This window comes from Haliotis cracherodii, unplaced genomic scaffold (assembly GCF_022045235.1).
Source record: "Haliotis cracherodii isolate W230 unplaced genomic scaffold, xgHalCrac1.p SCAF_3, whole genome shotgun sequence".
Lineage (NCBI taxonomy): Eukaryota > Metazoa > Mollusca > Gastropoda > Lepetellida > Haliotidae > Haliotis > Haliotis cracherodii.
The window spans coordinates 10807871-10868235 of NW_027266286.1; the positions used below are offsets into that span (position 1 = coordinate 10807871).

The window sequence follows — 60365 nt, forward strand, 5'->3', positions numbered from 1 at the left end:
GTAACACTCTCTGCTTCAGTTATTGTATCTGTAACATTCCCTGCTCTAGCTGTATTGTCTGTAACATTCTCTGCTTCAGCTGTAATGTCTGTAACAGTCTCGTGTTCAGCGTTAGTGTCTGTAACACTCTCTGCTTCAGTTATTGTGTCTGTAACATTCCCTGCTCTAGCTGTAGTGTCGTCTGTAACATTCTCTCCTTCATCTGTAATGTCTGTAACATTCTCTGCTTCAGTTATTGTGTCTGTAACATTCCCTGCTCTAGCTGTAGTGTCTGTAACATTCTCTGCTTCATCTGTAGTGTCTGTAACATTCTCTGCCTCAGCTGTAGTGTCTGTAACAGTCTCGTGTTCAGCGTTAGTGTCTGTAACACTCTCTGCTTCAGTTATTGTGTCTGTAACATTCCCTGCTCTAGCTGTAGTGTCTGTAACATTCTCTGCCTCAGCTGTAGTGTCTGTAACATTCTCTGCCTCAGCTGTAGTGTCTGTAACATTCTCTGCTCCAACTGTTGTGTATGTAACATTCCCTGCTCTAGCTGTAGTGTCTGTAACATTCTCTGCCCCAGATATTCAGTGTCTGTAACAGTCTCTGCTCCAACTGTAGTGTATGTAACAATCACTGCTCCGACTGTAGTGTATGTAGCAAACGCAGGCGTCATTTTAAATATATATTTACATTTACTCACATGTGTAAATCTTTTACTCACATGTGTAAATCTGCATACCTGTGTAAATATACACGCCTGAGTATAAGTGTCATGTGAACGCGTTTACTCTTGAGTGTATAGTAACACCATGAGCAAAGTTGCACCTAAATGTAAATTTACACAAGTACACATTTTCACTGTAAGTATATGTTCCATGTATTATTGATATGAATGAAAAATTAACACCAGAAGAACATTTCTTCACATTGTTGATTTCAATTCTTTCGAGCCTTTCATTGTATTGTTTCAATGTGAGCAAATGTTCTCACAGTGTAAAGCTGAAATAATGCGTTTCCTTCATAGTTCAATCCGTTTATTGAAGTTTGTGCTAATTATGTGTACGCAATGTAGGGTTTATGATGTGCAAAGAACTATACTGAATCGACGAACACATTGCCTCACATCCGCATTGTAACTATCAACGTGTAAATACCTTTACCTTTAACCCTATTTCACCTGGCCGGAATTCGCGTCATATTTTAATCTATGTTGTTATATGGCAGTGTATTGTAGGGTTGAACAATGATTGTAGCTGTGTTATATTGTTTCTGGTGATATTCGCGCAATGCATTATGTTTGGACCGTGATTAGTTGTCAGGAAAAGAGTACTATTTAATGTAAGCAGTTTTAAGGAAGTTACTATATTTAGATGCTAGTCTCATATGTGATATTCTAGTGCCGCTAGACTAGCGAGGGCGCTGTGTAGAAATTTCTAGTAGCTAGATAGACTGTATATAAGGGGGCAAGAGTTTGCTTACGCATCTCTCAGGCATTTCATTACATCGAGACTAGTTTTCGTGAGAGGATCACTCATCACCCCTGATTCCTTGCCTAGGCCCGTCTCGGAAGCTTGACCACTGTCGCCGCCGTGAATACTCGTACCTTGCTGGGTGTGTGATGTATACTATTATAATGATTTTATTGTAAGGGCATATATGTATATTAAACATTATTTATATATCTTTTTAGATACCTTTATGACGTATTTAATGATGAGACACTGTATTTAACTAAAAATATAAAATCTTTATCATACTCGTGTGAAACTACATGCTATTTATGCTGGAATCCTTTTTCAGTGCCCCTATGACTAATGCTATGCGGACTCTCAATATCAGTGCATGACGAACTGTATCCTATGCACATGACAATGCTATGTTTGTACAGTTGCTAGCGTGACCAGGAAGTGAATTATATTTGTATACAGGCTGTGTCAACACGTACGTCACGGATGTCTGCACAATGTCTCAGGGGGTGATATATACAACTCAAAGTTTGCTGAGGATCAAGTTTTGATGATATAAAAAAATCATCTAACAAATAAAAATAGATATATCACGGTACACAATTTGATGCTCACTATTCTCAGTTCGCAAAAATGAAATTTAGAGTTAACCATAATACATGGTTATGGACAACATATACATCTTTAAAATCCAGATATGAGTGAGTGAGTTGGACTTCAGGCCGTTTTAACAGTATTCCAGTTACATCACGGCGTGTCAGCTTAATGTGGGAGAAAAGCCCGAAGTCATGCAGATTCATGCGCATGGAAAAGACGTGTTTTCAGGTGCTCTGTCAAATTCGAATTTTTATGCAGTTTTTATCAAGGCAATACAAAACAAGAACAAGATCAGATTGTAAATTAATTACTTTTATGATATATTCAAACTGAGTTGCACACTAATAGCCACATTCATCTGGATGGAGGGTGAAATCGTAATCGACAGCCTGAAAGATAGTTCAGACGAGGTGAAGGTTGTAATGGCGGACATTCACAATGTTCAGCCACAGACAGAGAAACAGACAGAACAACCTCCAGGTAAACCGTGCGCACATCCTAATTCCCAAGCACAAAGTAGTAGAAACAGACATGTTTCCCATGCAGAAACTAACGTGTGGAAAAGACTTTGTCAGAGAGCTGTGCCGCAAAAAAAACGGCGTTGCCGATGTGCAGACGCGTATTGCGTTGGCGGCCATTGAAGATCTCAAGAAATCTATTGACGTCAAGCTGGACTCATTAGAACAGAGACTCACTACAAAACTACGTAGAGAAATACATCAAGAAATCAACAACATGCGAGCAGAAATTGCAACACAGGTCGACGAGCTTGATCAGCGAATGAAAGACGTGGAAAAGGCGTGCACAACTGAAAATGAGCAAGTAACAGATGACACACATTTAAAGATCGTACTCATGAACATTCATGAAACCAGCGGAGAGAGCACTGCCAACAAAGCGATGTCCGTGCTTAGGGACTGTATGAAAATGTCAAATATGAAATTCACCAAGGTAGAGAGACGGCAGTCAGCAAATAAGAGTGAGTGAGTGAGTATGGCTTTACGGCCCTTCTAGCAATATTCCAGCAATATCACGGCGGGGGACACCAGAAATGGGCTTCACACAATGTACCCACGTCGGGAATCGAACCCGGTTCTTCGGCGTCACAAGCGAACGCTTTAACCACTAGGCTACCCGACCGCCCCACAGCAAAAAAGAAGGTTTGAGTCATGTAATACTGATTATACAACAAAGTCCATCATATGACCTCACGCGTATTCCAGAGCAGCTCATGAGGTCTCCTGAGACTACGCAGTTGTTGAGAGATAGTATCTGTAAACTGGAGAGTGCTGGTAAATCCCTGGCGTCAGTAGACAGTACGTACAATGACCTTGTTGTCGTGAAGGAATAAATGAGTGAAAAGCTACGTCACAAGAAGATCACAATATCCTCAGCGCCTGATAATAGACGTAGAAGGGTGAAAAAGGTCTGGTGGACGGATGAGTTAACAGATAAATGGAATGATCTCTGACAGCATGAACACAGGAGGTTGAAAAGCAAAGGTCGGGATAAAGTACAACTGAAAGGAAAATACAAACGGAAGAGAAAGGACTCTGTGTACAGCGCTCTAAACGCCAACACATAAGAAAGCTCAAACGGATATTACAATGACCAACAGTTCTGGAAGACCATAGGGACGATGGGAGTTGGTAAAGAGTGTCGGGGACGGATCCCTGTTTATGTCGTTACAGATGATGGATCTATATCAACGTCGTTTCCAGTGGTTCTGGAAACATCGAGAAGGGACTATGCAGTACTTCTTAACCGATGTGTTAACATTTCTGCAAGTGACAGTGCTAGTAACGACCAACAGAAACATCAAGTTACATTCGATGAACCTATCACGGAGGATTCAGTAAACCATGCTTTGACATGTGTTAAGAAAACGGCAAATCCCGTGGTCCAGACGACATCTCTATTGAAGTTTTACGTTACCCCTAGGCTGTTAGCTTCCTGTATAAATTCTTCAACAACTGTGGTATCATTCTGGATATTTGGAAACGAGGAATTATCACCCTGGTTCCAAAAGGTAATATGGCTGACCCGAGGGACCCGCTTTCCCTAGGGGTATAACCCTCACATCTGTGGTACATAAACTGTACTGTAACATCCTGAACAACCGACTAACGGAATGGTTGGAAGCATGACGTCCTGCTGGAGGAGCAAAATGGATTCCGGAAACGTAGAAGCACTATTGATCACATGTCAACACTTACTAATATTGTGGGGACAAGAAAGAAAAAGAAACTCTCTACATATGCAGCATTCATAGATTTCAAGAAAGCCTACGACTCAAATCCACCGTTCTACATTGTGGAAACGACTGGATGGTCTGGGGGCGTCATGCTGCACGCGCTTCACGCTATCTACTCTAATGTATCCAGTTCTGTGAGAGTTAACGGTTTTAAGACGGACTGGTTCACTGTTAACTGTGGTTTAAAGGAGAAGTGTTTACTGTCGCCACTGTTATTTAACCTGTATATAAACGACCATGCTTAAGTTTTGAAAGGGGTGGGAAGAGGTTTTAAACTGGACAATGAAACAATTTGTGTATTGTTATACGCAGATGACCTAGTTATCTTTGCTGAAAATGAAGCTGATTTACAAACTTTATTGAAGTGTCTACACCAGTGGTGTGGACTAAACCACATGACCATTAATGATGGGAAATCCAAAGTCGTCACTTCCGCAACCCATCAGTCCCCGAAACGAAGACCCAGCTCTCCTGTGGTGATGTTGTCCTCGACACTGCAGATAAATATAAGTACCTTGGATTTGTACCACAGGAACACCTAGATTACTGTGCCACTGAAGTAGCTGCATCCCAGTCTGCTAGCAGGGCTTTAGGATTGGTTATTTCAAAAAGCTATGAGTGGTCTCCCTTACAATGCATATACTAAACTTTATGAATCTGTCGTCCTTCCAGTTATTACGTATGGAGCGGCAATATGGGGAATCAAAGACTTACAGTGTAGTGACCATGGTGCAGAACCGGTCCTGTAGATTTTTCTTTGGGGTAGGAAAATATATCCCGAATAACGATGCAAACGGAGAGATCAGGTGGACACCTTGTACAGTTAGTCAATGGAGAGCTGTACACGGCCGCTGGGGGCGAATAGTTAACATGGATGAAGGAAGGCTAAACCTGTGTGACTATATGTGAAGTGATAGCCAACAGACACGAAGTTGTAGAAACTGGAGCTATTGTGTACGAGATTTCTTAAATAAGCTTGATGTTTCTATGTTCTATAGTACAAATATGTTTGTACCACAATCTATTGTGTCTGACGCTTAGAATGCATATTGTACAAGAGTTGTGGGTGAATGGGGGCATAATGTAAAACATGATGAATCTGCAGAATCTAATGTAACCACAGTCTTACCAAAGTCACATCGTAGTGCACTAGCTAAAATCAGGTGCGGAGTGCTTGCCATAAGACTGGAGACTGGGCGTTTTGGAAACCTGCCGTTAGAACAGCGAATTTGTCCTCTGTCTTGTAATGACGTAGAAAATGAAATAAAAAAAGTTGTTTTTTTAATGTCCCGTGTATGATGATCTCCGCAATTTTCTCGATAATATTGATCGAGATGTTAAAGAATAATTCTGAATGATGTAGATCAATCATGCTTTTTATTCTCCCCCGTCGATATCATTAAACATGTCGCCAAAAACGCCTATTTTATACTTACCTGTCGTCGAAACCTTGGGTATAAATCTTAAGTATCACACTTTATGTGTTATCTTCTCAACCTTGTATAAATGTCTTTTATATCGTTTTAGTCTCTCATAATTCCATCAGGAATGGTGTGTGTACTAGTTTATATGTACCTTGATTATTGTTGTAAATAATGCTGTACACTCAGTGAGACATAAATAAAATGTCTGTCTGTCTGTCTGTCTGTCCGTTAGTCGCCTCGTACCACAAGCATAGTTTCCTGAAAAGCTATTCTAACCCGGATCTTCGCGGGTCCGGCGGCTTGTAAACAATGGTGTCTTGACTAAATAATCAAGTGATGACCAGATGTTCCACTGACACTAGAGCACGTTTACTGATTTTGATGAAACTGAAAACGATATGTTAATTTTGTATTTTCGTCAGCTGCGTACAAGATGCTGAGATTCTGCTTCTTACAAGTAAAGAAAAACACATTTGAGAAAAATGTTTTTGCAACATAGAAGAGGTATGAATTCGCATGAACAACCAGGAAGTCGAGAATCTCATCATTCTACCCGAGCAACCAGATAGTCATACTTGACAGCACAATAGTTTCGATTACCTTACTGCGCGCAGTCAACCTAAACATGCAGGTGCTCATGTCCTGTCTTACGGAACGCTGCATTGTTGAACCTGCTGTGAGGCGAGACACCAGGCTGATGGTATCACTCTGGACTTGGTGGCCATCTAAACTTGCAGCCTGTCACAGCGAGATAGACCTTGAACTAAACAGGTGTCATATCTCTGCATGTATATGTTTGGATAGATTAGGAACGAATGAGGACACCTTCGTGGTAATAATAAATTCATTTAAATAAATTCATTTCTATGGGTGAGTGAGTGAGTTGGGTTTAACGCCGCTTTTAACAGTATTCCAGTTATATCACGGCGTGTCAGCTTAATGTGGGAGGAAAGCCCGAAGTGATGCAGGTCTCAGACGTTTACCACTTCGGTGAAGCCCACGAGCACGGACGTGGTGCTGACAAACCTAGAAACATAATGGGGGCGAACCGGGATTCGAACCCACAATCATAGGTTTCTGGCGTGCCCAAGGGACACAACTCTGCACAGCGAATCGCAGCGCCTTAGACGACTTGGCCACCCGTGCCCCAATTTCTATTATCTTTAGAGATATCTCCTTAAACCGTTGTACAATTCTGAAAATATCATACGCATGTGTTTATGTATCAAATATTGATGATACCAGATCTTCTTGAGGCTTTAAGAAATGATCAGGAATATGATGTCGCTGAATACCTAATGCATAAACAAAATGCAAGAGTAGTGAAGATATCATCAAAAGCTTTATTTTTTAACAATTAAGAAACCTAGCACAAAACGTCACTACAACTTGAGCTTTCGAAGTGGTTTCCGTCATTTTCGTTGTCTCATGATGTTATTTTTTACTGAACTGTGTAATTTGTTATGCTTGCAGACACCGACTGCATTAGCTACAGTCTAATGAAATATTTCTTCGTCTTTTAACTCATAAACATAAGTCTATTTATTCATTCTCGATTTAGACTTGTACAATGAAGTCCGTGAGGCCCATCGTCGTCATCACCAGGGAAAATGTGTGGCGTCTGGTTTGCTTTCTGACTCTCTTTGTTTGGGGACAGACAAGGAAGTGTATTACATGCTGGCGTTTACTGCTTCGTTGCATTTTAAACACATTTAAGAAACAGGATGTCTTCCCGTTGCGCCAGCACAATTTGTTGTGGGTTTTTACTTGCCCAAGAGTCATACAAACGTCAGTTTCGTACAGGGTCTTGTTGGTGAACGAAATGTGTGAGTGAGTGAGTTGGGTTTAACGCCGCTTTTAACAGTATTCCAGCTTTATTACGGCGTGTCAGCTTAATGTGGGGAGGGGGAAAGCCCGAAGTGATGCAGGTCTCTGACGTTTACCACTTCGGTGAAACCCACGAGCACGGGTATGGTGCAGCTACTTTAGAAACATCATTTCTTTCATCAAATATTCATGTTGATGTCATTAAATCATATAATCACCCTGGACAACCAAGTGTCAAAGGTGATAACCGGTATTTTGTCAACCCTTGTTCGGTCCAACCGTGACATGTATCCAACGTGTGACTTTCTACGAGCTAAGTGCATAACCTTTGCATGTCAGGTAATCGGGTGACTGTGTTGTGGTAACGCCGTTTCTGGGAACATCGTTTAAGCTTTGGACCCTACAACATCACATCAACCCAACTTTCCCTCATATCTCAGTACATTGTGTCACATAAACTGCGAAAGGAAAAATCAGTTGTGCGTTAACAATAGTGTCTATTGAAATTTAGATACAGGGAAAAATACAATTTACATTTTCAGGTTACTATCAGTTGAGGACAATTTTACAAACAACTCGTGCAGGTAATTCCGATTTCCAGCTGGTTGCACAGGGTTCTCGGAAAGCAATTGTAACCGTTCCTAGCGCCTATGACAGCATCACCATGAGTGCTTCCTTTCCTGTCAACACGGGTGACCACGTTGTCGTCAAGACCTACGACAACGGTAACACCCCATTAAGATAGGGGCTGTGGTCACAGTTTTTTGGATACCTGCTTAGAAAAAGACTCAGTGCTCCCGTTAACTTTTGAAACGACCAGTCCATCGGGACTGCAACTCTAAACATTACCAGTCCCCCCTTATTTTTGTCAGTCCCAACTTTTAGCAAATAAAAAAAGTATGAGAATTACCTGGTTTTAATTCTTTCAACATCATGTTAAATGCTGTGACGTCATCTCTGAAGTAACTTCATTAAAACGACATGTCATTTACATAAAGTTCAGTCACATTATTCTCCTTTTTTTAAATATTTCAAGCCAAAGTTGCTGCAAATATATAGTTCACCTCAAAGCAAAGCGAAATGTGATTTGCTTGCACTAAAAATAAACAAGCGGAAACCCAGATGGTAACATACGAGCTGACTTCATTCGAAACATATACTTATATGAATATCGCCGATGTTTGGTTCAAAGGCAAGGATTTATAAGGTACTTTCTTTGCCGGTCCACCGGGACTGGCAGTGACATGAATTACCGGTCTAAGCCTAATTGTACCAGTAAAAGACTGGTAATTACCGGTGAACGTGAACACTTAAAAGACCGATTCAACATGTGTCTAAAATAAAGTACCATAAAATGGATTTCCCGTGTTGTCTCTTTAAAGCTATATACTGTATCAATCATTAATATAAACAGTATCCACCAACATGTTGCAAATGGCTCCAAATTATCAAGAGTACACACCTTTATTGATTTACCGCTGTTTGTCGTACACTATACATTTCAGATGCACCACATCAGCTACCTGAAGGCAATAGTGCATCCCCGGGTGGGTTTTCTAAAATGATTTATTACCCACAACGCGAATGAGTAAGTGAGTGAGTGAATTTGTACAGCCACGTGCCTCAAAGGCCCGAACTTGTTTTGATTGGATTGGCATTACACTGATGAAATAAACCAAGTTAGCGCGTTAACACACGTACAGATTAAATTACAGAATTACAGATCGAGAACAGATCTAGTGATTGTCATCATATACTTCAATGTAATTGTACGTTTACTTATAGACTTACTGTCGTTGTAATTGGTGAAGTGTTTTCCGTTACATTGTGTCTATAAAACGAACGAAAAAAGGTTCATTCTCATCATATATGCAACATGTACGATGTACTTTCTTTGTTTGTGTGTGTGTGTGTGGTGGGGGTGGGGGATAGGGAGGGGGGTTTGTCAGGCAATGTGCACCGATGGCTTGGATGTCGCTGTCTTTTACTACACTCACTCACTCACTGGCAGAAAAACATATTGTGATTCATTATATTGGTCATACACGTTTTAATCATGATCATGAGTGGTTGCTATAAGGTGTAATGACTACATTACAGTTTAGATTGTTTGTATGGACTCCAAAGGAAATATCGATGAAACATAAGCTATATTTGCAGTACATACTTAGAAACGCAATTACTTCATGACTTGACAACAACGTATTATATATATTCCCTATGAAACGCCTCTCGATTGACATCTGATTGCAACAGTAACACATACGTTGGTGGAGTGCTATCGATTTATCGCTGGATAGGAAAACTTCACACATCTACTTATCACGCAGACAAACACAACATACGTATAGGTGTTGGCTGCCTCATGGTGCAGTGATCGTGATGGGGCATATGACACGTGATATTCCAGGATGTAGACATCCAAATGCTGTAAAACATAAACAAGCACCATCTGAAAACAGTAAAAGTTTGCAATTTTGTGCTCCATACGCATTTCCCCACAATGATAAACCATGTTCATTGACGATTGCAATGTTCATACAACGGTTCTTATGTAGATGTCTTCTTGTGTGTTATTTCTATACAGCTTATTGTAAATAACCAAAATATTGTAATCAAGTCCCAGCAGTCTTTTTACAGTCCCCAACTTGGCAGTTCATATGTGACACATATAACCTAACAGCATGTATGTAATACATCATAGAAGAAATCTTATATCTATATTTACATATATCTATATTGACTGGTAACAAATAATATTAAAACCAGGGAACGTTGGTAACATTTAATAGGAGTTCTGCTTTAAAAATAGGGGGCACGGGAGGCCCAGTCGTCTAAGGCGCCGCGATTCGCTGTGCAGAGTTGCGTCCCCTGGACACACCAGAAACCTATCATTGTGGGTTCGAATCCCGGTTCACCCCTATTATGTTTCTAGGTTTGTCAGCACCATACCCGTGCTCGTGGGTTTCACAGAAGTGGTAAACGTCTGAGACCTGCATCACTTCGGGCTTTCCTCCCACATTAAGCTGACACGCCGTGATATAACTGGAATAATGTTAAAAAAGCGGCGTTAAACCCAACTCACTTACTCACTCACTTTAAAAATACCGCATCAATAAGTGACAGCATAATGTTAACTGAAGAATAAATTTTTACTTTGTATGAGTGCATTAGAGTGACGGCAAACTATTAGAGCAAAATGAGTTCCGTCAATTACCCACTAACTCACTCGGTACGTGTGACCTTGTGTCTACACTGGTGGTACGAATTGCCCAGTTGCCTAAGGCTACAACGTTCGCTGTGCAGAATATTGTCCCTTGTGCACGCCAGAAATCTTTAATTGTGGGTTCGAATCCCGATCCGCCCTGATGATGTTTCTAGGTCTCTCAGCACCATACCCGTTCTCCAGGGTTTCACAAGAGGGTTAAAAACCTCCGTGGCTTTCCTCCCATATTAAGCTGACACGCCTTGATATAACTGGAATGCTGTTAACAGCGGCGTAAAACACACCTCACTCACTAACTCACTGATGCTACTACTATTCATCAATGAAATTGACAAACATTAACATCCTTTGTAGTTTGTTAACAACTAGTTTAGAATGTCAGAAGAGAGATGTAATTGTTATGCCCCAGTAGTTCACACTGACAGTGAGTCGTTACACACTGATCGCAATATACCTGCAGTATTGCAGATGCGATGTAAAATTTTAACTCACTCACGTTTTACACACTGGTTTCAATTAAGTATGCAACGTCCAAATGGTCGACTGACAAAAACAGTTGCTCATTGCTTGTTCATGAACATAATGTTGAGTTGAATAACTAGGACCAGTTTCAGAACGTTATGGCGATATGTTTCTGTCAGCTGCCCCAGCCTCCATCACTGCTGTTGTGACATGGGATGAATCAATGCGTAACGAAAGCAACTGTTGATTTCTTTCTGAGTATTATTCCCAATGCGATTGTGAGCTTGGGTGTATATTCGTCAGAATGAAATAAGTTAACGTGTTCACCTCTTGGAAGACAAAAGTCAGTAGGACTGACAACTTTGTAAGCAGTCTTGCCATATTCCGTAGAAACATATAGACGGGCGGTGCCTTAAACTTGATGCTTTTCACATAGAATTAGAATGAGTTCTTTTAGGAAAAAATCCGATCCTGGTGGTGTGAACAGCAGAATTACCGACCGACAGTAAATGTTGTCAACGATCATTTAGTAATAATAGATATATATAATAAAAACATTTGGAAGACAAACCAACAATACAAACCTGACCCAAATTTCTGATTAATGCGACAAATACACACTTTCACACAACCACTGTCCTGAGTGAGACTCCGACACCATGTTGAAATAAACTGTTTCCAACACTATATACCCACGTTGTCCCACCAGCTTCATCGAGTGTCTTAAGCAATGATAGAAGATTGACATGGAAATAACATAATTATCTGGATGTAATTCTACAATAGTTTCTAATGGTCTGTAAATATTCGAGTCTGGAATAGACGATCCAATGATTGACACCATGAGCATCAATCTAAGCAACTGGTATACAATTAGGAGATAAACTAACTGTGTTTTGAAATTTGATGTAGTCCCACTGTAGAGTAGATGCCTCTTTATTATAATTTTGAACCGAGCGCTTTCGCACGAGATTCCAAATATTAATAAAGAGGTATCTATCGGGATTTTTTACAGTAAATATAATTCTAAATGAAAGTGTACTTCGACATAAACGCCTATTGCCTATAACCGTTTGGATATATACTTTCCAATGATATAAATTATTTGCCATTTGCGCTTACTTGACCTGTCACATTCGGGTGCTTTGATATTACGATTAATGTAGAAAAGTAGCAAACTTAAAATACCGATGTCAGATAGTGCAGAGATCTTTTTGGATTTCCTGAATTTACGTAGTCGAGTTGAATGTTATACAATTTGGTTACGCTGTGTGAAGAATCAAGAACGTTGTAACACGTTTGATACAATGTATACGTTTTTGAAACCGCGGCGTCATTACACCGCAGCACAGAGCGGTGGGCAAAGCCAGCAGACGGCCAGGCACCAAATCTACAGGTAACCTAGCTCTACATTGAAAACACAGTATGTTTATCTCTTAATTCGACTTGCCAACTAATTTAAATGAAAGTGCAACCTATCCGAACTGGTGCTAATAGTTGAAACTTAAGGAAAACTATTGTTTTCGTATGACCTGTAAATATCAACAAATATCAATAATAAAACAAAATAATATCAAAATAAACAATATCAATCAATACTTCTCTTTGTAACATAAGACCGCCTCCGTGGTCTAATGGTAGAGTGTCCGCCCGGAGAGCGGAAGGTCCGGGGTTCGATCCCCAGCCGCGTCATACCAAAAGACGTTAAAAGATTGTACGTATTATTACCCTGTCTGGCGCTCGGCATTAAGGGGCTAAAACAAGGACTGGTCAGCTCGGAGTCAGTATACTGTGTATGAGTGGGGTATTCATGTTAAACTGCGGCATGGTATCTCAGTGAGCTAGCACTATAAATCGGCATCAGTCCGGACTAGTACAAGCAGCCACACACACACACATACACGTGCATGCACGTCGCCATTTAAGTGCAATAATCTTGGACGCGGCGTTAAGCCCCATTTCACCTCACCTTGTAACAAAAATATGAATTGGGCAATTAAACGCATGGGACATCTGGTACATCGGACAGCGCTAACAGCAAGCGAGTGATCAATACATGGATGAAATGATAATTATGGTAACATTTGGATACCACATGATAAGAATGTATGGTTGCAGCGCATGATCGAACCCTTTTATTGCCAGTGATACACAACGTTAAAAAGCTAAACTTCTCACACTTTCAGACGATTGTAAATGAGAAGGATATTATCTCCCGTCATCTGTTGCCAGCTATCGGATTTAACATAATGCATCTGTGTGGCAATTATTAGCGATTGTATCAAATGTTGTCCACTGGTGTACAGTATCATCCACTGTATAAATATCATATGTTATCTATCCCCTGGTGTTGTATGAACTCACACGTTTGTGATTCATATTGATTATTCCTACTCACATCCTTCTCTCCAGTTGCCCTCCTAGTGGGTGGTTAAGGCCTCCTAGTGGGCACTTTGGGTGAAAAGCACCAAACTTGACACACTTATACATTGAACCATTCCGAACATTTCTGGATATGGACCCACCTCTGGACAGCACCCCGGTAGCCTAGCCGTCAACATGGCTAAAATCTCTAATGACATCAATATATACTCAATATATCATACTTATGTGGTCAATGTTTTTACAAATAATCACAGTAATGCATTCAAAATTAATTGCAAATGTTTTGTATATAAATCAAATATATAATTTGCAGCGCCCCTTTTTTAACAAATGAGCAGCTTGACGTTGCATGTGTTTATGACGGGTGCCAACCTTTGGGAAGGATACCCTCACATTGTCGCCAACGCTGGTTTTATTACGGGTTCATAATCACCTGCTTATGAAACTGTCGGAATTGTAAAATGGACTCTGCTAAAAGCAGAGATTTCTTATGAGTGAGTGAGTATAGTTTTACGCCGCTTTTAGCAATATTCCAGCAATATCACGGCGGGGGACACCAGAAATGGGCTTCACACATTGTACTCATGTCGGGAATTGGACCCGGGTCTTCATCGTGACGAGCGAACGCTTTAACCGCTAGGCTACCCGATCGTCCCTGATTTCTTATGATTATAGAAGGGTTTTCGCACACCCCTCAACACATCCTTGCAGATATGCTGGCTTGCTTACGCTAACATTTCAGAGAGGATAAGATGTGAAAATGGCCGAACAAGAAAGCGCAATTTTGAATTTTGAGAAAGTAGTATTCTAAGTTTGAAGTTATACTCTTGTAAATCGCCTACACCCGGAGAAGGGCATGTATGTGATGTTTGATTGGATAACCCTGCCTCAATCGTGGATCATTGTTTGTAACCAAACAGATGTTTCAGTTTGCAGTCGTGGAATCAGTGATAAACATGGGACAAGTAGCAGATGCGTATGACGCATGTGCAGTGGAGGAAACACACCAGGAACATCTGTCACATGTGAGCAGTGATTTGGTGTTTCCATACTTTATCCAAGCTTATATAAGCTTGAAACTCATGATTCCTATGTATTAGGTGAAACTCCCCATTTGATAAACAGTTCTGTCCTGTCCGAAACCAGCAATGCAACTCCACCTGATGTTATCTCTGTCTGTGGCAGTCTGTTTGACTGGTGGGAAAACGGTTGCCGGAAAAGGTAAGCTAAGAAAAGGGTGAATGTAAACAAATTTACTATTTGAGTTGTCAATATAATATGTATAAATGTACTTCTTAGCATTATTCTTTTTTCTTTGTTTTACCTGTGTCTGGGACATAGGTTGCCCAGAGGCCTAAGGTTCCACAAACCGCTGTGTCGAGTTACCTGACGTAACTGATCCGCTCATTATGGGTTTGAATCCCTGATTATGATCCAATGATGGAAACGCGGTGTGGGTCTCCCAAGTCTGAACTGACAAATAATTAAAGAATTTTAAGCTGTCCACACGCACACACGCACACGAACGCACGCACACAAAACATATTTCAAGAAGAGAGCATGACTGTCTTTCTTCGGTAGATAGAAGCATTTACGTTCTCCTGTTATGGGTATGTACATAAGATATAGATACACCATACAGAATGCTATCTCGTTTCGTTTGCATGCACGCGTGTGTTTATCTTCTTGTATTTGATAAAATTAGAAAGATTCAAATACACAACGAAAAATGATTTTATTTTGCAAAAACTCCGCGTATTATTCTCGATTTATTGCAAAACTTAATTGCTCCTTTATTGGAGTTTTTTGTGTTTTGACTACCACCCTCTACCACCGTCATCGACACGGGCGTTGTGTAGGATGATATTAGTTATATCTCTCCCTGTTTAAACATGGCCTTGGATACTTGTGAATGTTTTTCGCTAATCATATTATTATACTACCCCATCCTTCCTTCAATCTGAAAACGGAAACTTTGAAGGACACATTGAACTGGAACAAATAATGAATTACACGTAGATAATACATTGACAAATAATTGTCAATATTATCAGCCACTGTTTGTATTTTTTGCATTGTCCAAAGAATTATTTTGTCGGTGAACAGATTTAGATGACGCCGAATACGCACTAGTCCGATTTAGGAATGACAATTACATTGATTATGATGCTCACAAATTATAACAAACTGTTATGTTTTCCTTAATAAATATATGGGGGCGGTCGGGTAGCCTAGTGGTTAAAGCCTTCGCTCGTCACGCTGAAGACCCGGGCTCGATTCCCGACATGGGTACAATGTGTGAAGCCAATTTCTGGTGTTCCCCGCCATGATGTTGCTGGAATATTGCTAAAAGCGGTGTAAAACCAACATATATACGACTTTTGTGAGTGTCAAAAACCCGTACACTTATTCATTGGACAAAAGACATGGAATGCGTCCATATAATTCCTTGCAATCAGCTGTCTTCGGAAATTCCGTTCAATGCTAAAGTACTTGTAAAATACAGTTTAACTGAGGTTAAGTTGGCTTTCCCGCCAGGTGAGACCAGATATCCGATTTTATTACAGTTTTGTTTAAGCAAGACTTTTCAGTTACATAACAGTTCTCTTTCTATTAAAATGTCTGGTTCAAATATGCGTTCAGATGTCGGTTATGTTAATATCTACCACATATATACACAGTGAGTCAGACAGACGGGCACACATCCATCCATCCATCCATCCATCCATCCATCCATCATGCATGCATACAACCATATATTCATACAAACAACACTATACAAGTTGATCATAAATTAAATGTCAAAAATAACATTTATGGACAACAGTAGTATTGCATTCACACTGTTACTTCATATACTACTCAAAACAAGTTAAAGAACACCCACAATTATAAGACTATGTTTTGGAATACAATCAACCATGACTGATTATCCACAGTCATATGAAAGAATCGGAGGTTCTTCAACTTATTTTTTGAATAGTAGAAATTTAGATTTTATATATTAAGAGAATATTGCCATGACACCCCACGCGCCAACGGCATTAGGGCCATGAATTAATCAATTAGTTTTTCGCAGAAATCCGTGGATTGGGAGTGGATTCCAAAGCTCCATATAAATCTGCACAAAGATAGATATATTCATGGGTCTAGGAACATTTGCCACCACACCCTTGTCTCAAAGACTAACCTTAATCCTGAATAGAATCAAGGAAGGGCTTTCTCTATTTTCACAGAACGTATTTGAGACAGGTGGACTCTTTGCAGTCTCAGAAAAGAACCAAGTTCCATTCTGTCGAAACATTTGATTTGTACTTTGTACACCACTATCCCATATGAGACTTTTGTTACAAAACGTGCCAAAGCAAATGCCATCTGAAGTTTACTGAGAAATCAATATGTGAAATTCGAAACTTCCTCATTCCTCATAACATCTACCTAAAAATTTGGGGTAAGACATTTAGGCAAGAAGAAGGCATCCGTGCAGATCTGTTTCTTTATACATATGAATCGGAATTTCTGTTCGGATTGGCAAAGTCAAAACAATGTAATTTGGCCAAGAGGTTTAACTTATGCTTCGGTTATATCGATGATCTGATATCGTTCAATAACAATCAAATAGCCAATTCCCTTCCACTGATTTACCCACCTGAACTAGACATAGAGGAGACCAGTGAGAACGCCTCATCTGTTTCATATTTAGACCTATGCTCAAAGATTCAGAGTAACAATACACTCTCCACAAGACTGTATGACAAGAGGGATGACTTCAACTTTCCAATAGTCAATAGTCATGTCGAGCAATATTCCTGCAGCTCCAGCCTTTGGTACATTTCGAAACTTTTGAGATACAATAAAACATGCTCTTTCTACCAAGATTTCAAAGAGCGTCATACGAAGTTGTTTGATAAAGGTTACAGCATTTAAGGCCTCAGTAAAGCTGTCAATAGGTTTTATGGTAGACATGTGGAGGACATTTCCAAACTGACACATCAGTGACAAGAATGATGTCCGATGCAATTCTCTATTTTGACTTGTACCATATGTTCCCATGTCTTTGCATGTGAACAATTGACCTGCTGTTGCATGTGTTTGTTCCACCAGTGGACCACGGATAGTCTCGCGAACACCTGGTATCATTACTACTTGATAGTGATTCATATACACATGCTCATGATACAGTTGGAATTGTACAATCGACTCTATTATATGGAGAGGGTTTGGTCGCTTTATTATCAATTTATTACTGTTGTTATTGGAGGCGAGAAAGCAATGTCCCCTCTCGGATAAAATAGTACACTCACCTTTTGGTATCATCATTATATGAGCATGATTCATGAACAATCGTGCAATGGATTCTGCTTTTGGCGGGGCTTTCTTGTGATAAAGGAAATAATTTTGTCGCTTTTATTTCCGTCAGGGAATAGCTGATTCGGACAACTACGTTATATATTCATATTGTGTTAGATCATGAGTACATGCGGGGGGTCGGGTAGCCTAGTGGTTAAAGCGGTCGCTCGTGATGCCGAAGACCCGGGTTCGATTCCCGACATGGGTACATTGTGTGAAGCCCATTTCTGATGTTCCCCGCCATGATGTTGCTGGAATATTGCTAAAAGCGGCGTAAAACCTTACTCACTCACTCACTCACTCACTCACTCACTCGTGAGTACATGCCTGTATACGTGGTTAACAGTTTTAATGGTACACGAGTTGTTGGAAATGTTTGAATAGGTGTTGTGTAACTGTTGGTCGCCCTGTTGTCACCTTTGTCAGTGAATTTGCCTCTCTTGCCTTCAACCGAGCGCAACTGGCATCTTACGTGCGTGCGTGTTACAAACGTAGTGTAACGATTCACTTGCGAGGCTGTCAAGACACTTTCAAACCCGGCATGGTGGATCATGGCGACTTTCCTTTAGAATAGTTGTATGTCCCCAGAGCATCCCGGCCTTACGAATTTTGTTAGTGCAATATACCCTTGGAGACACGGTTTAAATAGTACTAGGTCCAAATACTCTATTACTAGTCAAAAGGCGATGGAATTAGATCGGATAGTCAGGATCGGTGACTTGGAGGATTGCGTGTGTAATCGGTACCAGACTACGCAGGACATTGCTCTTAAAGTCCACAGCTGGTTTGTCTGGACCCTACTTGATCATTTACAGACCATCGTCATAGAGCAGGACATAAGCAAACACAAACAAGGCAGTGTATAATTGTTTGGGGCAATGCTGGTGCAGCGAGACGAAGACAGATTTGGAGGTAGTAAGGCGAGGTACGGACAATGGAAATACACGTGAGAGTCCTTCATGGGAATGTACATGTATGTACAATGTATTGATGAAACAAACGCGAGTTGGCCTGATGCAAGAGCACATGTCCGTGTTGCATATGGAGCAACCCGCGACCCCTTGAAAAGTGTGGTGGCAATGGATTGGTCTCGGACACAACGAAATCAGCTTGAGTCTTGGATGGTGGCTCAAATGCTAGTTGGCATGAAGCAAGCAGGTGCTTTGGATTTTACTGCAGGCAGGTAAATAGGTTCGAGCTGCAAACGTGGAGTGTTCCGCCCACTTGCAGAAGTACAGTTTATGATTTGCCTTGACAAATCTGACATGAGGAAGAGATGATTCGATGGTACATTGCCGTCTTTGTCGAATGCCTTGACATAATATCTCAGCTTTGGATCCTATGAATGATTTGAGGCAGACTGGGATGTTCCCCGTAATGTAAGATAGGAGACTGCAAGTTGCTTTGTGTTGTGTACAATGGCTGAGGTGTCATCAGCCATGTCATGGGTAAGAGCACATGACTGCACAAGATAGTATAATGTATATAATATGCAACGACATTATCTTGACAACAGCAGATTATTTGTAAATCTTCTTTTAAATGTTTGTGTAATTTGTACAACATGTACGTATGTGCGGCGTAAGGCAATGAACAATTTTTTAATGCAAATTTAGTGAGTGGCGGGTGCTACCACTAGGGCAGAACATGCCTACCCTTTTCACAAACACTGGTGGCATCACTGATGTTCAGTGGTCCTTTTATAAGAATTTCAGCGCTAGTTTGCTTCTTGTGCCCAGTGGACTCTGTTTAGGTAGATAATTGAGACTGTCGTCTGGAGTTGACGTTTTATATCGTACCCATTACCCATTTTGTGATCTAGTGGTACATACACGTCCTTGTCCATGCGTTGGTTTGGAGAGCGTGTATTCATTCGATCTTAGTGAGTAATTACATAAACTCGTGAGCTATTATATGTGGCCCTGTATGCATGTCGTGTGCGTGTGCGTGTGCATGTGTATGTCTGTGCCTCATATTTTAGGTGATATGTGTGTTGGTGCACGTTTGCGTCTATCCTTTCATGTTGTTACAGTGTGTGTGTATTTGTGAGTGTCATTAGGATTAACAGTGTTTGTTGAAATATGACAAGAAACGCTTTAAACTATATATTTTTCAAATAGAATATGAACGAGTTCTTTAGCAACAAATTCGATTTTGGTGTAAACAACAGAATTATGCAATGGGTCTGACAGTAAATGTTCTCAACGATAATTTAGTAATGATAAATTGAGCATAAAAAAACGATTTAGGGACAAATCAACCGTACACACTCGACTCAAGCATTCGTACAATCTCTGTTTAATGAGAGAAATACGCACTTTCACACAACCACTGTCCTGACTAACACTTGGAAACATATTGGAATATACTACTTCTCACGCTAGATGGCCACGTAGTCATACCAGCTTCAGCGAGTACCTTTAACATGTGTTCACACTAAAAGTGCAACATTCTTGGACACGACCTTAAGCATGTGTGTCTGTGAATTCCATTTTCTTTTAAAATCTGTTATTATACTCCAGCTATAGTCATTCATTTTGAAACTATCCCTTTTTGTTGTTGTCGAATGCCAATGAATTTCTTTTTCAAACATGAATGTAGCTGTTTTGAACCCTCATGGACGAACGAGGTGGTGCAAGAGCGACCATTTAAGTAAGTGTCAGGTTCTGGAGATTTAAAATCTTGGCGCAATTTTGAAATTTTTGTGAAAATGTCGGTCCCGAGAAGAATTTGTAAAGATTCAGCTATCCTCATAGCGCTGACGGCATCTACGTTTTATTAACATGTAATGTGTATGCGTGTCAAATAAATCTGATGATGACAAAACAGCCGTTTCCATCGTTTAATAAACAGGAATCGTGACCATTTCAGGGGCGATGACTTTGGTCTAATTTGTGAAACGTGGATAAAATAGTCACATTTATTTCAAGGGAAGCAAATCTAAAGGGTCTATTATTCACACTTGCACGTGACTGTTGTAAATAAAATGTAGGAGCATTGGTACCCTACATAAATAACAAAGAGCAAAACAGAGCACACACACACACACACACACACACACACACACACACACACACACACACACACACACACACACACACACACACACACACACACACACACACACACACTGAAAATAGTCCATGAAAGAATGACAAAACTGATGTAACCGATTAGGAAAAACATGAACGCAATTTATTATACCTCATGTATGATTAAATACTAGAAGTTCTTATTCACTTTATCCAGCAACATTTATCTGCTATTTGATATTGACAGTACAACCTTTGATTTCAAAAGGTCTCATTTTCTTTTGCTTGGTTAGGGGGTCGACATTTGTGTCTAGCTTATTTGCCTTAGGGTTCCTATCTCAATCATAAAGGCATGTGGAAGGGCCTACAATGTAAGTATGGTGCAATGTGCTTCATAAGACGTTAGATAAAGGCGACAGGGAGGGAAACGTCTTGACGTAGGGTTTTCCGTATTGAATATTGCATGGCCATCAGATGCACATACATCATGAGAGGTGATGTGATGATGATATTTGCTGAACATGATCCATAAAATATACACTATTGACTGAGTCTCAGAAACAAGGATCCCCTTAAGGCAGTTTTCCGTGTGCCTTATCACGACGTGACAGGGCTGTCCACTTCAATAATTTCCAGTCTTCGTCCTCTCACACCTTGTACAGTACTCCACGACTATAGATACAACGTATCAGCTCATCACAGTGTGAAAGGAGAGTTACTTGCCCAGCTATACTGTTCCATCGGCGGGTACCATACATCATTTTGTTAGAGAGAGAGAGAGTTTCACCTTCAAAATAATGTTCCCTTGGAGGTGGTGTGCCTATTATCCGTGAACACCAGACATAAAGGACATATATAATGTTGTCCTGTTGCATTGAACAAGACACAACATCAGTTGCAATAGTTTGTTCCCCTACAGAAATACACCCAACATTAACCTTGTCATGAATCTCTTCAATTCAAGTCCTCTTTACAGTACTAGTTGTAGATCTCTAATGTACTCAGAGTTAACGAGATAACTATCTCTTCACTACCCGTCAGCTGAAATGATGTCAGAACAAAGTGAGGTTATCTTCTCACTTGTGTGCTATCGCCTGTCAGCTGGACTATGACACTTTTCATGATCAGTTTTCAAGATCCCTGAAGTTCATGCTTCCATTTTGGATGTTATGTCCTGCTTCATCAAGGGGATCATTGCAGAACTCACTCCAAACCTGGCTTGCGCAATATCTAGGGAACGGCAGCTTTGAGCACATTTTTTTACCACACAAAATGTTTTTGCCTTCGCCAAGCTTAATCGACAATGTCTTGTTCGCCAACAAAACGGAACAGCAACTTTTTGCAATTTTACATTTGTAGATGTTATAGAGGTGCAAAAGGTGGAATGCTGACGTCAAAGCAATAGGTTGAATATAAGGTTGAACAAAACGACGTCTTACAAAGACAAATTCGTTTTCATAATTTACACATGAATTTTAATTGAGAGGAGCTTCAAAGGAAGCCATTCTTCATGGATCAGCAATTCGTTTCTAGTATTCTTTAATGTTTTTGAAATCACCCCGAAACCATTAAATTTATGAAGCCTTGAGACGACTCCTAGTGACACTGCTGCGATATTAAGAAAGGTTTTGGAAAACCATTATTACTCACTGACAAATGACTCGTAAATGCATATTTTGATACCGTTACAGCTCCTTTGGTATACTTTAAGGCAACGCTGCCAAAGAATTCGAACTCTGTGGCACCTTACCCCTTTGGTGTTGGCAGCATCATCCTATTTAGCAGCGTTGAGGCAAACAATGGTCGTGGGTATAACCCTACATCTGGGGTATTCCATGCCCCTGTATCAGGTAAGAATTGGATTTTTTAAATAGCCAGAACTGTCACTCATCATTTTCCGATTTCAGTATTACTCCAATATATTTAAATTTTCGTTATGTTCACTTAAATTCCTGCATTCTCATTAGCTGTAATGGTAACGTGTTATTACATTCATTTCACGGTGAATATAAAACATTAAGCCACGCCCACCGAGACTACATTTATTACGGAAATTTGGGGAATCCCAATATTATATCGAGGGAATTCCCTTTCTGCTCACGTGTATCGTCATGCACAGGAGATTTGTATATTCATATTGCATTTTCATTTTCCAACCTACCCTTTGAGACTGAATCCCGAGAAGGAATGAAACAGGAAACGTGCAGGTTCGCTCGACTGTTTTCCTCGGTTCCACAACTTTCATGTCTTCGGGTTTCATTTCTAATTGTCATTATTTTAAATGTGTTTCTTTCCGTCCTCAGGGAACTAATGTTTGAATCTTGCGGTAATGTTTGAGTGAGTGAGTAAGTTGGGTTTAACGCCACTTTTAACATTATTACAGTTATATCGCGGCATGTCAGCTTAATGTGGGAGGAAAGCCCGAAGTGATGCAGGTCTCAGACGTTTACCACTTCGGTGAAACCCACGAGCACGGGTATGGTGCTGACAAACCTAGAAACATAATCGGGGCGAACCGGGATTCGAACCCACAATCATAGGTCTCTGGCCCAAGGGACGCAACTCAGCACAGCAAATCGCGGCGCCTTAGACGACTGGGCCACCCGTGCCCCCTCGGTAATGTTTGAAACAGCCGCCTTCTCACGGACGTATTTGCTCCGGTTCGTTGCCTTGATTGACAGGTCATATGAATTTTATTTTGATCCTACTCTCCGTTGATTGGCTACTGACTTTGTAGGCGTGTCAAAGTATTTGCATAAATTAAACAACCAACTGAATTCACTGAAGCCACAGTATGTATTCTTACACCTGGAATGTTTATCAATCTCGTCATTTTTCATATTTGAAGTTATCATGTCTGGTTATTCCTTCTTCAATTAATTATGAACTCATCAAATCCGACATAATTATTTATGAATACTTTGGATGATAACAGAAACTGCTTGATAATTATTCAATACCATACTCAAATCCGTTAATTATTGAAACTTCGAGTTGGTACTACTCATTATCCCATGATTCAGCCTCTTGATGAAAACTACGCTTTTCTTTCTTGTATAGCACATTCATCTGTAGGAGACTTTCTCAACATCTATGAAAGTGAAGACAAGCCAGATTTGTTTATTATCAATGATACTATTGTCGGATACTTTCAAAGAATTTTAATTTCAGGTTACTATCAGTTCCGGGCGCTTTTACAAACAGTTGGTACAGGTGGATCTGACTTCGTGCTGTTGGCCCAGGGCTCTGCAAAAGCAAGGATCAGCATTCCAAAGCCCTGGATCAGTACTTCAATGAGCGTTGTCATTCACGTCAACAAAGGTGACCACGTATTCGTTAAGAAGACCTGGGAAGGCGGTAACTCCCCATTAAGACAGGGGGTGTTTTCGCAGTTTTCTGGATTCCTGCTCAGAAAAGACTGATACGGCATCTGTGAAATAAAACTACCATAAAATGGTTTCATTTTGTTGAGTCCTTCGAACTGCACATTATATCAACCATATACACAGTATCCACAGACATGTACGCACCTTCAATGACTAACCACTGTTTTCAGTGTACTATACATTAAGAAAAATGACCAATATCAGTCACCTAAAGACATGCAATACTTGACCCGGGTGCAGATTCGGGGTAGAATAGGTCTTCAGCAACCATGCTTGTCATAAAGGCGAGTAATGGGATCAGGTGGTCAGGCTCGCTGACTTTGTTAATGCATGTCATTGTATCCAAATTGCGTAGATCGATGCTCATGATGTCATTCACTGGATTAACTCGAATATTTACGGACCGCTGTCATATAGCTGGGATATTGCTGCGTGCGGCTTTAAACAACAAACAAACAAACAAATACCAAATACTAATCCCGGGATGGATTTTCGCCAATTACGTATCAGTCACATGAGTGATTGAGTTACTGAAGTTGATTGAATTGTGAGGTCATTGTGTTTACGTTTATCTTAGAACGTTTATCATGGAAATCTATTTAGGTTTACACGTAAAAAAACCAAATTAGCACATTGCACTCTCAGTACTATCAAATCATTGATCGAGGATAGATTTAGACATTCTTAGCATATACTTATTCAACCATCAGTTATTTAAATTTATGTGTACACACCATTTTACCAATGAAGCCAGGCCAGAGTTTGTAGCATGGTGTAGACGTACTTTCGTTGCAGATGCTGAACAATCAGTGTCAAGTAAGAGGAGTTCTATGGATGAACAACTTCTTTATTACAATTAGTGTCCATCCACAGAACTCGTCTTACTTCAGCACTCCAACTTCTAAATGCCACTGAAAGAAGTTAATCAGTGTCAAGTACTTTCAGTTCTGTCGTACCTATAAAACAAACAAAACATGCCATCTATATGGTCAAAAAATGAAATATCGGGTTTATTCTTATTATAATGTCTGGATTGTGAGTTAGAGTTGGCGACACTAAGATATAGGTTTAGTGGAACGTATGCTTAAAACAAAGTATGTTTCCATGTGTACCCATCGAGTTTGAACATCAGTATTAACCTTTTTCACACTTTCGGCATCTTGGATCGAAAACGAGGCTTGGAGAGCATAGCTCCATGCAGTGAGAGTCGCATCAGCTCATAGGGAACAGACAGCATGTTGTGCATTTCACTGATGGACACTTCAAACAAACAAAAAATGGTATCCTCTGTATCTAATATAGAAGATATTTCACATTAAATCATGAGGTCCAACTAAAATATGCCTGTAATACACTGGAATTAGCATTTTGCTGTCAGGATCGAAAGGTGCATTTCGAGATACGTATTTCAGAAATAGATTGTTTTATCATAACCTCGTCGGCATATACAGGTACAATGAGACAGTACATTCAATGACAGAAGTTTTGTATCGTAAATAAACCGCATAACATGAAACACGTCAGTGTACTTTTGCAAAACTGCTCACTCAATGCGTGGCTTGGCAAACTCTAGATCAAGATTGAGATCATGTTTATTTCGAGTTTCATAGTGGTGTTTGCTGCACAACGCACTATCGTTTTGCCATGAGTCCAGTTGATAAAAGACACTTTTTCTGCTATGATTCTCGTTTTAACATATTACAATGTTAATTATGAAAATAATTCGTGTGTCAAAATAAATATTCAGAAGGGGTGATAACTCTATTTAGTATTCATTGTGTACAATGACAGATGATACTTTACTTGTTCTTCAAACATCACTTACTTAACTGATTATTGCCGATTGAGATTGCACCGTGCACGACAAAGTAATAATGTGTGAACTGTTTAAAATAAGTTAAAAGGAAATTAAAAATTGATAAATATAAATAATGCATGAAATTGAAGAAATATAAGAATTGATACAACTACGTATACCAACTTCTTGAACACCCTCATCTAATCCTGTATGATGATAGGTAATTGTATATCAAAAGGAAGCTACTAATACATTTATCCTGAATAGTTTGAAAATGTCTTGATCAGATATGAGTACAGATAAAATAACAAAAGATAAAAAGGATCGACTTCAATTGGCAATCAAGCCAAGATAAAATATATGTATGGGTACAAATTATGTTGATGGAACAATCTGGATTTCTCATATTTAACAAAGAAAAACAAACCAAAATTTTCATATTTTTATTTCTCACAATATAAGTTTTCAAAACTTAACATGGACTGGGTGTCTTTGTCAGTCAAAAGCACCTAATTAAATTCCAGAAGAAAATAATTTTCTTGCTTGTAAACAAATGGTACAATGTGCTTTTTCAGTGTCCGATAAATATTGGCCGTGTTGATTTGTGAGTGAATAAGGCTTTTCACTTCCTCGTCCTATTTAAGTGAAATGTGACAGGAAGCACATTTGTTGATTGAATGAGTATGACTTTTCACTTCCTCGTCCTTTGACAGTACGCACATTGTAACCAGTGTGTCACTGTCAGCAGAAAGCTCCTAAAGACATCCGTCACCCGGATACTAGTACTTCATTGTGTTGACTCGTTGGCCTGAAATGAATAATTCAATAATATTGTAATAATAATAATTCCTACTTCAATAACATTTTTATAAACAATGCATAGTCACCTTCTCTCAAAATATTGCTTATTTAGAAAACAACATTCTTCTGAAATAGAGAAGTTTAAGGAAAATTAATCACAGTGTGTAACATTACATGCTACTTTAGAACAATCTTGAAGGCATCAATTCATCTGATATGTCGAAAACTCAAACAGTATATTCCTGTGTAAACAGTAAACTCAACAGATGCATCAATTTAATGACAATGTACTACAGCTCTTTATATCAATGTCACACAGAAATTCACTCTTGTTTTAATGAAACACGTTTTGGTATTTGTATTACCGGTATGTATTTAACCATGAAATACTTTGTTTAGTCTGACCATGCTGAAAACATACTTTCGCTAGAGTGAAATAAATAAGATTTTTATTAAAATCAGGTGAAATATCACGTTTTGTCACACCTACAGTCAGTCTGCCTCATTGGCACTATGGTTTTCTGAATAAGGTCATGATGATCACAAAGAAAATATAAAACTTGAATTTATTTTGTCAAATGCAATGTTTATCTCTATCTTTACTAAAGTTGATATCTTGACTTGAACATATTAACTTTGTCAGATCACAAGATGAAATATTATTAAACATATGTTATTGTCCAAAAAGACAAAGGGCAGCACTTATTACCGCCTTCTCCCTATAAAGTTATACATAATATTGCATAATGAAAATGAACAATTTACAGTTGAAGCTTCACATTGTGGAAACATAGTGCGCAATAATTATATATATACAGTGCTCATATGAAGGATATGTACAATGTGCTGGAAAGTAAAGACAGTGTGCATCTCATACATATCCTAATATTATACATTTTAGTGTTGAATATAGAATTTAACAATATTAATGTTTAACAGTTTGGAAACAATAATATGCTAGCTACTGAATCTGTTAGTCGTTTCTATAAATTTGTGTACAGACAAGAATATTTTTGTATTCAGGAAAACATCTAAGTTTGGATCACCAAAAAGAATACTATGTAGAGTTTTTTGTCCTCCAAGATTATCGATAGCTGTCAGTAATGTCTCCCTAAAATCATGATATAAGGTACATTCCAAGAAGAAACGGAATGAATTTTCTCAAGGAGCATGCTATACAAGGAGCATGAGATATAAATTCATGCTATCATCGTTATTTGACAAGGAAACAAATTTCTTCTATGTATTTATATTTTTTTATTTTTCTCGTTTTGATTAAATTATAAAAAATATCAAAATGATCACACCACTTGACTTGATTGAAATAAACTAAAGTTCTAAAGATTGTTAACAATAGTAAAATATTACATCATAACAATATAATTATTGCAAAATGACACAGTAAGCACAACTACATGTATATTCTTACATATAAATTGATACGATTAATAATCAATAATACATGGCAATTGCTTGCACAAAAGAAATCTTTTTGTTTTAAAAGTTTCAAAACATGTTTGTGGACATTAAACCAGATGGGTTTCACAATTAAACAAAGGGAATAAATGATATGCATGGGAATTAAAAATAATTCTTTTTATACTTTAAGTAATTTATGCATTTGAAATATTTGAATACAAACTGTTAAAGAGTTATCTGTTTCTGTAAATTATATAAAGATCACATGTAGATTGAACATTTACTGGACATTAATTAGTTGGGTTTTTGTTCATTTTATCATGGAACTGTTCTGGGTGAACAATACCTTCCAAATGGCGTGCTGGTTTTCTTGGGGAATAAGTCAGGAAAGAGGCCGGAGTCACAGGAGTCTAATTACTATTTTATTTACAAGAACAATTAACAATGAGCAAGTTACAATTTATACTTTAGAAAATAGCTGAGGGTGCCACAGAGAGTCGGTACAACACTCTGGGCTGTGGAAGAGAGGTCTGCTTGGTAAGAGAGTCAAACCCCTTCTCTGCCCTAACAAGGTTCCTGTATGTATTTAACAAAAATTAGAACAATAAAATGGAATATGATTGGTTGATACACGATGGGTTGTGCCCTATGCTAAATGAATGGCTAGACAAAGGGGAATACTTAATCCTGTTAATCCTGTTGGACTGGCACTAATCTTGTTGACATATTTACTGGATGCTTTGAAAGAGATTATGGTGTCACTATAGACGGGCTTGTGTTGGGGCTAAACCTTAATGCACTATAGACGAGCTTGTATGGGGGCTAATCCTTAATGCACTATAGACGAGCTTGTATGGGGGCTTATCCTTAATGCCCTATAGACGAGCTTGTATGGGGGCTTATCCTTAATGCCCTATAGACGAGCTTGTATGGGGGCTAATCCTTAATGCACTATAGACGAGCTTGTACGGGGGCTATTCCTTAATGAGTCTTAATTGAAGTAATTGCTGAATGTTATTCTAATATACCCCGGTAGGTGATGACAGATATACTTCAATAGTTCAAGGTAATCTATAAGACTATGTAGACATATCCTTTGTCCACAAAAAATTAACAAAAAATGGCAAAATATATACCAAAACTCAAATAGCCAAATCAGGAAAGTACTCAAAAAACCCTTAAATAAACCCAAAATACTACACCCATCCAAAAAAATCGACAGAATAATTACCAAACTACAAACAGGCCACACCAAACTAAATAATCACCGTAAAATAGCTAAACTACACACAACAGGAAACTGCCCACATTGCAAACAACAAGAAACACCAGAACACGTACTCATTCACTGCACACACTACCAAACACACCGAACAACACTACAGACCACCCTAAATCTTCAAACCGGACTTACACTAGAATCAATCCTAAACCCACAAAATAAATTAGAAAAATTCAAAGCCTTAGGCATATACCTAATAAAAACAGGACTAAATAGTCGCATTTAAACCCCAAATAAAATATTAAAACCAAAACTACCTTATTTGATAACCACCCAACACACACAGCTCCCTTAGTTCGTCCCCCACCCACTCTTGGCATTCTTTCCAAATCTCAAAATTTCAAAATTACTATATAAGTAACCCCTAAAGCCCCCTCCTGGGTTGCACAAACTCACTTTTCCCCTTTTTGGAAACACATTAAATGGCCTGGCCGGGCCCGTGTGCGACATACGCTTGCAGTCGGAAAGCGCACGTTAAATCTCCAATATAAGTAAGTAAGTATCCTTTGTCTGGGAGATGGGATCTTGATACCTTAGGCTAGAATTTTTCTAAAAGCTTCAAATCAATTAAACTATGTAGACGTAACACTTGTTTTATTGAAAAGTATGTCTAGGAGATGCGCCGTAAGGCTTGTTTTATTGAATAGTATGTCTAGGAGATGCGCTCCCATTACCTTTGGGATGCTCACATCCAAAACCTAGCAACTAAATGCAGTAAAGACCTAAACACCCTAAGATGCCTAACAGGCTCTAACTGGGGAGCCTCCAAAGATACTCTCCTCTCTCTCTACATATCCCTAATTAGATCAAAACTAGACTACGGCTGCGCCATATACAACACCCTAAACAACTCCCTATCTAAAAAACTTGACTCAATATAATATCAGGCTCTCAAACTCATTACACGCACACAACATGGCACCTCCTACACCTCACTTCAGGCCTTAACAGGAGAAATGCCACTAAGTCTACGCAGGGAACAGCTAAGCTTAAATTTCTGGGCCGCATCCCAATCAAACCCTCTCATCCAAAACTTAATAAACCAAAACATCAGCCCTAAAAACCAAGCTCTAGCTCGTAAACACCCCTTACTTACCCCAATATCCCAAAGAATAACAAACTACCTAAATGAACACCAAATTAAAAATCTTAAACAAAACTGCAAACAATCAAATATCTTCACCCCTAAACTTAAAATACCCAAAATAGACACATCACTAGCTAGCCAAATAAATAAACAAACCGACCCAAACATAGCTAAAACTACCACACTAGCATACATACACAAAAAGTGGCCAAATTGGTGTCACATTTACACGGACGGATCCTCAGATCCGACCTCCAAACACACGGGTTTCGGAGTCCATACCACACAACCAACTAAAACCACACAATCCTTCCGACTCCCAAATAACCAATCAATATTCACGGCAGAACTAATGGGCATGGCCTCAGCCCTCCATAATCAAGAATCCAAAAACCACCAAAAAATCCTAATACTTACTGACTCCCTAAGTGGGCTACAAGCCCTCCAAAACAAAAATACCAAAAATCGACCTAAATTAATAAATCAAATACTTAAAAGCTCCAACGACCTAACTAAGGCAGGCAAACAAATAACCTTCTTGTGGATACCCGCCCACGTAGGAATATACGGTAATGAAAACGCCGATAAAGCAGCTAAACTATCCCTCAAAATCCCAGAAATAAGCTTAAACTTACCCATCTCAAAATCAGAAATTAAAGGTGTAAACAAACAAAAAATCACAAAAAAATGGCATAACCTATATCTAAACTCAAATAGCCAAATCAAAAGAGTGCTCAGCAAACCACTAACCAACCCAAAAATTCTCCATGTTAGTTTCTGACATATAAACATTTCTAACAGCAGAGCGTTGAAGGATATTGATTTCGCTCCTCCTTATTTGTTTTTAGATATGATAAACTGATCAAGGTCGTTCTGATATGCGGCAGTGAATATACAGTTTTTTAACTGTATGTATGATGAATTTAAATGAATAAAATATGTTGAACTTGGTAGTGACCTTGACAGAGAGTGATCTGCCATTGCTGGTTGGTGTTGACAAACAACGTTCGCTGTGCTTATATAAGTGAGAGACGAGGCCTTCCTTATTTTCGATCAACACCTCACCTGGGAGGCTCACGTCCAAAACCTAAAAACTAGATGCAGCAAAGACCTTAACACATTAAGATGTCTCACCGGCTCTAACTGGGGAGCCTCCAAAGATACCCTCCTCTCACTATATACAACACTAATTAGATCAAAACTAGACTACGGCTGTGCCATATACAATACCCTAAACAACTCTCTTTCTAAAAAACTTGACTCAATACAATATCAGGCTCTCAAACTAATTACACGCACCCAACATGGCACCTCCTACACCTCACTTCAGGCCCTTACAGGAGAAATGCCACTAAATCTACGCAGGGAACATCTAAGCCTTAATTTCTGGGCCGCGTCCCAAACAAACCCTCTCATCCAAAACCTAATTAACCAAAACATTAGCCCAAGAAACCAAGCTCTAGCTCGCAAACACCCCTTACTCACCCCAATATCCCAAAGAATAACTAACTACCTCAATGAACACCAAACTCAAAATCTTAAACAAAACTGCAAAAAATCAAATATCTTCACCCCTAAACTCAAAATACCCCAAATAGACACAACGCTAGCTAACCAAATAAATAAACAAACCGACCCAAACATAGCTAAAACCACCACACTTGCATACATACACGAAAATTGGCCAAATTGGTGTCACATATACACTGACGGATCTTCAGACCCGATCTCCAACCACACAGGCTTCGGAGTCCATACCACACAACCAGTTATATCCACACAATCTTACCGACTCCCTAACAACCAATCTATATTCACGGCCGAACTTATGGGCATGGCCTCAGCCCTGCATAACCGGCATAATCAATATCAAAACTCAAATAGCCAAATCAAAAAAGTGCTCAGAAAACCACTAGCCAAACCTAAAATCCTACACCCCTCTAAAAAAATTGACAGATTAATTCCAAAACTCCAAACAGGACACACCAACCTAAATAACCACCTAAAACAACTTAAAAGACACACCACAGGCAACTGCCCCCACTGCAAACAACCCGAAACCACAGAACACGCACTCATTCACTGCACCCACTATCAAACACACAGAACCACACTACAAACCGCCCTCAATCTAAATAAGGTTCCTACTCTAGATGAAATACTAAACCCTCAAAATAAACTAGAAAACTTCAAGGCCCTAGGCGTATTCCTAATCAAAACAGACCTAATTAAGCGCATCTAAAAATTAATTAATCTACCAATCCAAAATCCAATAAACATACAAACACCCACCTCACCCGGCTCCCTTAGTTCCCTCCTCCACCCACCTCGGCATTTATTCCAAATTTAAAAATTTCAAAAAATCAATATAAGCAACCCCTAAAAGCCCCTCTTGGGTTGCACACACCACTTTCACCCTTCTCGGAATACACTAAATGGTCCGGCCAGGCCCGTGTGCGAAATACGCTGGAGTCGGAAAGCGCACGTTAAATCTTTTATATCAGTCAGTCAGCCTTCCTTCCACGACTAGACTTGCGTTTATATACATGCCCATTACGGACAGGACTCCTATCGGAAAAAGACACTTTCGTACTTTTGTATTTCCTTCACACAGATTCCTGGATTCAAGTCGGACCTCGTACCTCATCGAAGATATTCCAGTTTGACATGTACTGGACGTACGAAAGTGCACTGACTTTGCTTTTAGGGCTTATTGTTATAAATTACTGCTGCCTCATATTTTTTACCATTGTAACTCGTACGTCGTCAATCGTATTGTCTCATATATGATTGTAAACCTTATCTTGTATAATTCAGTATGCTTTGTCAATTTGGATCTCATCACGTAACAGCGAAGAATAAGTACTTTGCTCCCTCTGATAGATTTTATGAGTTTTGTTCCGAATTAAATATCGTGCAAAAGTAAAGCACTTGACTCTACGCACAAGAAAGGTGTCAGTTCAAATCCCTGCACATAATACTCGAAAATTCTATTTTTATTTTCCAAAATGTACTGCATCCCCACGAATGAGTGCGCATTATTCTTGGGTCCGGACTATATTCAAGAAATTAGGTAATTACAACCAGATCTGTTTCAGCCCATACAACTGGCCACCCCGACTGTAGCGTTCGAACGCTTTGTGGTTCGTAGAGAGTTGATCTTTTGTCGGGACAACTTGTGATATATTTTATTGCTAATGGGGTTTTCCGATGACGGTAATAAAACAACACCTATTAATTGAGAATTTTAGTGTTTTTATTTCTATTTTCACGGTAGGCAGATCCGCAAACCAGTTTCTTCGCATAAGTATCTTCATGACAGAGGATGAAAATATGGCTTATTTGTTGTTTAGTATCAAATCACTGAAATACTTTTGTTCTTATGTTGACATATCAGAGAGGATGCCATTTCAAAATGTGAGATGAAGATACTCTCATATAGAAAATCTAAAAGTACTATTCGAAATTTAACCGCCTCCGTGGTCTAGTGGTAGAGCGTCCGTCCGGAGAGCGGGAGGTCGGGGTTTGATCCCCCGCCGCGTCATACCAAAAGACGTTAAAAGATGGTACTGTTGTTACCCTGTCTGGCGCTCGGCATTAAGGGGCTAAAACAAGGACTGGTCGGGTCGGAGTCAGCATACTGTGTCTGAGTGGGGTATTCATGTTAAACTGCGGCATGGTATCTCAGTGAGCTAGCACTATAAATCGGCATCAGTCCGGACTAGTACAAGCAGCCACACAAACACATACACGTACATGCACGTCGCTATATAAGTGCAATAATCTTTGACGTGACGTTTAACCCAATTTCACCTCACCTCACCTCACATCGTCTATACCCCTGGGGAAGGGGAATGTTTATATGGGATAACCCGATGTCACTTGGGTGACTTGTGGTAGACATATTTGTAACCAAACAGATGTGTCAACGCTATAGCCAAATAAATATGTTCGGGGAAATCTATAAAAATACTTAGGACAAGTAGGAGTAGTGTGTTACTTTAGTTCAAAACCATATGACACCCCTGCAGTTCGGGAAACACACCAGGAACATCTGTCACGGATGAGCTGTGATTTAAAGTGATTGATGTTTGCATACGTTCTCAAAGCTAATATAAGCTTAAAACTCATATAAACTATGTAACTCTAGATCTCTATTCGATGATCTCCGCAACCAGTAATGAAACTCCACCTGCTGTTATTCCTCTGTGTGGCAATCTGTTCATTTACGGGAAAGACGGTTGCCAAGAAAGGTTGGCAAAGAAAAAGTTAAATTAAATTAAAGTTTTCATGAATATATAGAAACAGGAATGGTATACCATTTTTTAAAACACAAGATATCTGAAACCGACAGTTTGTTTGTTGTTAAACGCCACATTCAGCAATATTCCAGCTATATGAAGGCGGTCTGTAAATAATAGAGTAGCTACGGACCGGACAATCACTAATTGACATAGTGAGCATTGATCTACTCAATTGGGATACGATGACATGCATCATCCAAGTCAGCAAGTCTGACCCCGGGACCCGTTAGTCGTCTCTTACGACAAGCATAGTCGCTTCTTACGGTAAGCATTGGTTGCCGAAGACCTATTCTCTACCCGGATCTTCACGGGTATGTTGCCAACGGGTCAATGGATTGGTCCCGGGCACAACGAAACCGGTTAGGGTCTTGTATGGAAGTCAGCAGGTACTCGTGATTTTGCTGCAAGCAAGTATATAGGTTCGAGTTCCAAACATGGGGTGTCGCGCCCACTTTCAGTAGTACAGTTTATGATTTGCCTTGACAAATCTGACATGAGGAAGTGATGGGTTGATGGTATATGTATGTGTTTGTCGAATGCCTTGATATAATATCTTAGCTTCGGATCCTACGAATGAAGGTATTCCAAGACATTATAATATGCAACGACATCACATCCACATACATGACACTGCCCCGTTCATCGCTGGGCTGTGTACTGTCGACGTCGTCGGATTCTTCTGTTGTTGGCCAACCAGTACCTGAGCGCTCACTGTGTGTCTCTGGCATGGGTTATTATCACATGTATGACTAGGTAATGTTGTTATTGCAAATAGGTTTACATATTCCGATCAAACACAACATAAAGTTCACTTTATAAGACACTTTTTCACGGCATTGTTGTCCTGTGATGCTCAGTTGTTAATAGGTACTTTCACAAGTTGTACTTAGATAGATAGATCGAGATAAGTAGCAATTTTCTTTGAGCGATTTTTTGTGTGACTGTCCCCTTCAACGGCCAGACTTGCTCGTTCGTTTGCCGGTTGCCGGAAAAAGTTAAAACAGGGTAAATGTAAACAAAATACAGCTTTAATGATTAAACAGGACTTGTATGCCACTTTTGCGTTTTCAGTGAAGACAGAAAATCTGAAACAGTGTCGAGATGGATCTGCAAAGCAAGTAATTAATTCTCGCGAAATGATAATTCGAAGTTTTAAAGGGCTATCAACCTATTTAACCTACAGAACGTGACCGAGAGAAATATGGATGGGATGCAGACAATGTTTACGTGTTTATATAATATTTCTGTTACAGAGGTGTTGTCTATAAATACTAGTACTCTTCTTGGCATTATTCTTTTGTGTTGGGATCAACTGATGTCTCTTCCCTTTATATCTTAGGGATAAACTATCACTATATACAATCATTTCAGGTAAAGTATACCCGATGTGACCAATGAAGAAATTGGGTCAAGTAAGGTCACCGATGCATATGACGTCAATAAAATATAGAAACATTGGTTACCTGTGTTCGTCACACACGGACGAATTCTGACTATATCATAATCATGTGCTTATGAAACATTATTAAATAGGGATGATGTCAGATGTTCGGGAACAGGTGGACGTAGCCAAGGACGTAGCCAATAAAGAATATCTATCTATCTATCTATCTATCTATCTATCTATCTATCTATCTATCTATCTATCTATCTATCTATCTATCTATCTATCTATCTATCTATCTATGACGCTCTTTGAAATCTCCGTAGAAAGACCATGCTCGATTGTACCTCAAACGTTGTGAAATGCTAACACCAAGGGCTGGAGCAGCTTGAATAGTACCTGGCATGAAGGAAACAATGACTTATTGGAAATCACCTCTCTTGTCATAAATCTTGTGGATAGTTTCTTTTGTCACTCAAAAGTCAAGATTAGTGAATAATGCTAGTTAAGTTTACCTTGATGAGTCGGGTTAGAATAGGTCTTCGGGATCGGATGGTCAGGTTTCCTGACTTTGTTGAAAAATGCCATCTTATCCCAATTGCGTGGATCAAATCTCATAATATAAATCACTGAATTGTCTGGTCCTAGCTCGACTATTTACAGACGCCGAGGTACAGCTGGAATATCGCTAAGTACAAAACCTTTCCATTTCATCATAGAAATAGGTATTGTAGAATCACTTTGAATCGTGTAATAATGCATTGTTTTCTTCATCAGACTTCTGTAAAACTTCAGGGCACAAATGAAAGTTCAGCATCACGTTTATTACATTTGGACCTTATTAGGACTAAAACGTTAAAAAAGGACCGATTGGACAACCTTGTGCTAAAACATTCTCTCCTCATGCTGACGATTCGGCTTTGATTTACATTGGTACAATGCCAAAAGCCCATTTTGGGTGTCCCCACGGTGAAATTGATGTAATATTGACAATGGCGTTGTTAATCCGTACTCATTTACTGACAACTCACTCGCAAACGCATATGCTGATATTGTTCAACCTTCTCATTCAGCAGCGTTGAGACAAACATTGGTCTTGTGTATAACCCTACATCTGGGGTATTCACTGTACCTGTATCAGGCAAGAATGGGATTTTGTCACATCCACAATAGTTACTCATTATTTTCTTATCACATGCCATGCATCTAATTCCAGTTTTACCAAGGGCTATGTGACATTTCAGTATATATAGTCACGTCATTCCTTGTTCAATAATTTAATCTATACTTTCACCTGTCTTTTATAATGGTAAGCAAATAGTTGTAAGTGTATCAAATCATACATATATATCAGTATTTGTCTGGAATTATGAGTGGTAGACAGTAACACTTCCATGTTTACGAAAGCAGAAGGTAGCCATATTGTCTTACTGGAATGTTTTTGTTGTGATTAGATTAATACAACGTGGTCAGCTACTTTAGAAACATCATTTCTCTCATCAAATATTCATGTTGATGTCATTAAATCATATAATCACTCTGGACAACCAAGTGTCAAAGGTGATAACCGGTATTTTGTCAACCCTTGTTCGGTGACTGTGACATGTATCCAACGTGTGACTTTCTAAGAGCTAAGTACAACCTTTGCATGTCAGTTAATCGGGTGACTGTGTTGTGGTAACGCCGTTTCTGGGAACATCGTTTAAGCTTTGGACCCTACAACATCACATCAACCCAACTTTCCATCACATCTCAGTACAATGTGTCACATAAACTGCGAAAGGAAAAAATAGTTATGCGTTAGAAACAGAGGCTATTGAAATTTAGATACAGGGAAAAATACAATTTACATTTTCAGGTTACTGTCAGTTGAAGACAATTTCACAAACAACTCGTGCAGGTAATTCCGATTTCGAGCTGGTTGCACGGGGTTCTCGGAAAGCAATTGTAACCGTTCCTAGCGCCTATGACAGCACCACCATGAGTGCTACCTTTCATGTCAACAGAGGTGACCACGTTGTCGTCAAGACCTACGACAACGGTAACGCCTTATTAAGACAGGGACTGTGGTCGCAGTTTTCTGGATACCTGCTTAGAAAAGACTCAGTGCTCCCGTTAACTTTTGAAACGACCAGTCCACCAGGACTGCAACTCTAAACATTACCATCCCCCCCTAATTTTTTGTCAGCCCCAACTTTTAGCAAATAAAAAAAGTATGAGAATTACCTGGTTTTAATTCTTTCAACATCATGTTAAATGCTGTAACGTCATCTCTAAAGTAACTTCGTTAAAACGACATGTCATTTACTTAAAGTTCAGTCACATTATTCTCCTTTTTTTGAAAATATTCCAAGCCAAAATTGCTACAAATATATAGTTCACATCGAAGCAAAGCGAAATGTGATTTGCTTGCACTAAAAATAGACAAGCGGAAACCCTGATGGTAACATATGAGCTGACTTCATTCGAAACATATACTTATATGAATATCGCCGATGTTTGGTTGAAAGGCAAAGATGTCTAAGTTACTTTCTTTGCCGGTCCACAGGGACTGGCAGTCACATGAATTACCGGTCTAAGCCTAATTTTACCAGTAAAAGACTGGTAATTACCGGTGAACGTGCACACTTAAAAGACCGATTCAACATGTGTCTAAAATAAAGTACCATAAAATGGATTTCCTGTGTTGTCTCTTTAAAGCTATATATTGTATCAATCATTAGTATAAACAGTATCCACCAACATGTTGCAAATGGCTCCAAATTATCAAGAGTACGCACCTTTTATTGATTTACCGCTATTTGTCATACACTATACATTTCAGATGCACCGCATCAGCCACCTGAAGACAATAGTGCATCCCCGGGTGGGTTTTCTAAAATGATTTATTACCAAGAACGCGAATGAGTGAGTGAGTGAATTTGTACAGCCACGTGCCTCAAAGGACCAAACTTGTTTTGATTGGATTGGCATTACACTGATGAAATGAACCAAGTAAGCGCGTTACAAACTTACAGGAAGTGTATTCTAAATAATCAGATTAAATTACAGATCGAGAACAGATCTTGTGATTGTCATCATATACTTCAATGTAATTGTACGTTTACTTATAGACTTACTGTCTTTGTAGTTGGTGAAGTATTTTCCGTTACATTGAGTCTATAAAACGAACGAAAAAAGGTTCATTCTCATCATAAATGCAACATGTAAAATGTACCTTCTTTGTTTGTGTGTGTGTGGTGGGGTTGGGGTGGGGGATAGGGAGGGGGGTTTGTCAGGCAATGTGTCTTTTACTACACTCACTCACTGGCAGAAAAAAATATTGTGATTCATTATATTGGTCATACACATTTTAATCATGAGTGGTTGCTATAAGGGCTCCCAAGGAAATATTGATGAAACATAAGCTATACTTGCAGTATATACTTAGAAACACGATTACTTCATGACTTGACAACAACGTATTATATTCCCTATGAAACGTTTCTCGAGTGACATCTGATTGCAACAGTAACACACACATGTACGTTGGTGCAGTACTATCGATTTATCCCTGGATAGGAAAACTTCACACATCTACTAATGCAGGCAAACACAACATACGTATAGGTAGGTGTTGGATGGCAGCATGTTGCAGTTTTCGTGATGGGGCATATGACACGTGATATTCCAGGATGTAGAATTCAAAATGCTGTAAAACATAAACAAGTACCATCTGAAAACAGTAGAATTATGCATTTTTGGGCTTCATACACATTTCCCCAGATTGTTGATTAAACCGTGTTCATTGACGATTGCAATGTTCTTATGTCGGTGTGTTCATAGGTGTTATTTCTACACAGCTTATTGTAAGTAACCAAAATATTGCCATCAAGTCCAAGCAGTCTTTTCACAGTCCCTTACTTGGCAGTTCATACGTGAAACATATAACCTTACAGCACGTATGTAATACATCATAGAAGAAATCTTATATCTTTTTTAACCAAGGAATACAACATACTTTAATCAATAATGTTGGTATATTTTAGACTGGTAACAAATAATATTAAAACCAGGGAACGTTGGTGACATTTAATAGGAGTTCTGCTTTAAAAATACCGCATCAATAAGTGACAGCATAATGTTAACTGAAGAATTAATTTTCACTTTGTATGAGTGCATAAGAGTGACGGCTAACTATTAGAGCGAAAGGAGATCCGCCAATTACGACTCACTCACTCGGTACGTGTGACCTCATGCCAACACTGGTGGCACGAGTTGCCAAGTCGTCTAAGGCGACAACGTTCGCTTTGCAGAATATTGTCCCTTGGGCACGCCAGAAATCTTTAATTGTGGGTTCGAATCCCGATCCGCCATGATGATGTTTCTAGGTCTGTCAGCACCATACACGTTCTCCAGGGTTTCACTAGAGGGTTAAAATACTACGTGGCTTTCCTCCCACATTCAGCTGACACGCCCTGATATAACTGGAATGCTGTTAAACCACACCTCACTCAGTCTCACTGATGCTACTACAACTCATCAATGAAATGAACCTACAATTAACATCCTTTGTAGTTTGTTCAAAAGTAATTTTGAATGTCAGAAGGGAGTTGCAATTGTTATGCCTCAGTAATTCACACTGACAGTGAGTCTTTACACACTGATCGCAATATGGCTTCATTATTGCAGATGCGATGTAAATTTTAACTCACTCACGTTTTACACACTGGTTTCAATTTAGTTTGCAACGTCCAAATGGTCGACTGACAAAAATAGTTGCCGATTGGTAGTTCATGAACATAATGCTGAGTTGAATAACTAGCACCAGTTTCAGAACGTTATGACGATATGTTTCTGTCAGCTGCACCAGCCTCCATCACTGCTGTTGTGACATGGGATGAATCAATACTTAACGAAAGCAACTGTTGATTTCTTTCTGAGTATTATTCCCAATGCGATTGTGAGCTTGGGTGTATATTAGTCAGAATAAAATAAGTTCCAACAGGCACTCGTGAAGAGCAACCTCCTCGTGATGAGTGCTGGGTAGCGCTAATAGCTCTTCCACCGTGTGGACTCGAGGTAGAATTTGTCCACAGCACCCCATTGCTGGTCGTAAAAGGCGACCAAATTGGGCAACCTGTTTGCCGTGGGTTGCGCCCCTGTGTCGGTGGAGGACGGGATTCTGGTGGTTGAGGGCACTGGAGCCAGGAACATGTGTTCCTTTGCCAAACACACCACTTCGACCCTTACTTCACCTAGACGGGTGGTAGGATGGGCCCGATCCTATCAATCAGCTGGTCATGCCTAGCCCTGTGCGTGATCTTGCGAATGCACACGTGTGATATGTATTTTTTGTCGATGTATAACTACAAATTATTGATGTTATTAATTGTCTAGAGTCTTATGCCAGAAGGCGGTGGCTCATGGGCCAATCTGGTGATGTTGACCTCCGAATAATATATGTTTCCAATTTCTTGTCATGACCCGAACCAGTCTGGCTTTAAATTGGTAAACAAATACAGCCGTTCGCGTCATATTCCCTGGAGAATAACATCCCTGTATCCCTGGTGTTTGCATCCTGGATATCCGGTGCAACATAACACTGTCCGTGTTGACACTCGGTGGCGGGTGGGGAGCAGGGTCGCCGAATAATTTTCTTTCATCATGGCTCAACAACAATCTGGTTCATCTCGAAATGAAAAAAAAGAGAAGATTAGAAGAAATCGATATTTCAACTGGAAGTATTGCTCAAAATAACTGGGCTAGATTCCTGGTTACTGAGGCTGCTGATAACCTTCCCATCAAACTAAATCCTTTTGCTATTTCTAAGGCAGTTTCTGGGATTTGTGGTGAGGTAAAGAACGTTACCCGTCTCCGTAGTGGTTCGCTTCTGGTGGAGTGTGCACGGAGACAGCCATCTCTCAATCTTTTATCTGTCTCTACATTTGCAAATATTGAGGTGGCTGTGTCTGTGCACAGAACATTAAATTCTTGTCGAGGCATTGTTCGTGACAAGGCTCGTTGTCTGTCCGACATGTCTGAAGAAGAAATCACTACAGAGTTGGAAGACCAGACTGTAACTGCAGTTAGACGCTTCACATTCAAAGGGACGGTGTCATCACGAAAACAAATACGTATCTCATGACGTTTGCCCGTACAACCCTCCCGCAGTCAATAAAAGCAGGTTATTTCAGTATCAGAGTGGATGTGTATGTCCCCAATCCGCTCCGATGCTACAAGTGTCAACATTTTGGTCATGGATCAAAGTCCTGTCATAGCTCTGTGGCATGTCATCGGTGTGGTGACAGCCATGATAGCACTGACTGTGAGAAGGATTTGAAGTGCGAAACTGTTCTGGACCACATGTTGCTACCTCCAAATCATGCCCTGTGTGGCAAATGGAATTACAAATTATGAAACTAAAATGCGAACGAAACATATCTTACTTGGATGCAAAAAAATCTTTTAAAAAATCAGACCACTACTCCCTCAACTATTTCCTACTCCGCTGCAGTCACTCGCTCTGTTGCGACATCGACTATTTCGTGTCAGACTGACTTGACATGGGTCAAGTCAGAACAACCAGTTGAGACAGTTCCAGTCAGTCAGGATATTCCTACCATCAGACAATCTAGTTGTGGATCTCAGACTGAGAATCAGTCTGAGAAACAATCTCAAACATCCGTCAAACAACCAGTCGTTGTTCAATTGTCAAATAAAGAAAAACAGAAAACAACTCCCAATCGTCCCTTCACCTTCAGAGGTTCCTTTACAGAACACCTTTGGGCCTCTGGTAGGTTACTCTGTCCTTACAGGACAGGCGGAGGAGTAGTTCCTCCTCACATTCACGCGAATGATCTCCAATTGAGCCGCCATGACTCAATGGTCCAATATAATTCAATGGAATTGCAGAGGACTTAGGCATAATTTTAATGAACTGCAGTTATTAACAACTGATTTAAACTCATCAGCTATTTGTTTACAAGAGACGTACCTTAAAAATACAGATAAGTTTGATTTAAAGCGCTATAGTTCATATCATTCCTTCTCTCCTCCTGGCGATAAAGCTACTGGAGATACTTCTATTTTAGTGCGGCGAGGCGTTGTTCACAGTCCTGTTCCGCTTGACACAAATCTGCAAGCAGTTGCAGTTAGACTTAAACTGCATATTGCCTTCACACTTTGCTCTTTATACATTCCTCCTTCCTCAAGTCTTCAGCGAAATGATCTACAAAAACTATATGACCAGCTCCCAAAGCCCTGTATCATCATGGGTGATCTAAGTGGGCATAATCCTTTTTGGGGAAGTTCAATACTTAATCAAAAGGGTAAAGTGATCGAGGATTTCGTTTCCGATAATGATCTATGCATCTTTAATGATGACTCAGACACTTACTAACACCCTGCAACTGGTACATATTCATCATTAGATCTGTCTCAAAAACTAATTGCATACATTTCTGCAGAAAATACAAGCCACATAAGGACCCTGAACTATTTTTGAATGGCACCCCTATCAAAGTTGTTAAGGAGGCCAAGTTCTTGGCATGGGTCTTATTTTTGATAATCACTTAACTTTCCTTCCACATATTAAATACCTTAAATCTAAATGTCTAAAGGCGCTCGATCTATTGAAAGTTGTTTCTAATTCAAAGTGGGGAGGGGATCAAACAACCCTCTTACACCTATACAGGTCACTGATCCGTTCCAAACTTGACAATGGCTCCATCGTCTATGGTGGAGCCTGCAAAAGCAATTTACAAAAACTAGATACTATACATCATCAGGGACTGAGGCTTTGCCTTGGGGCCTTTAGAACGTCTCCCATTCACAGTCTATATATAGAAGCAGATGAGCCTTCTCTTAAACAACGCCGTCTTAAATTATCTTTACAATACATCACTAAATTATATTCTAATCCGCCAAATCCAGCTTTTGAATGCATATTCAATCCTCTCTATGAAGTTCTTTACAATAAGAAATCAACACTCACTCCACCACTCGGAATTAGACTAAAATCTAGCAGCTTCTAATATCAAACTCCAAGATATAGCTCCTACTCAACTTTTTTCATCTCCTCCTTGGCAAATGGTAAAGCCAGAGGTAGACCTTACATTAACAAAACTAAAGAAATCAGACACTAACCAAATAATATGGCAACAAGAATATAATCAACTAAGAAACAATTGTGACACTTATAAATCTATATTTACAGATGGATCCAAGGATGGTGGCGCAGTCGCTAGTGCCACTGTCATTGGATCCATTTTTACAGCACTAAAATATATCAGTAATTAATCTAAACATAAACAATTCATTATTTTTTCTGATTCACTTTCGTGCCTTCAGGCGATAAATAATATGTCTTCGAAACATCCACTTTTAATCTAAATTCTCGAATTAATTAATGATCTTGCTACTGGCCAATATGACATTGTCTTTTGTTGGTTACCAAGCCATGTTGGTATCATTGGTAACACAATGGCTGATGCTGCTTCAAAAGCAGCACTTAACAAATCTGTGACACCACTTCTGATCCCATACAGTGATTATAAGCCTGTTATTAGATGTTACATCAGGGATCTCATGCAGAAGAAGTGGGACACCAAAGTAAGTATCAATAAATTACATGAAATTAAACCAACTATCGGTAACACCTACTTGGGCTGTCAGTCCAGATTTGAAGAGGTCATTATACGACGATGTCGTATTGGCCACAGCAGATATACCCACGAATATTTATTGAAAGGTGAGGATCCTCCATTTTGCATCCCTTGCGATGAAAGAATCACAGTCAAGCATGTCCTGCTTGACTGCATTGATTTTTCCATCACAAGGGATAAATATTTCAAATCGTCATCTATCAAGGATCTTTTTAGCAGTATCAATTCTCGTTTAATCATTGTTTTTTTTAAAGGAAATAGAGTTGTTTGCAAAATTTTGATTGTGATTTGTGAAATATAAATATATATATGATTGGTAGATTAAATTAGCAACTGAGAATGTTAGTGGCTGTATCCTCGAGGGGGGTTAAAGTACTGTAAAATTATTGTCCTCCTGAGAGGTTTCATTAGTTCCACTTCTTTCAAGGTAAATTTAGAACTACCATGTTTTTAATCGTAGAATATGTGTCATTTTAAGATGTTAGGCTAACTCTGCCAATAATCGCCAACACTTGAAGGGATGATGTAAATCCTGCTGGGGTCCATGCAGGTAGCTAAGGTACCGTAAGTCCCCATGGTCCCCAGTATGGTGATCTCCCTTCAGGTGCTTGCGATCTATAGCCCGTTTTTTATCATGTTATTGTTATGTATAAGTGTTATCCTTTTTCATGATCCCGTACTAGTTTTAAAATCTTTTTCTGTGATAAGTCTATTACTTTTTACTGTCCTTCGTTGGCAGGTTTTTATATAAGTTTAATTATATTTATATAAATTAACCCTTGATAGTCACGACATGGCTGAAATATTGCCGATGTGACTTTAAATATTAACTCACTCACTAAGTTACAGGCAACGTGTTCACCTTTTGGAAGACAAAAGTTAGTAGGACTGACAACTTTGTAAGCAGTCTTGCCATTACCGTAGAAACATATAAACCGGTTTTTAAGGAAAAAATCCAATCCTAGTGGTGTGAACAGCAGAATTACCGACCGACAGTAAATGTTGTCAACGATCATTTAGTGATGATAGATATATATAATAAAAACATTTGGAAGACAAATCAACAATTCAAAACTGACCCAAAAATCTGATTAATGCGACAAATACACACTTTTACACAACAACTGTCCTGAGTGAGACTCCGACACCATGTAGAACTATACTGTTTCCAACACTATACACCCACGTTGTCCCACCAGCTTTATCGAGTGTCTTAAGCAATGATAGAAGATTGACATGGAAATAACATAATTATCTGGATGTAATTCTACAATAGTTTCTAATGGTCTGTAAATATTCGAGTCTGGAATAGACGATCCAGTGATTGACACCATGAGCATCAATCCAAGCAACTGGTATACAATTAGGAGATAAACCAACTGTGTTTTGAAATTTGATGTAGTCCCACTGTAGAGTAGATGCCTCTTTATTTTAATTTTCGCGCGAGATTCCAAATATGAATAAAGAGGTTTCTATCTGGATTTTTTTCCAGTAACTATAATTCAAAATGAAAGTGTACTTCGACATAAACGCCTATTGCCTATAACCGTTAAGATATATACTTTCCAATGATATAATTCATTTGCCATTTAGATTTCAAACAAGGGCGCTTACTTAACTTATCACATTCGGGTGCTTCGATTTTACGATTAATGTAGAAAAGTAGCAAACTTAAAGTACCGATGTCAGGCAGTGCAGAGATCTTTTTGGATTTCCTGAATTTACGGAGTCGGGTTGAATGTTATACAATTTAGTTACACTGTGTAATGAATCAAGAACGTTGTAACACGTTTGATACAATGTATACGTTTTTGAAACCGCGACGTCATTACAGAGCCGTGTGCAAAGCCAGCAGACGGCCAGGCACCAAATCTACAGGTAACCTAGCTCTACATTGACAACCCAGTATGTTTATCCCTTAATTCGACTTGCCAACTACTTGAAATGAAAGTGCAACCTATCCAAACTGGTGCTAATAGTTGAAACTTAAGGAAAACTATTGTTTTCGTATGACCTGTTTTAGAATTAAATTCTCAAACAATATCAATCTGATGGCTACTTCTCTTAGTAACAAAAATATGAATTGGGGTTTTATACGAATTGGACATCTGGTACATCGGATAGCGCTACCAGCAAGCGAGTGATCAATACATGGGCGATATGATAATTATGGTAACATTTGGATACCACCTGATAAGAATGTATGGTTGCAGCTCATGATCGAACCCCTTTATTGCCAGTGATACACAACGTTAAAAAGCTAAACGTCTCACACTTTCAAACGATTTTAAATGGGAAGGATATTATCTCCCGTCATCTCTTGCCAGCTATCGGATTTAACATAATGCATCTGCGTCGCAATCATTAGCGATTGTATCAAATGTTGTCCACTGGTGTACAGCATCATCCACCATATACATATCCTACGTTATCTATCCCCTGGTGTTATATGAACTCACACGTTTGTGATTCATATTGATTATTCCTACTCACATCCTTCTCTACAGTTGCCCTCCTAGTGGGTGGTTAAGGCCTCCTAGTGGGCACTTTGGGTTAAAAGCACCAAACTTGACACACTTATACATTGAACCATTCCGAACATTTCTGGATATGGACCCACCTCTGGAAAGCCCCCTGGTAGCCGTTAACATGGCTAAAATCTCTATTGATATCCATATATACTGAATATATCATACTTAAGTGGTCAATGTTTTTACAAATAATCACAGTAATGCATTCAAAATTAATTGCAAATGTTTTGTATATAAATCAAATATATAATTTGCAGCGCCCCTTTTTTAACAAATGAGCAGCTTGACGTTGCATGTGTTTATGACAGGTGCCAACTTTGGGGAAGGATACCCTCACATTGTCGCCAACGCTGGTTTTATTACGGGTTCATAATCACCTGCTTATGAAACTGTCGGAATTGTAAAATGGACTCTGCTAAAAGCAGAGATTTCTTATGAGTGAGTGAGTATAGTTTTACGCTGCTTTTAGCAATATTCCAGCAATATCACGGCGGGGGACACCAGAAATGGGCTTCACACAGTGTACTTATGTCGGGAATTGAACCCGGGTCTTCATCGTGACGAGCGAACGCTTTAACCGCTAGGCTACCAGATCGTCCCTGATTTCTTATGATTATAGAAGGGTTTTCGCACACCCCTGAACACATCCTTGCAGATATGCTGGCTTGCTTACGCTAACATTTCAGAGAGGTTAAGATGTGAAAATGGCCGAACAAGAACGCGCAATTTTGAATTTTGAGAAAGTAGTATTCTAAGTTTGAAGTTATACTCTTGTAAATCGTCTACACCCGGAGAAGGGCATGTATGTGATGTTTCATTGGATAACCCTGCCTCAATCGTGGATCATTGTTTGTAACCAAACAGATGATTCAGTTTGCAGTCGTGGAATCAGTGATAAACATGGGACAAGTAGCAGATGCGTATGACGCATGTGCAGTGCAGGAAGCACATCAGGAACATCTGTCACGTGTGAGCAGTGATTTAACATGATTGGTGTTTGCATACTTTATCCAAGCTCTTATAAGCTTGAAACTCATGTAAACTGTGTATGAGGTGAACCTCCCCATTTTATAAACAGTTCTGTCCTGTCCGAAAACTCCACCTGATGTTATTTCTCTGTCTGGCAGTCTGTTTGACTGGGGGGGAAACGGTTTCTGGAAACCAGAGGCCTAAGGTTCCACAAACCGCTGTGTCGAGTTACGTGACGTAACTGATCCGCTAATTATGGGTTTGAATCCCTGATTATGATCCAATGATCGAAACGCGGTGTGGGTGTCCCAAGTCTGAACTGACAAATAATTAAAGAATTTTAAGCTGTCCACACGCACACACGCACACGCACGCACGCACACAAAACATATTTCAAGAAGAGAGCATGATGGTCTTTCTTAGGTAGATAGAAGCATTTACGTTCTCCTGTTATGGGTATGTACATAAGATATAGATACACCATACAGAATGCTATCTCGTTTCGTTTGCATGCACGCGTGTGTTTATCGTCTTGTATTTGATAAAATTAGAAAGATTCAAATACACAACAAAAAATGATTTTATTTTGCAAAAACCCCGCGTATTATTCTCGATTTATTGCAAAAATTAATTGCTCCTTTATTGGAGTTTTTTGTGTTTTGACTACCACCCTCTACCACCGTCATCGACACGGGCGTTGTGTAGGATGATATTAGTTATATCTCTCCCTGTTTAAACATGGCCTTGGATACTTGTGAATGTTTTTCGCTAATCATATTATTATACTACCCCATCCTTCCTTCAATCTGAAAACGGAAACTTTGAAGGACACAATGAACTGGAACAAATAATTAATTACACGTAGATAATACATTGACAAATAATTGTCAATATTATCAGCCACTGTTTGTATTTTTTGCATTGTCCAAAGAATTATTTTGTCGGTGAACAGATTTAGATGACGCCGAATACGCACTAGTCCGATTTAGGAATGACAATTACATTGATTATGATGCTCACAAATTATAACAAACTGTTATGTTTTCCTTAATAAATATATGGGGGCGGTCGGGTAGCCTAGTGGTTAAAGCCTTCGCTCGTCACGCTGAAGACCCGGGCTCGATTCCCGAAATGGGTACAATGTGTGAAGCCAATTTCTGGTGTTCCCCGCCATGATGTTGCTGGAATATTGCTAAAAGCGGTGTAAAACCAACATATATACGACTTTTGTGAGTGTCAAAAACCCGTACACTTATTCATTGGACAAAAGACATGGAATGCGTCCATATAATTCCTTGCAATCAGCTGTCTTCGGAAATTCCGTTCAATGCTAAAGTACCTGTAAAATACAGTTTAACTGAGGTTAAGTTGGCTTTCCCGCCAGGTGAGACCAGATATCCGATTTTATTACAGTTTTGTTTAAGCAAGACTTTTCAGTTACATAACAGTTCTCTTTCTATTAAAATGTCTGGTTCAAATATGCGTTCAGATGTCGGTTATGTTAATATCTACCACATATATACACAGTGAGTCAGACAGACGGGCACACATCCATCCATCCATCCATCCATACATCCATCCATCCATCCATCCATCCATCCATCCATCCATCATGCATGCATACAACCATATATTCATACAAACAACACTATACAAGTTGATCATAAATTAAATGTCAAAAATAACATTTATGGACAACAGTAGTATTGCATTCACACTGTTACTTCATATACTACTCAAAACAAGTTAAAGAACACCCACAATTATAAGACTATGTTTTGGAATACAATCAACCATGACTGATTATCCACAGTCATTTGAAAGAATCGGAGGTTCTTCAACTTATTTTTTGAATAGTAGAAATTTAGATTTTATATATTAAGAGAATATTGCCATGACCCCCTACGCGCTAACAGCACTAGGGCCATGAATTAATCAATTAGTTTTTCGCAGAAATCCGTGGATTGAGACTGGATTCCAAAGCTCCATATAAATCTGCACAAAGAGAGATATATTAATGCGTCCAGGAACATTTACCACCACACCCTTGTCTCAAAGACTAACCTTAATCCCGAATAGAATCAAGGAAGGGCTTTCTTTATTTTCACAGAACGTATTTGAGACAGGTGGACTCTTTGCAGTCTCAGAAAGGAGCCAAGTTCCATTCTGTCGAAACATTTGATTTGTACTTTGTACACCACTATCCCATATGAGACTTTTGTTACAAAACGTGCAAAAGCAAATCCCATCTGAAGTTTACTGAGAAATCAATATGTGAAATCTCTTGACTTCCTCCTTGATAACATCTACCTAAAAATGTGTGGTAAGACATTTAGGCAAGAAGAAGGCATCCTATTCGTGCAGATCTGTTTCTTTATGCATATGAATAGGAATTTCTGTTCGGATTGCCAAAGTCAAAGCAATGTAATTTGGCCAAGAGGTTTAACTTATGCCTCGGTTATATCGATGATCTGATATCGTTCCATTACAATCAAATAGCCAATTCCCTTCCACTGATTTACCCACCTGAACTAGAAATAAAGGAGACCAGTGAAACCACCTCATCAGCTTCACATTTAGATCTATGCACAAAGATTCAGAGTAACAATACACTCTCCACAAGACTGTATGACAAGAGGGATGACTTCAACTTTCCAATAGTTAATAGTCATGTCGAGCAATATTCCTGCAGCTCCAGCCTTTGGTACATTTCGAAACTTTTGAGATACAATAAAACATGCTCTTTCTACCAAGATTTCAAAGAGCGTCATACGAAGTTGTTTGATAAAGGTTACAGCATTTAAGGCCTCAGTAAAGCTTTCAAAAGGTTTTATGGTAGACATGTGGAGGACATTTCCAAACTGACACATCAGTGACAAAAATGATGTCCGATGCAATTCTCTATTTTGACTTGTACCATATGTTCCAATTTTTTTGCATGTGAACAATTGACTTGCTGTTGCATGTGTTTGTTCCACCAGTGGACCACGGATAGTCTCGCGAACACCTGGTATCATTACTACTTGATAGTGATTCATATACACATGCTCATGATACAGTTGGAATTGTACAATCGACTCTATTATATGGAGAGGGTTTGGTCGCTTTATTATCAATTTATTACTGTTGTTATTGGAGGCGAGAAAGCAATGTCCCCTCTCGGATAAAATAGTACACTCACCTTTTGGTATCATCATTATATGAGCATGATTCATGAACAATCGTGCAATGGATTCTGCTTTTGGCGGGGCTTTCTTGTGATAAAGGAAATAATTTTGTCGCTTTTATTTCCGTCAGGGAATAGCTGATTCGGACAACTACGTTATATATTCATATTGTGTTAGATCATGAGTACATGCGGGGGGTCGGGTAGCCTAGTGGTTAAAGCGGTCGCTCGTGATGCCGAAGACCCGGGTTCGATTCCCGACATGGGTACATTGTGTGAAGCCCATTTCTGATGTTCCCGGCCATGATGTTGCTGGAATATTGCTAAAAGCGGCGTAAAACCTTACTCACTCACTCACTCACTCACTCACTCGTGAGTACATGCCTGTATACGTGGTTAACAGTTTTAATGGTACACGAGTTGTTGGAAATGTTTGAATAGGTGTTGTGTAACTGTTGGTCGCCCTGTTGTCACCTTTGTCAGTGAATTTGCCTCTCTTGCCTTCAACCGAGCGCAACTGGCATCTTACGTCTGTCAGAAAGACAGGTGCGTGTTACAAACGTAGTGTAACGATTCACTTGCGAGGCTGTCAAGACACTTTCAAACCCGGCATGGTGGATCATGGGGACTTTCCTTTAGAATAGTTGTACGTCCCCAGAGCATCCCGGCCTTACGAATTTTGTTAGTGCAATATACCCTTGGAGACACGGTTTAAATAGTACTAGGTCCAAATACTCTATCACTAGTCAAAAGGCGATGGAATTAGATCGGATAGTCAGGATCGGTGACTTGGAGGATTGCGTGTGTAATCGGTACCAGACTACGCAGGACATTGCTCTTAAAGTCCACAGCTGGTTTGTCTGGACCCTACTTGATCATTTACAGACCATCGTCATAGAGCAGGACATAAGCAAACACAAACAAGGCAGTGTATAATTGTTTGGGGCAATGCTGGTGCAGCGAGACGAAGACAGATTTGGAGGTAGTAAGGCGAGGTTCGGACAATGGAAATACACGTGAGAGTCCTTCATGGGGATGTACATGTATGTACAATGTATTGATGAAACAAACGCGAGTTGGCCTGATGCAAGAGCACATGTCCGTGTTGCATATGGAGCAACCCGCGACCCCTTGAAAAGTGTGGTGGCAATGGATTGGTCTCGGACACAACGAAATCAGCTTGAGTCTTGGATGGTGGCTCAAATGCTAGTTGGCATGAAGCAAGCAGGTGCTTTGGATTTTACTGCAGGCAGGTAAATAGGTTCGAGCTGCAAACGTGGAGTGTTCCGCCCACTTGCAGAAGTACAGTTTATGATTTGCCTTGACAAATCTGACATGAGGAAGAGATGATTCGATGGTACATTGCCGTCTTTGTCGAATGCCTTGACATAATATCTCAGCTTTGGATCCTAGGAATGATTTGAGGCAGACTGGGATGTTCCCCGTAATGTAAGATAGGAGACTGCAAGTTGCTTTGTGTTGTGTACAATGGCTGAGGTGTCATCAGCCATGTCATGGGTAAGAGCACATGATTGCACAAGATAGTATGATGTATATAATATGCAACGACATTATCTTGACAACAGCAGATTATTTGTAAATCTTCTTTTAAATGTTTGTGTAATTTGTACAACATGTACGTATGTGCGGCGTAAGGCAATGAACAATTTTTTAATGCAAATTGTGTGAGTGGCGGGTGCTACCACTAGGGCAGAACATGCCTACCCTTTTCACAAACACTGGTGGCATCACTGATGTTCAGTGGCCCATTTATACGAATTTCAGCGCTATTTTGCTTCTTAGGCCCAGTGGAATCTGTTTAGGTAGATAATTGAGACTGTCGTTGTCTGGAGTTGACGTTTTATATCGTACCCATTACCCATTTTGTGATCTAGTGGTACATACACGTCCTTTGCCCATGCGTTGGTTTGGAGAGCGTGTATTCATTCGATCTTAGTGAGTAATTACATAAACTCGTGAGCTATTATATGTGGCCCTGTATGCATGTCGTGTGCGTGTGCGTGTGCATGTGTATGTCTGTGCCTCATATTTTAGGTGATATGTGTGTTGGTGCACGTTTGCGTCTATCCTTTCATGTAGTTACAGTGTGTGTGTATTTGTGAGTGTCATTAGGATTAACAGTGTTTGTTGAAATATGACAAGAAACGCTTTAAACTATATATTTTTCAAATAGAATATGAACGAGTTCTCTAGCAACAAATTCGATTTTGGTGTAAACAACAGAATTATGCAATGGGTCTGACAGTAAATGTTCTCAACGATAATTTAGTAATGATAAATTGAGCATAAAAAAACGATTTAGGGACAAATCAACCGTACACACTCGACTCAAGCATTCGTACAATCTCTGTTTAATGAGAGAAATACGCACTTTCACACAACCACTGTCCTGACTAACACTTGGAAAAATATTGGAATATACTACTTCTCACGCTAGATGGCCACGTAGTCATACCAGCTTCAGCGAGTACCTTTAACATGTGTTCACAATAAAAGTGCAACATTCTTGGACACGACCTTAAGCATGTGTGTCTGTGAATTCCATTTTCTTTTAAAATCTGTTATTATACTCCAGCTATAGTCATTCATTTTGAAACTATCCCTTTTTGTTGTTGTCGAATGCCAATGAATTTCTTTTTCAAACATGAATGTAGCTGTTTTGAACCCTCATGGACGAACGAGGTGGTGCAAGAGCGACCATTTAAGTAAGTGTCAGGTTCTGGAGATTTGAAATCTTGGCGCAATTTTGAAATTTTTGTGAAAATGTCGGTCCCGAGAAGAATTTGTAAAGATTCAGCTATCCTCATAGCGCTGACGGCATCTACGTTTTATTAACATGTAATGTGTATGCGTGTCAAATAAATCTGATGATGACAAAACAGCCGTTTCCATCGTTTAATAAACAGGAATCGTGACCATTTCAGGGGCGATGACTTTGGTCTAATTTGTGAAACGTGGATAAAATAGTCACATTTATTTCAAGGGAAGCAAATCTAAATCTATTATTCACACTTGCACGTGACTGTTGTAAATAAAATGTAGGAGTACCCTACATAAATTACAAAGAGCAAAACAGAGTACACACACACACACACACACACACACACACACACACACACACACACACACACACACACACACACACACACACACACACACACACACAAACAAACACACACACTGATTGAAAATAGTCCATGAAAGAATGACAAAACTGATGTAACCGATTAGGAAAAACATGAACGCAATTTATTATACCTCATTTATGATAAATACTAGAAGTTCTTATTCACTTTATCCAGCAACATTTATCTGCTATTTGATATTGACAGTACAACCTTTGATTTCAAAAGGTCTCATTTTCTTTTGCTTGGTTAGGGGGTCGAAATTTGTGTCTAGCTTATTTGCCTTAGGGTTCCTATCTCAATCATAAAGGCATGTGGAAGGGCCTACAATGTAAGTATGGTGCAATGTGCTTCATAAGACGTTAGATAAAGGCGACAGGGAGAGAAACGTCTTGACGTAGGATTTTCCGTATTGAATATTGCATGGCCATCAGATGCACATACATCATGAGAGGTGATGTGATGATGATATTTGCTGAACATGATCCATAAAATATACACTATTGACTGAGTCTCAGAAACAAGGATCACCTTAAGGCAGTTTTCCGTGTGCCTTATCACGACATGACAGGGCTGTCCATTTGAACAATTCCAGTCTTCATCCTCTAACACCTTGTACAGTACTCCTCGACTATAGATACAACGTTTCAGCTCATCACAGTGTGAAAGGGGAGTTACTTGCCGAGCTATAATGTTCCACTGATGGCATTTCTCGCACCATCGGCGGGTACCATACATCATTTTGTTAGAGAGAGAGAGAGTTTCACCTTCAAAATAATGTTCCCTTTGAGGTGGTGTGCCTATTATCCGTGAACACCAGACATAAAGGACATATATAATGTTGTCCTGTTGCATTGAACAAGACACAACATCAGTTGCAATAGTTTGTTCCCCTACAGAAATACACCCAACATTAACCTTGTCATGAATCTCTTCAATTCAAGTCCTCTTTACAGTACTAGTTGTAGATCTCTAATGTACTCAGAGTTAACGAGATAACTATCTCTTCACTACCCGTCTGCTGAAATGATGTCAGAACAAAGTGAGGTTATCTTCTCACTTGTGTGCTCTCGCCTGTCAGCTGGACTATGACACTTTTCAGGATCAGTTTTCAAGATCCCTGAAGTTCATGCTTCCATTTTGGATGTTATGTCCTGCTTCATCAAGGGGATCATTGCAGAACTCACTCCAAACCTGGCTTGCGCAATATCTAGGGAACGGCAGCTTTGAGTACATTTTTTTTACCACACAAAATGTTTTTGTCTTCGCCAAGCTTAATCGACAATGTCTTATTCACCAACAAAACAGAACAGCCACTTGCAATTTTACTTTTGTAGATGTTATAGAGGTGCAAAAAGTGGAATGGTGACGTCAAAGCAATAATTGAATATAAGGTTGAACAAAACGACGTCTTACAAAGACATATTCGTTTTCATAATTTACACATGAATTTTAATTAAGAGGAGCTTCAAAGGAAGCCATACTTCATGGATCAGCAATTCGTTTCTAGTATTCTTTAATGTTTTTGAAATCACCCCCGAAACCATTAAATTTATGAAGCCTCGAGACGATTCCTGGTGACACTCCTGCGATATTAACAAAGGTTTTGGAAAACCATTCTTACTCACTGACAACTTACTCGTAAATGCATATTTTGATATCGTTTCAGCACCTTTGGTATACTTTAAGGCATCGCTGCCAAAGAAACCTGGCACATCTTACCCCTTTGGTGTTGGCAGCACCATCCTATTTAGCAGCGTTGAGGCAAACAATGGTCGTGGGTATAACCCTACATCTGGGGTATTCCATGCCCCTGTATCAGGTAAGAATTGGAATTTTTAGATAGCCAGAACTGTCACTCATCATTTTCCCATTTCAGTATTACTTCAATATATTTAAATTTTCGTTATGTGCACTTAAATTCCAGCATTCTGATTAGCTGTAATGGTCACGTGTTATTACATTCATTTCACGCTGAAAAATATAAAACATCAAGCCACGCCCACCGAGACTACATTGATTACGGAATGTTGGGGAATCCCAAAATTATATCGAGGGAATTCCCTTTCTGCTCACGTGTATCGTCATGCACAGGAGATTGATATATTCATATTGCATTTTCATTGTCCAACCTACCCTTTGAGACTGAATGCTGAGAAGGAATGCAACAGGAAACGTGCAGGCTCGCTCTACTGTTTTCCTCGGTTCCACAACTTTCATGTCTTCGGGTTTCATTTCTAATTGTTATTTTGAATGTGTGTCTTTCCGTTCTCAGGGAACTAATGTTTGAATCTTGCGGTAATGTTTGAGTGAGTGAGTAAGTTGGTTTTAACGCCGATTTTAACAGTATTCCAGTTATATCGCGGCGTGTCAGCTTAATGTGGGAGGAAAGCCCGAAGTGATGAAGGTCTGAGACGTTTACCACTTCGGTTAAACCCACGAACACGGGTATGGTGCTGACAAACCTAGAAACATAATCGGGGCGAAACGGGATTCGAACCCACAATCATAGGTTTCTGGTCCAAGGGACGCAACTCAGCACAGCGAATCGCGGCGCCTTAGACGACTAGGCCACCCGTGCCCCATCGGTAATGTTTGAAACGGCCGCCTTCTCCCGGACATTTTTGTTCCGGTTCGTTGCAGTCTGACTGTTGAACTTCTTCTCGCGTCTTGCATTGATTGACAGGTCATATGAATTTTATTTTGATCCTACTCTCCGTTGATTGGCTACTGACTTTGTAGGCGTGTCAAAGTATGTGCATAAATTAAACAACCAACTGATTCATGTCAAGCCACAGTATGTATTTCTACACCTGGAATGTTTATCAATCTCGTCATTTTTGTCTGCTTTGATACATACAAATGTTTTTGGTTAAACTATTGCAGATATAACATGTTTTCGTTGTCGAATTTAATTATAAGGGTTGACTGTGTATTTTTTCGGTTCATTCAGGTAATACCGATGTGCAAACTTTTGTAACAGTCCGCTACGTGGATTCATATAGTTTTTCGATTTTCGATTCATACCTCAATGTACGGAAATAGCGACACAGTCAATGCATAAATAATATTTGAAGTAATCATGTCTGGTCATTCCTTGTTCAATTAATTATGAAATAATCAAATCCGCCAAAATCATTTATACACGAACCCTTTTGATGATAACAGAAACTGCTTGATAATTTTTCAAGACCATACTCAAATCCGTTAATTATTGAAACTTCGAGTTGGCACTACTCATTATCCCATATTCAGCCTCTGCATGAAAACTACGCTTTTCTTTCTTGTATAGCACATTCATCTGTAGGAGACTATATACGACATCTATGAAAGTGAAGACAAGCCAGATTTGTTATATTATCAATGATCTTGTAATGTATATTTGATATACTATATACTATATATATACTTTCAAAGAATTTTAATTTCAGGTCACTATCAGTTCCGAGTGCTTTTACAATCAATTGATAAGGGTCACTCTGACTACGCGCTGTTGGCCCAGGGTTCTGCAAAAGCAAGGATCGGTATTCCAAAGCCCTGGATCAGTACTTCAATGAGCGTTGTCATTCACGTCAACAAAGGTGACCACGTATTCGTTAAGAAGACCTGGGAACACGGTAACTGCCGTTTAAGACAGGGGGTGTGGTCCCAGTTTTCTGGATTCCTCCTCAGAAGGGACTGATACGACATCTGTGAAATAAAACTACCATAAAATGGTTTCATTGTGTTGTGTCCTTCGAACTGCATACTGTATACACAGTATATACAGGGTATCCACAGACATGTTGTTATTGATACAACGAGAGTACTTACCTTCATTGACTAACCACTGTTTACTAATTATGATTTTTTTTTACCAATATCAGTCACCTAAGGACATGAAATACTTGACCAGGAGTGCAGATTCGGGGTGGAATAGGTCTTCAACAACCATGCGTGTTGTAAGAGGCGAGTAATGGGATCGGGGGGTCAGGCTCGCTGACTTTGTTAATGCATGTCATCGTATCCTAATTGATGTCATGATGTCAATCACTGGATTGTCTGGTCCAGACTCGAATATTTACGGACCGTCGACATATAGCTGGAATATCGCTGAGTGCGACGTTAAGCAACAAACAAACAATGAAGGTTTACACGTAACAAAACCAAATTAGTATGTTGCATGGTATAGACGTACTTTCGTTGCAGATGCTGAACAATCAGTGTCAAGTATTTTCAGTTCTGTCGTACCTATAAAAAGAACGAAACATGCCATCTTTATGTTCGTGTATTTTAACGTGGTCAAAAAGTGAAATATCAAGCTTATTCTCATTATAATGCCTGGATTGTGAGTTAAAGCTGGCGGCGCTAAGTTATAGGTTTAGTGGAACGTATACTTAAAACAAAGTATGGTACCATGTGTACCCATGCAGTTTGAACATGAGTATACCCAACTCCTATATATGACAGACATTGCAAGTTTGTAGTACAGCTACTTTCAGACAAACATGAAGAGGTTGCCTTGCAGGGTTAAGTTCTAAATGACAAATTACAATCAATGACTGAGCACTGCTATTTGAGATGCAACTAATATCGCAGTATGAGATAAGATATTTTAAACTTCGAATTAGACTCGATATCTAATTAATTAATTCTCGCGAAATGATAATTCGAAGTTTTAAAGGGATATCAAACTTTTTAACCTACAGTACGTGACCGAGAGGAATAGGGATGGGATGCAGACAATGTTTACTAGTTTATATAATCTTTCTGTTACAGAGGTGTTGTCTATAAATCCTCTTCTTGGCATTATCCTTTTGTGTTGTGATCAACTGATGTCTCTTCTCTTAACATCTTAGGGATAAACTAATTACAATCATTTCAGGTAAAGTATACCCAAAAGTGACCAATGAAGAAATTGAGTCAAGTTGAGGTCACCGATGCATATGACGTCAATAACATATAGAAACTTTGGTTACCTGTGTTCCTTGTGGTACTTGTCAAAAAGACTTTCAAATCACACCCGGACGAACACGACCACACACACGCACGACCACACACACACACACGCACGCACGCACGCACACACACTGACAGAAACATGAAAACATTCCATTCAAACAAGCTTTAGGTGATCAAGTATGTGAAGAATGTGCACATGCTTTTCAGTTTATTGAATGTCATTAAACTATTCTCGTGTTGTCGTCCTTACAAAAACTAGCAAAGGGTGTTGAAATGAACCGTTACGCGACAATCCAACAACGTGACCATTTGTCGCATTGTCGCGCTTTGAATAATAGTTTTGAATATAACACAACGGCGACAATTTAAAGGTCAAACATATCGTTGTCGCCGCATCTAGATTGTATGAAAAGGCGTTAAAATGCGCGACAACGCGACGTATTGATAACATCACATTGCCGCCCTTTTCCTTCAATGGTGTACATGTGTCATTAGTGAATT

General features: G+C 39.4%; 1 long non-coding RNA gene across 1 annotated transcript; it reads left to right on the forward strand.

Moving 5' to 3' along the window:
- Positions 1 to 14804: 14804 nt before the first annotated feature.
- LOC139474512 (uncharacterized) lies at positions 14805 to 58641 on the forward strand. Its single transcript, XR_011653986.1, has 3 exons — positions 14805 to 14844; positions 56593 to 56745; positions 58355 to 58641. It is a non-coding gene; the product is annotated as an uncharacterized lncRNA (long non-coding RNA).
- Positions 58642 to 60365: the final 1724 nt, after the last annotated feature.